The 72,089-nt window shown below is 37.7% G+C and overlaps 1 protein-coding gene across 6 annotated transcripts; it reads right to left on the bottom strand.

Annotated features, from left to right (window-relative positions):
* Positions 1-32,293: 32,293 nt before the first annotated feature.
* Positions 32,294-67,541, bottom strand: ppm1bb (protein phosphatase, Mg2+/Mn2+ dependent, 1Bb). Of its 6 annotated transcripts, none has more exons than XM_052611477.1 (7): positions 67,135-67,494; positions 41,998-42,843; positions 40,814-40,931; positions 40,228-40,339; positions 37,816-37,873; positions 34,360-34,422; positions 32,294-34,181 (listed from the first exon to the last, which is right to left on the bottom strand). In XM_052611477.1, the coding sequence occupies exons 2-6, from the start codon at positions 42,826-42,828 to the stop codon at positions 34,393-34,395; spliced, it is 1,149 nt and encodes a 382-aa protein (XP_052467437.1). In that variant the 5' UTR covers positions 42,829-42,843; positions 67,135-67,494; the 3' UTR covers positions 32,294-34,181; positions 34,360-34,392. The 6 variants fall into 6 exon arrangements, with proteins under 6 accessions (XP_052467437.1, XP_052467438.1, XP_052467434.1 ...); XM_052611478.1 differs by having other exon boundaries at positions 32,294-34,106; XM_052611474.1 differs by having other exon boundaries at positions 32,294-37,203; positions 67,135-67,497.
* Between the last annotated feature and the right edge of the window lie 4,548 nt (positions 67,542-72,089).

The following is a 72,089-nucleotide window of genomic DNA, read 5'->3' as shown; positions in this document are numbered from 1 at the left end:
CAGCAGACTGAGTGAACCTGCTCGGTCTACTCCCTGCCTACATTTGACTGATTCTCCTAAAACCCTCAACAATGGTATTTGTATGCCGGTTTATTCTGTAGTAATGTAGATATGCCAGGCACAATTAAAGTGGGCCAAACGAACGCGGCAGACGCTGGCTAATTGTGCTGTGAGATTGTGTGTGTGTGCGCGAGAGAAACAAATGAGAGGTTCAATTTGATATAACCCGCAGCTTTTCCGTCAGGCATCTTGCTAAGTACTTTCAAGTCTTTGTGAGGAAATAATTGATTTGTGGATGTGCCTCCGGGTGTGTGTGAAAAGCGTATTATGATATTTGTCGAATAATAGCAAATAATCACTTGCAGGGAGGGAGGCCTGGTTAATGGATTACTGACTAATGGCGAAAAAGTGATTGACAGTTGGGTCAAATTGACAAATTGTGTCCGTTTCATTACTTATTCCGCTGAGGTGAAATATGTGCTCAGGGATGCTGAATATTTATAGACTCAGCTGCACTAAAAATTGTGTGTGTTTACTTGAGCAATGTGCCTTAGAGAAATAAAACGTTTGGTTAGACTCTCTACACACACAGAGACACACAAATGTTCTCCTAAGCCTTGTTTTTTTGTTTTTTTTTTCTTCTGAACTAGCAGCAGCTCATTTCTGGAGTCATACCTACAGTAATGATGTCGAGTCTAATCTGAACAGGGAGACAGCAGAAAGGATATTGAACAGTGGAAAGGTTAATCACCACTGCCTGGTTAGCCAGGGAAGACAAGCTAATTCCTCCAAAAGGCAAATGGTGCACAGCTCTATCGGAGTGCAGATAAGCAGTGTTAATACACAGGCAGAATGGGGACTCAAGGGCTGAGGCTCTGTTATCGGCCAGCCCTAAGACGGGGCGACCTGGAAACAGCCCATCGCCTGCCCTGAGCACACACACACAAAAAAAAAAACCCTCAGACAGCCTCTCAAGCAGAACTATCACGAAACCCTGACCCCCAAAACCCATCCCCCAGATCTGTCCAGACTCATTTACAACACAGCTTCCACCAACCACAGCAGAATCCAACCCCCAGTTTTTCCCACCCAAGCGTAGACCCCAAAACTAGCCTATTAGGTGGCATAGCTAATTGGAAGATCAGGCAAAGGCATTAAAAGATAAGATACTCCAGCAGCTTGCCTGAAGTGTGGATCAGCACACCAATGTTTTGTGTTACAATCGTTATGTGAGTGCAGTCCTGAAATTGTCCGGTTAACAATTATCAGAATATGTTTTACAAATTGATACTGTTTCAGTCTTTCTACTTCAAAATGTAGCATTTAATTCAATGTGTCACTAGCAATTTCTTTGTAATTATTTGTGAAATGTATTAACAAGCGTACATTAATATACATTGTAATATATATATATATATATATATATATATATATATATATATATATATATATATATATATTACAATGTATATTAATGTACGCTTATATATATATATATATATATATATATATATATATATATATATATATATATATATATATATATATATATATATATATATATATATATTACAATGTATATTAATGTACGCTTGTTAATACATTTCACAAATAATTACAAAGAAATTGCTAGTGACACATTGAATTATTACTTTTTTTATTATTAATTATTAATTATTAATTTTTACTGGGGTCTGGGGACCTCCAGGGGTTGCAAGGGAGTTTTAGGTGGTCCATGGAAATGTTTATGAAAATTGTAAATAAATAAATAAATAATTGATAATTCCATTAATAAATAAACCGTTTTAAACAAATAAACAAATTATTTGATTAAAATAAGTAAATAATAAAATATTTGATTAAAGTAAATGATCAAAATGTATATACACACACATACAGAATTATAGATTATTATGATCATAATTATTAGATTAAAACAAAGGTAAATTAAATAATTAGGTTAAAATAAGTAGATAAATTAGTAAACAAACAAGCAAATAATAAATAACAAAATTTTATAAAAAAAAAGGAAACAATAATTAAAATTATTTATAAATACGATTAGAAAAAAATAGCTTTTAGTAAATAAAATTTTAAACTCAACATTATTTCGGACAGTTTAAACTTGGTCTTGATTCAAAAACCTTTAAAAGATGTATTTTATAGGGGCGGGGGGTCTCTTTCACATGGATATTTGGGGGTCCATGGCAATAAGAAAATTGAAAATCACTGCATTAATATGCGATTTAGCAGAATTCAAGGCTTACAATTTGCCACAATCTCTGATTTTCATTCTCCCCTCTTAAAGGAACACAAATACACACATCGGAAACTCCTCAGCCATTGTTTCTTAATCTGGCATGAAATCCCATTTTCTGGTGAATGCAAAGTCCTAACCTGCCACAGGATAAGCCTGGTTTTACATGTAGCTCTTTCATTCAGCATGTAACGGTGTCACGGTGGAGGTAAACCCTGCTCCCCTTCACCAAGTATCTGCTGTAAGATGCTATTGCTTGCATTAATAATAGGTGGTAAGCATATAAACATCACTTCATTATCAAGCAGCCACTCTGAGCAAATCTGAACAGGCTGAAGGATATCTCCATTATTAAATAGGCTTTTTCCAGCGGAACGTGAGAGATTGACAAGGTCCAATGGTTTGCGGTGGGAGTGTTAAACAATAAGGAGGCAGAGGAGTTTGTGAATAATGGATTACTATACAATGAGTGGCTAATTAGCATGAACTAGAAAAACCTCAGTGAATGCACTGAAGGCCAGATACTGTGTCTCAAAAGACAGATTTACCTTAATGGCTACTACTGACTCAATTAGCCCACCCCAAAATAAAAAATTTTGTCACCCTAATGTTGATCCAAATCCAATGCTGTTATTCCTTTCTGTAGAACATAAAAGGGAAATCTTTAAAGAATCTTCATGCAGCTCTTTGCTATGACAGTTCATGGTAACAAAAGTAAAAATGGACTAATACATTTTCAATGAATCATTTGGTACCAGCTCACAAAACAAAAATGAATGTTTCATTCATCACTGTTTCCACAACAGTATTAAGCAGCACAACTTCAACATTGATAATAGTAAGAAAGATTTTGTTTCTTGGTCACCAGATCGGCATATTACAATGTTTTCTGAAAGATCACGCGACTGGAGAAATGGCTGCTAAATTTTTTTTTATTTACTTTACCAGAAACACTGCATAAAGCTTCATGCTAGACTCTGTTGACATGACAGTGCTCTTCTAAACAGCTTCAGTCTGTTCTCTCCTTAATTAGGGCAAGTAACTCTGGTATGTCATCTGCAGAGCTGTGCCCGGGTGAGGGAGGAGAGGCGTGGGACGTTTCACACAATCGCAGGGTGAATGAAGTTGTACTTCTCCCCTCTGAGCACTGCTAATTTGCTGGAGGAAGTGCTGACAGGACCTTTCTGTGCCATGTTTTCCTTTCACGGCTCCACCTCTCTTTTTCTAGCAGACCTCCTGTTACAGATCTGGAGTGGTGGAAATCCGAAGGGGCCAGCGCATAGAGAGGGAAGGCCATTGGTAATGATCCACTTCACATGGGCGGTTATGAGCTGGGGGGAAAAAAGGGAAAAAGAGAGAGCCGGAGAGAAAGGGAGAAAGCTGATTTTGGGACCCTGAGAAAGACGGGCTCAACAATAACTGCCAGTGGAGAGCTACATTTAAGGGAATTCTCCTGCAGCGCGCTGGCCCCTTGCTGCAATGGGCCACTTAACACAAGAGCACCTCTCTCCCCTGCCAGGCAAACACTGAAGCTTCACTGTTTACCACCACCAACCCTCAAGCCCACTCTGGACTCATCTGCCCCAATTTAGCCACACCGAGGTGCTGCTAAATATTTGGCCCGCTCAAACAAAAGGGTGACAAAAACAAGGGGCACAAAGGAGGTATGAGGTACGCATGAGTAATACGCAAATGGCACGGCCGCGTGCTTGAAGGTCTTAACAATACGTCATGTTTCCGTTGTGTAAAAAAAATAAGTCTTAAGTAAAATGAGCAATGGAAAGAAAATGTGTCAAGCAAAAAAAAAAAAAGAAAAAAGAAAAAAAAAAAGCAGACTAGAGGACAACAGGTTCATGTGTGGTCAGAGGAAGTAACTAATACAAAGCAAACCACAGCTCACAAGAAAGACAACAGCATTCTGATACACCCAGAATACAAACAAAGACAAAAAGAAGCCATCTCCTTAAGATATTAAGAAATGCCTACTCCAGCCTTTAGCCTCGTCTCCAACCCAACTCTTTTTACCATTTGGACAATGACTTCCTGCTTCCAAATTAACCACCATTCTGACCCAAGAGGCCCCTGTCTCTATTGAGTGGTCCTCTAAGCCCCCTAAAAGTTACCCCAATTTCCGCTTTGCTTTTGTGCTGTGTTTGGTCAGACTGAAAAGCTCAGTTAGGGCATTGTTGCAGTGTGGGACAGAGGGAGAGAGGGACATTGTATAACATGATCTCCTTTAAGGTGGCTCGGATTGTTGGGAGCAGCATGGGTCTGAAACCCCAAGGACAGAGCCCAAGATATGACCCATAACTTGGTAAGAGGGCTGCTTGGTAATGAGTACTTTCACACAGGAAGTGGTTAAAATGCACATCTCTGGCCCTCCGTTCTCCCCTTCACGTCACTGTTTAAGGAATCTGAAATCAAGTGCCTTTGTGTAAATCATAACACAATCACTGACAATCCAATTGTGGAAGGTGTCACGCATACAATAATAAAGTTGGACTGATTGACTGACGGGGAATTTTACAGTTCATTATCCAATCAGGCGCCAGCACCGTGATGGGTGCTTGTCACTCGGGGAACTCTCCTGGCGGGGGCAGATGTCACTCCGATGCTGTTAAGATGACAAGCGCCGGAGGACAGTGCGGAGAGACTGACATTTTCTTTTCCCTCCCTCCGATGAATGGAGCGACGAAAGAAAGGAAAAAGCGAGCGGAACAAGAGGATGCTGCCGTGTGACAAGCTCCATTCTGGCATTTGAATTAAACCTCAGACGGAGGAAAATAAGACAAAGAAAATAACACGGCCTGACAGCATTACCGTCGTGTTTATACTCCTCTAGTTAGATATACGCTAAGCGGTGGCAGAATGAAAGCATTACAGGTCTGCATTATCCCACTATTGAAACGCTCTTATCTCTGTTCAGTTGCAGCACAATTGAGGGGAAATAAGGCGAGGATGAAGTGAACGGGGAAAAGTGACAGGTAAAAAAAAACGAGCAGGAGAATGCGAAGGGAACGAGTCTAATCTTATATACCGGAACGCGTGCGAAAACAAACAAACAGGTAAAACAAGAAAAGCAGGGAAAGAGGGAAAGCACCGAGCGATCTCTATCTACTCAAAGTGAGGCCCCCATTAACTTGACCACATGCCCTTTGCACACAAAGGCTGCAGCCCTCAACTCCTCCCATCCAATTATGTGTGATTAGGCTGAGTGTGCTGTGTCAAGATGGAGGGTAACAATAAAGACATGTCACTCGCTCTTTCAGTTCCCTACACTTTTCTGTTCACATACTTGAGCTTGAAAAGCTCATGTATGCACCACTGCAGTCACAACGTAGGCGCTTCGTCAGTTGCCACACCCTCCAGAATGTAGCGGTCATCTCCGTCATGCTTTTTGGGGTTACCATGGGTGCACGGTTTAACGGAGAGGGCCCTTGTGTTGATTCACTGGTGACACAGACTGCAGTGCTGAATGATGTTTTCAGAGATGGCGAATGAGGGGAGTGCGCTCAATTAGCAGAAGCCTTGTTAGAGGTAGTGATTAGCGAGGTCTCGGCTCTGAGAGAGGCCCCCTGGGGCACAAGCAGGGCCACCGCCACTCCAGCGCCGTCACCACAGGAACCCCCGGTGTGGCCCACAAACCCCAGATGATAACAGACAACTTTTGTTGTGCAACTGTTTCTGGTAATTATCAAGGCAAGGGCTGAAATTATACTCTAGCATTAGCGACAGAGAAAACACAGATATCGTACATTATCAGAAGGAAGAATGATTAGCCCCCTATAAGAAATTAGAAGAAAATATCTATTTATCAGACGAAGAAAAAAAGTTGCAATGTGTTTAAAAGAGTTTGTGATGGCGAGGAAATGTCTGTGATTCAGTACGGCCGTATAACTATGCTGCTGAGAAAAAAAAGGGAAGGGGGGGGGGGTGCTGGCAGGGGGTGCATATTAAAATTCATGACTCTCTCTGCCAGCATTTGTATAAGAAAAAGATTAAGAGGGGCCCGGGTGGAGAAAGAAGCAGCATTATCAGCTTCTCTCCTGCACTGAGCAGCCCGTCTCTCTGCGCTGAGACTCGGGGGTTAAGAGGATATCTGCCCTTCTGCTGGACACCTCAGCTGCCTCTACACTCATATCATGATCCATGCTCCAGACACATCACCTCATTCCCTGAGGATACAGAGTACTCCCTCAAGAATATGCATTCACACAAAACTGAGAGAAAAACAACAAAACAACCACCACAACATTAAAATGTGGTGTCATGGATGTGACCTGATGGTTGGTACGCATGGTTTTAACAATAGAAATCAAAACTCTTTGTTTTTATTTGTGTTTGTTTGTTTTAACATGAACAGAGATATAGAAACACACACACACACACACACACACACACACAAACATACACACAAAACCAAACAAAATTAATAAAATAAAAACATTTAAACACTTCTTGTTTCTAATACAGAGGAATTAAAAATGGTTGAAAATCCATTTATTTTCAGTTGATTTATGACTTAGTTTAATATTTCCTTTAATAAAACAAGGCAGAGGTCAGACGTCAGTCAATGTTGAATACATTAATTACAATTTATGTACTATGATGTTTTTCCCACAGTGAATTATTGGGGGTGTGAAGTAGTGTTAATATGTGAGAATAAAAAATAGTTGATGTGGAGTGAGCGGTCTTGAGGTCTGGTATTAGCGACCTTTGCAAAATGGAGCTGTTTGGCAATTCTCCAGAGACTGGTGAGAGGTGCTGCTCCATTATGTGTGCATGTATTCCAAAGGCAAACAGAATCAGCTCCCATCTTAACAGGCTCAGTATTGCTGCCTGCTCTGTCCGACAGCAGATAAGAGGAACGATTCAATCAGGGGCTAATCCTCACCTGCCCATTCCAGACCGCATGGGTTCATCTGCATACTTCACCTCAGCATCCTGTCCGTGAGAGTCAAGTTCCCACTGTTTGTATGTGAATGGGTGGAATGAGTGAATAAATGCATGTATATGTGAGAAGACGGAGAAAGAAAGATAGAAAGAAAATGTATAAGAACATAAGAAATAAACAAAAACAACTAAAGAAAGGAACAAACAAGCAAACAGAATCAGAAACTCAAATTAAACTGGAAAAAAAAAAACAAGCAGAAAATAGAAAGAAGCAAACAAAAACAAAGAAAGAAGTATGAACCAAACAAAACAAAAACAAAAGCAAAACAAACAGATTTGTTTGTTTTTGCATTTATCTGTGTTTTTGTTTCAACATAAAAAAAAAACAAAAATAAACAAACAAAAACAAACATGACAAAAAAAGAAAACGGAAAAAAACAAAAACAAATGTGTGACAGTATAGTATAGCTGACTGTGGTATAACCTCACCATAGCCACTCAAATCTGGGAAGACGTGACGGTAACCTTACCACGGTTTAATCCCAAGCTCTAATTGGAGTGAAACTCTACCTGTCTCCCTGATCCTGGCCTCAGATTGGAGGGTAACTCCACCTGACTTATTAATCCTGCATTCTAATTGGCTGGTAACCCTAGCTGGTGAACCAATGTGGATTTCTAATTGCAACACATTGTGCCATGTGTCTCAAAAATATCTATCAGTGCTCTGACTGACGGTATTCCATGTCACTCCAATCAAAGGTGCTGATTTCCCCCACACTCTTTCAAACCTTTACGAGTTCATACCTGTACTACAAACTCTCTTCATCCTGCTACGCCACTGGTTTTAAACTAACAGCACTTAGTGTTTAGTGTGGGAGTAGATATAAAGGTTTTTAAATGTTTATTTATTTTAACAACTGACAACAATTTCAACTAATTTAAAACGCATTGTTGTCTTTGAATTTAAAAGGTAAAGAAAAGTCACCTTGTGGACAGTTCTTTTTTTTTTTTACTCTCATTGTAATTCATTTTTGCAGCATGAGCACAAATTTTTTACAAAGGAGTAATTTCTATTTCAATGTAAATATAAAGTATTCTATAAATATATCAAAAGAAAACAAACCGTTCTGCTTTTTATCTATAGCATATGTGCGGCTGGAGCGGATTGAGTTCATAGATTGAAGTGTGATATTTAAGTGCTGTTGTCTCTCAGCAGATATACAGAGAGATAGAGACAGACAATTTAAAATAAAAAACATGAAAGGAATAGAAAGAGCAAAGAATTCCCCCAAGCCAGTCGACCCCTGTTACAACCCATAATAACATAATAATAATAATAATAATAATGTGGTGCTATTATTAGTAGTATTATTATGAATAATATGAACACTCAAAAAAATGAATTTTTAGTTTTGTTCACTTTACCTGAACAATTCATGTTGAATTAATGCCATTTTGGCTATTTTTCATTTCAACATGATTGTGTCATGTTAAACTGACTTAAACCTGTCTCTCGTTGGTTTAACATAAAGTTTTCATTTTGAAAGAACATGTTTCAATCAAGTCCCTCAAAATAAGTTTTACACTTCCCATCATGCTTTGCACAGGACTGGATATGGGGAGAGAAAATGTTGAAATAAAGTGTTATTTTATGCAGTTTTTAATAAAATGTGATAATAAGGAGACTTTTTCATGTATAATGCTCTATTATGTGGGCATTTTAAAAGACTTTATATTGGTGTATTTTGTGCGAGTTACCATTGTGGTGAAGTGTGGAGCTTGTGGTTGGGTTGAGGACCTGGTTGAAAGAACGTCTAAAATACTTAATTTAAAAAAAAGCAACTTTAATGAGAGTGCTAGTGTATGATGTACACATAGTAACATCCTTAAACTGCAAACAATTAACATCATGTGTAAAGAAAAGTTATATCTTACTTGCTAATGTTTTTATAACACTTTGGCTAAACTTGCATGGACAGTGGTTCTACATGATGTAAACATATTATCTCTACTCAGATATTTCATGTAGGATGAACTAAAGCAAACTGAGTAAAATCAACTAAAGGTAGACAAGTCCTTATAACTTGATTTATTCATGTCCAAATAACATGGTACAAACATGTGGAACCACTGTCCATGATAGAATCATGTTCAGCCAAAGAGTCATTTTTTTGAGTGAATCCTATTTATCACCACCATTTATTAAGTATAAAATGCTCATAAAATATCAGTGTATGATAATAAAAAAATAAAAAAAGAATACTGAATATATATATATATATATATTAGGGTCTGTATAAATATGGAATTAATTCACTGGCATTTTCCCAATTTGTCTAATAAGATCAAATAGTTTTTTTTATTATGTTTTTCTTCTTGCACAATATATTAGATTAAAGACAAAACCATTTATAACATCTGAGCCAGTCATGCACTGATGTCTTTTAGAGAATAAGGCAAATGTTTAACCTTTCAGGTTATACAATTATTTTGTTAAAAAATTGACTGTAAATTTGGCATATAATTTGACTGATGTTATTGTGGCTGTTTTTAATTAGAGGGAAGCTTAAGGTTAACAAACACATATCCAAAAACAAAACCAGCTGTCTGGTGTGCCACGCACATCTGTTTCCTGACCAAAGAGATTAGCATCTTCACCACTCGTGTAAACATTCAATACCTCACAGACTGTACCATAAACCCCAGCAATCAAAAAAACAATTATTTTATGCCAGTCAAAATCATACAACAGATTGCTCCTCCAGCGCACTCAGCCGGCGCAAATTTCCATATGATTGTACAGTCAAAAACATAACGGATGTAATCATTGGCAGAAAAAACATGCACATACAGATTCAATTTGCGATCTTGATTTTCAAGTGCAAAAATGAGAAATGAGTGAGGTAAATATGAACATGGCTTTTCCCTCTTCCACTCTCTCTTGCTATGTGCGTATGGGCTTCCAAAAAGGGTTACAAATGAGAACAGCCCCCCGAGAGTATTCAATTTGGTCCTTATTTTCTCAGACAAATGTGTCTCTTTATCAAAGTGAAGAGTCCAGCCCAGAAAAGATAAACAATAATCTCATTCAGCGCTTAATGTTTTCCCTAACACAGCCCTCTTTTATCTCACAGCCAGGGTGCCAAGGGTCTCGGTATAGATTAGCCAAAGGCATCAGTCAGATAAGGACTATAAATCCAAATTGCATATGAAAAACATTAAAGCATTAGGATGTATTAATCTAGTCATTGCATTATTTATCATAATCGTTGAGTGGCAGTGTGTGAGCCACTCGGCCCAATGAGAGAGGACACCTCATTGTGTGATGGGTTTGAGAGGAATTACACCACCCGCCGGCGATATTAGAGCCCGCTTTCATTCCAAACATATTAAACTACTGTATGTTACATGCAAGGGATGACGAGTTGAAGAAACCATCATTAAATGCTTCTGTCTGTCAGTACCCCCTCCTGACCTCCATGGCCCCGTACCAAGCGATCGGGCCCTTGTCTATGGGGGAACTGTCAGGTCATCTCTGATGTCTGCCACGCTGGTCGCACATCTCCCCATAATCTGTCCTAATCTCTCGCCCGCTCACCTAATCAGAGCAATGAAACCTGAGTGATCGGCCGGAACAACGGGCGAGAAGAGCTTTTGCTAAATTACTCAGCTAAAATCATATGTTGCCGCTTATTCAGACACTTCTTCCAGTCAGTTATGTTACCAGTTGATGTTCTAACCGATTAGGTGTTTATGGGTATGTGTGCTCTTCTGGAACTAATTGGGTTGACAGGGTTTTTTTATTCACTTTCACTGAATAGATTTTAATCTTGTGATCTGCATTTCTGAGAATTCATGAGCTCTCCTTCATCTCAATCATGACTTGGGTTTTGTGTTTTAGTCCTTTCTCAAGCAAATCGATTGACATAAATAATAATGCATTTCATATTTCATCTGATATTTAATTTAAATCCCAAAAATTGACTTTTTTCTGTGTGTGTTTGTGTGTGTGTGTTTTATAATTAAATATAATTTTTAAGGTCATTTGAGAGTTTCATTTGTATTATTTTGGCATTAAAATCTTATTTTACAATTTAATTTTATATATTTTTTTATATAGTCATTTGAGAGTTTCAGGCATTTGAGAGTTACAGCAAAATATATTGAATAATTCAACATGATATTTTTATGGTTGCCAGTAAAGAAGCTCTATTTTTAATAATGTAACCTAGATTCTAGTGCTATGGATTGAGCTTAACTTCTATTGAACATTTCTTTAAGGTATTTCCTCAAAAAAAAAAAAACCTTCCGCCTTTCATTTTCCAGAGGTAGCTCATGTGTCTAAAATGCTCTAGTATAGTTTTCCATTTTCACATGTACTTGGAGCACCACCACAATAGTGAGTTTTTCAGGAAAGCCAAGGCTGTGTAGTTACACTGAGTGGAGTGTTTCAAAATGCCCTTCGCTTTAAAGAAACAAAAAATTACTTAGACACCAGATCATCTAAACCCTTGAACAAATGGAAGCTATAAAATGTATGTGTGCGTGAGAAGAGAACTATTTCCTCCCACTCACTCCTCTTTCCTTTTGGCACTGCGTCATCATCATATTTTGCAACCGTTTGCCGCTTCTTCCCTGACTACTGATGCATGAAGATGTTTAAAACAATGAAATGATGCTGTCACATCAGACCAGAGGGGAAATGATGTGATGCAATATCCTTTGTTACGGGGACCATCTGATAACTGTCATGGGGGCAAAGTTGCCCCCGGGCACTGACGGGGTGGCAGAAATGCGCTTCCCTAGTGGCTGTTGGACAGTGTCACCACATGTGTCACATAATCAGAGCGTCACAGCATCAAAACCGACTGCAAGCCCCTTTTCCCTCACAAATGTTCCCAAGCCACTTGTCAATCACTGTACTTCATATTTCAGCCCGCTCTCAATCTAAATCTTGCTTACTCTAAACCATCACAGTTCTTCACTGGGTAAAGGGAGTTTGAACATCACCCCTGAGCTCTCGGAGAGGAAGCTGTGATCACACTGCTGCGCTCTGATTAATAATCACTCGTTATTCACACTCACTACACTAAAATTACGCCCCGGGGAAACACTATTTCTACCCACGGCAGGGTGCCTCGACCAGCCCCCCCTTCAGCCAATCACGCTGCAAACTTACGGCCCCCTCAAACGACATGTTCAGACGGTGCTCCTAATCTGCAAAGACAACAATGGAAACTAATTACACGTTTATGTCTTCAGTCTCTGCTCTGAGTGTAAATACATGACAAGGAGGGAGTGGAGGAAGAGGAGGAGCACTGCTCAACAGTTCAAAGTCAAAAGCTCTCTGAAGGACACAATGAAACACTTAAACACAGATCCTCAAGTCAAACATGTTTTTTTTTGCCCCCTCTATCTGGCTCACTCAAATTCAGCTCAGTGCAGCAGGACATATTCAGATGCTCTGATAGGATTGTTCATCTGGCTTGAACTGTATCTGTGTCCGTGAGGAAAAAATGGTCACAAATTCTGACAATCTGGAGGCGCTTTGCTGTCCTTATGTTATTTTTTTTCTTACGTTGCAATCATTAAGTCACATCAGTCAATAGCTTTATTATCTGCTTGCCTGCGAGCCTCTATCTTGCTATCGCCCTGTAGAGTAATTGCATTGTGACAGGGGATGATGGGGACTGAAGAGCCTTTCATTTGCAGGTTGGCGTTTATCAGTCAAAGCCATCGCACGGGGCTGTCACTCTGCCATCGGCTCGCTCGGCCTGTCTGATGTCCTTCATGTAACTTTGCACAGTAGTTTTTTTTAATTTTGAAATCTTTACCCTGGTGTTTGTAGAGGTAGGTTGGGCGGGGGACGGAATACAAGAAGGATCCTGGATTAAGATCAACACAGTTTCTGAGATTTTTGCAGGTGCTTATTTATTTTTTTCTTTCTCTACATTGCAAATATCAATGTGTCTTAACAAGTGATTTACTAAAGAACATTTACTAGGCAGAGACATGAAATATAATTAATACTAAGTTAATGATCAAATGTGTGAAATCTCTATCACATTGCAAACATAGTAGGATATAAAAGTCTGAGACCAGTAGAGATGCTTTTTTTCAGTTTAGTTTTTTTTTTTTTTTTTTTTTTGCAAATGATATAATTAACACATCAATTTCAATTAAAAACTTGAATAGAAAAATATGAAAATTCTTCTTCTGAACATAAAAGATGATATTTTGAGGATCTTGAATGTGGGTAACCAAACAGTTGGTCCCCATTGGCTTCCTTAAAGCGGAAAAACAACTGTAGAAGTCAATATACAGTACACATTTCTAAGTGGCCTTTATAAAGCAAACTTTCTCATCTGGAATGGACAGACTGACTGTTATGTGTACAGACACTCATTAAGATTGGAAAAAGAAAATGTATCAATCAATTGCTCGGTTGCAATCGATGTCACTATTCTAGAATTCAAACGTTGATCTGAGTGCCTCGGAATAGAAATAATTGATTTATTACTTTGTCCCTCTTCCCTTAGCAAATCCTCTCTACATTCCACTCTCTGCTTTGTATTCATGCCCTTTAACATGCCCAGGTTCAAAAGAATTAACCTTGATTGGGATAATTGAGCCCAGGCCAAAGTGGATTGATTGTGTTTTATGAACATGTTCTCTTCTTCTCAGTCTCTAGTCCCCCCTCCTTCCCTTCTCGTCTCTCGTTCACTGACAATTTACCTCACCCTTTCTAGATGTCACCATCATAGCCCAGATTTCATCTTTTTCCTTTTCTGTTCTGTTCTTTTACTACGATTTGAACAATTCTGTGACGCAGTCATTGTAAGACAGACATTGTGAGATTTTGCTTTTGTACGGGACATTCTGGACAAAGGCTGAGTGACAGCTATCTATTTGTCTTCACCCTCTCTGAAGGAATAGCCATGTTACAAAAGCTCAATACCACTCCGGGAGAAACAATGCTGAACTGACCTTCAGTTGGTAGTATAGAAATGGGAATGGTGAACAATTTAATGATTCAGGTTCTTCAACGACTTGATCAAGGCTTCTTTAAGCATTTTTAAGTAAAATACATTTGTGGAATAGAAATGCAATTGCATTGCCAAATTCTTTCAGGAATTGAACTACACAAATGGCTTTGTATGTTCTGTACTGTATGCACTGTATTGCCTTATTGTCCAAATACCCATTTTTACAGTCTTGGCCACTTGAGAGCACGTGCACGGGACAGGAAGTGTGCAAGACTGTCAGTGCCCTTAACGCACACTAAATCCACAATATCTAACAGGTTTAGTGCATCCCATCATGCATCATGTTGTGGAAATAAATCGCGAGACTTTTTTGCCAAGATCACTAAAGGTCATGGAAACCTTTCCAACGTAAGTTAAATATTAATAATAATTAGATATTACATACAATTTGGTAGTAAAACAAAGTGCTACCTTTTATTGCTGCATATTAGTATACTTATTTTGTACAACATTTGGAACTGTTTTTATCACTTAATTAGAAGCACCACAAATTACAATTGTGATGCTATAGGGACTGAACAGACATTGAAGTTGATTTTAAAATGCAAAGTATAAAGCTAAAATAAAGCTATGTAAACACTTGCATTTTTACAATAATAAAAGTGTCCCCCATCAGGTAATGAAAAGTTTGACACACTTGTGGTCTTCATCCTCACTTGAACACTTGGGCCAAATATAGGAAATATGTCATAAAAGTAGTCAAGTGCAAAGACCGCAAGTGTGGGTAGGTTTTAATAATTTTGATTTACTAAAAGAACTGATTCATATGAATCATTAGTTAGTAAATTGGACAACACTGACTGAGCTGAATGTTTTGGATTCACTATAAACCAACAGATTCATAAGAGTAATTCTCTCTGAAACTGACTACACTAATTGTGTTGTATAAATTTATTAAAATATAACTAAAATGTACAAGTCATTCTGGAATCAGACTTAACTAGTTTGATTCAGTAAAAAGGTCATTTTTTTTGTGAATCGGACTTCACTAGTTGTGCAGTATGGGTTGGACTCAATTAAAAGTACCAAATCAAAAAACGAATTTGTTTGGGAAATTAACAAAACTAGTACCTTTGTTTGTTTTGAATTCACTAAAAAGAATCAATTCATAAAACCAATTTGTTCGTCAGTCAGACATCAATGATTGTGCTGTTATGTATAGAAGTTGTGGTGTTGCATGGCTGACAAATAAGTAATGAGTCGTTCAGTTCCAGAGTGTTTAATATATTATTATTATTACTTTAAAAAAAAAGGAATCGATTCTGAATAAGAATGGGTTCTCGATTCACTCTCTTAATCAATACCCAATGCAGTCCACTTGATGGAGAAAGAAACATTCTCATAGCTTTCTCAACTTTCATACAGTTTGAGTCATGAGGGACAAAATAAGAATTTCCTCATGACGACACATGACAGACTGTGTGAGTGTGTGTATACCCATAAGTGCCTGGGCCACACTGAAAAGGAAAGGAAGCAGGCAGTCAATATCATAAGCGGCTTACAAGCAGGCGTCCACTGCCTCTCACAACAGATAGAGAGAGTCTTCTATAGCAGCCCTCTCTGTCAGCTCAAGATTAGTGGCAGCGAGAGGGATTTCATCACCTTTATTCAGAGCGGAAAAAGCAAGGGAAGATTGCTACTCTGGAAATGTGCATGCACAAACTACTGTAACCCCCCCCCCCCCCTTCTGAAAAAAAACTGCTCTATCCTTTCTCCACAGAGGCCCATGATTGCTCCACACTTCATTGGACTTGGGGGCAAAGTCGGAAGGACAATAAGCCACAGCAGATACATTAAAGGCCCTCTAACACTGTCCAGGTTACTGATGGATGAGTTTCTGATAGCGAAGAGAGGGAACAGGTGAGGAGCACAGCGCTGAATGTGTGCGATTACAGAACCTCATGAACCCGCACAGCCGCACACAAAGCTCAGAGAGGTCTGTAGCGTCCCTGATTATGGAGGAGCTTTCGGCAGAGCAATATACAGTATTTCCAGCACGCCATATTCAAATGAGGAGTTTAATGGAGCAAAAAAGTGGGTGGGAAGTGGTTAAAAAATAAATAAGTGATGCAGGTGTTGGAAATGGAAATGCATTGAGGAAAAAAGTAAGCTAAGTTTTAGTCAGCCAGTAAGCACATCCTTACATAGAGGAAGGCTAAAATCATTTCAGCTTCAATAAACTAATAAACTAACCCCTTCCGCGTCGAACACAAGCACCCTTCTAAGAAGAGCCGAGAGGAGATCGTTCACATCAGCTTAGGTTAAGGTTTTTAAAGCTGTGCGGAGTGCCAGAAACCTCAGGCTCAATCGACGAACATATCCCACATTTCTCTCAGAGACGGACAGAGAGGCCCATCTCTACTTCCTCTAGAGTCAAAGTGGACTTTACTTAACTTAATTTTACTAGTTGACCTACCAGACCTGCAAGGTTGAATCAGAACGTCTCCGAGCACTCATTTAGCAGAGCTAATCGTCTTACAAGGTCAGATAAAGAAACGTTTCAAAGCGTGTTTTGAGATGGCAGACTGCACATTCACTGACTGTCAGAAGAAACCCGCTGAAGCAAATCAGCCGGCAGTGCAGCTGTACTCACCTCTTCAAACATCAAAGTAAACACACATTTTCAGTCCTGTCTGACTTGACCTTGTCCAGATTTTTCTAAGTGCTGATGACCGCCTTTATGATCTGAAGCTCACTTTTTGTATGACAAAGCTGGCCTTTGGATGACAGGGGAGGCAAAGATCAGAGTATTGAAAGGAAATGTTACTCTAGTTGGACTCATGAATTGTCTCTCCCATTCTCTTGATCTTTTACATTCTCTGTGGTTTCTTTCAGGTTAATTGCCTGTTAACCCTCCACTTACAGTAATTACTGGCCCCAATTACCATCTGACAGAAGCGCAAGGCGCCTGGGAGAGAATATATATTTTTCCACCTTATTTTTGAATACTTTTGTCTAATATCTCTAGTTTGTACTGACTTCTACTTCGAATACTTAAATGTTACATTTTTAAGAAAGGGAAATTCAGGTTTCACACCAAAGTTAAAAATATCTTCCCAATTAAAATAAATAAATAAGAATAAGTCACTATACAATAATGGTTCTCATTAAAATATCCCTGCTTCCAAAGTTTGGGGAATAACAGCATTTATAAAAAAATATAATTTTTCTTTTTTTGAGGCTCCATTAAAAACAAATTTTCTTCTCTATTTTAATAATATTAATAATAATTTTTTTTTTTCCCATAAAGAACCTTTCATACAATGGAAAAGTTCCATGGATGTTAAACATTCTTCATGGAACTATAAACGCCAATTAGGAACCTTTACTTTTAAGAGAGCATAGAACTAATTTAGGTTCTCAAAATAACCTTTTGTTTTCAGTATGAAGAAGATTTTAATAATCTGAACAAACCTTTTCTACTGTAAATAACCTTTTATGCTACAGAAAGGTTCTATGGACCCTTCTGCAACCATAGATGCCAATAAAGAACCTTTATTTCTAATAGTGAAAAGTGTTTTTTTTAGATGACGAAAAGGGATTTTATTCCGAGAATAAAAAAGGTTTCAGAATGTATAGAAGCACATTCTGTACAATGTACATTCTGTATATGTTTTTCCTTTTCACAGTGATTTGTAATAAAGGTTAATGTATGTCAACAGTATTTAAAACAGTATAATGTAACTCTCCAAAAGAGAGCAGGCATGCACACTTCTTTAGCCTTGCTCTGTTGTTACACAGTACATATAAGCGCAGAAAACCAAACAAGAGCTGAAGAGTCAACAACCCTTTTTTTTTTTTTCAATGGTTAAAATGGATAGCGAACAAGCGGCCACAAAAACACAACGAAAGTCTGAGATAAGCCCAAGTGTTTGGTTTGACATTAAATAGAACTTACAGAGGACATGATGTTTTAAATGAAAACATAACTGCTTTTTTGAATATTTTATCTGCAGAAATGATTTTGTCAGAGTGCTGAAATGGCTCCCAGGGACCCTCGAGCACTTTGCATTTTCCTGCCTTTTCTTTCCAGCTATTCCCCACAGACGCTTCTTCGTCACTGCCTGGCAGGTCCAACATTCACAATTTTCCACTTCATGCATCCCTAATTACAGGAGACACAACTGGCACAAAAACTTGCATGACTGTAAGTGTAGCTAACTTGCAGTGTAACAGTTGTCACTGATATAAGAACGAGGTTTTTAAACAATCACAGAATTTGGTGGAATACTGAGAATCAATTTACAATAAGGTTCAATTCATTAACATTAGTAAATAAGCGAAGTAAAAATTAACATGCTTACAGCATTGAATGTTGTTTTTTTCATTTTCATAATGTTATTTATGTCATTTGAAATGTTAAATATACATACAGAGAGAGAGAGAGAGAGAGATTAACAGATGAATAAATGCTTGTTTTTTATCTTGTGCATGAACCTGTTTTCCCATTTCTTGCTTTTTTGGCATCAATACGTCAATACTGTACTTTAACTTTGGCAAGATGACCGAAGGGAGCATAAAAGGATTCCGGAGACCATTTACAACTACAAATGGTCAGAATTTCACAAAGCCACTTAAAAAAAATGTCTTGAGAACTGGCATGCGAAAAAAACCTTCAACTGATTTCAACTATAGCTTAGTGCCATGTTCAATCTGCTCTTTCCCATCTCAACTAGCTGAACTATTCATAGAATGACAGGACGCAATCTAAAATATTATCTGATGAAACGTTTGCGCATCTCAAACCCAGATGTTCACAATCAAATGAATAAAAGGATCAAACAAATGTTCAGATCTGAATTTTATATGCAACGCTTCTCCATGATTTCCCAGCTCCCATTTTCTTCCTTACGACTTTGATTTGGCTTCCTACCCAAAATGCTCAGAGAACGGTCATGTGTTTCACTCAAGGTTAATGGATCTGCAGTTGTACAGATGATCTACGGAGAGAAAGATGACCTCTTGTATTATGAAAGGTTTATTGCTTTGTGAGATCTAACGTTGCCTGTTTGGTTCAGTCTAGCTACTGGCATTCACCTTTTGGCCTATTGTGACATGCGGCTGCAGGAAAGGACAGTCTTTATGTGCACTGTTCAGCAGAGCCCATTGCAATGAAAAGCCTGTTATCAAATGCTTTACCCAGCTATTCTTTTACCCTCTTTGCGAAGTATTTCTGATTTCAACATCTTTTCAACAAAAAGCATCATACTGCTACATTTACTACTTTATTTAGATTTTTATACAATGCAAAAGACACATGCTTTGAGGCATTCAGTAAGGTTGTGTTAGAGGGAGAGTGACTAAGTGACTACACAAATATGCACATAGAAAACACACACACACACACAGCACATGTGGACTATCTGCAATCAGCATCCAACTGTTCTGCATTCCCTCCCGTGCTGTTAAAAATGCAATTTCTCATGGAGTGGTGAATATGAAAAACAAACACACACGTAAATCACTTCCACCAGTAAATTACATGAGTCCCGATTACATCTGACCTTTCACCCTGCTGTCAGCAGCCAATTACAACCCCTCTCTGCGAATACAGTACAACCTTGGGACTGGGATTTCAGAAACAACTTCATGAATAGAGCTACGCAAAATCTCTGAGCTTTGTTTGTACGGTCAACTTGTCATTTTTCTCATCTCATGACCTCACTATTTTTCATATGTGCTGCAAACCAGTGAATTATATGGCAGTGAGTATTTCATGCTCACATATTTTTAGAATGTGTTCACAACATGGTATAAAAAAATATGATTAAACAATTGAATTGTATATGTTTATATTTTAAATTATTTTTTTATAAATATAACAACATAATGAAATTCATATGATATAATTTGACATAATAAAAATAATATAAAAAAAAAGAATGTCTTGAATTAGGTTATTACATCATTTGCAAATAGTTTTTTTCTTCCCTTTATAATCCTGCTTAAAACATGTTTAAAACAAGAGAAAAAAAATATTTCTCGATGATGAGATTAAAAAATATAATTCAATAAATGTTCAGATTATTTGTTATTAGATACATAAGAATTTTTTTTAAATGCATAGTGCCAAAGTATTATTATTAATATTTTGTTTTGAGAAAATATATTTCTCTAAAGTTATTTTCTTGTCTTTTTTGTCTTTTAATTTGCAAACACCCCTGCTTAAAACAAGGAAACATTTTTTGACAATGCTATAAGAAAAAAATTAAAGACATATTTTCAGAAAATTGTATGCAATTTTGCTTCAAGTTAATTAATCTTGCTAAACAAAACAAAAATACTGATTAAAACCATTTTTTGCATGTCAGATCTACCATCTCAGACTTCAAGCAGTCATTATTGTTTAAACAAAACAATTAAGATTCTCTACATCTCTATTCTTTTCTCCCCATCCATCTCTCTGTATTTTCACACACACTCTCTCTTCTGCAGTGCTAAAGTGCTGCATTAATCATTTTAAGTCTCTGGTCAATATGCAGGCGAAGAGCAAAGCGGCTCAGCTCTCTGCTTATTTAACGGCTCAGTGCTTTTCCACCTCTGTGGATTAGAGAAGAACGACCTGCATTTACACATTTATTCACTCCACAGAGACCTGCTCATCTTCCACTCTTCACTATCAGAGAGAGAGAGAGTGACCTCACTGGCCATCAACATACTGTGGAAAACTGTGTGCATACTGTATGTGTGTATACTCCAGTGATACCGCTGGAGAACTCGATGGATTGAAACCACACAGTGGATTAAATTGCTCTGTTATGAAATTGCCCTAAAAGTGATAAGATGAACAGACACAAGGGGAACAGCCGTTAAACATAATGGCAGCTTGACAGACAGCGCAGCACTTACATTTTAAGAGGCACTTAGGGGCAATAATTGAGTAATGTCTTCACGCGCCATCTTTTTGAAGGGATGCAACAGGCACATCATAGCTTTGACAGAACACATAACTTTTTTAAAAAGTGACAGTCATTGTTTTAATGTGTTCGTTTTTGAAAGACCTTTTGCAATAAGCTTGGTTCAGCCTGTCTTCATTAACTGCATTTTGCTATTAAAACTCTTGGAAGTAAGCGGGCGTGTGTCTACTCCATACTGGTCCGATTTATGGGCATATGCCAGACCTGCATTTAGCCCAAACTGTGTCCTGTGAATTTTCAACCATCAAAAATGGGGCGCTGAGGATGCTTGTTAGACGGCATACTGGGCACAGCAGAGAGTCTGAATGGCGGGGTCACTGGTTGGGCCTGTTTCTTTATGAAGGCCTGCTGTGGAGGGAGGAATGAATGGAGAGCAATGGAGGAAAGCGTGACGCAGAGTGCAAAAGAGTGCATGGTGACAAGGGGGTCCTGTCAAAGGCCATTTCAGTTAACGGCCTCCCAAATTTACAATGCCCGTGCTTTCCAAATCCACACAGCCAAGTGAACGGGATCGACCAGCTGATAGGAGGTCATGGCGTAATTACCATCCAATTTTTACCTGCAGGGCTGTTTAATCCTCAGGTGGAGCTCACCCACGATCACTAGTGTAAAACGGCCCCTGTTGAATAATGAACAATATTGGCGATCTCTAAATTAAAACAACATTACACGCATGTAATATTCAGAGGCTCTTATTCAGGCTTTTAAGAGGCCGCCCTGGACGCTTGCAGGATGCCCCGCAGCAAGCGCAATCTGTGCAGCAAGAACACCTGCTCGAAACGGTCCCAGAGTCTCCCAACGCATCAACCAGGGACTTGTTGTGCATGCAAAAGTGACGAGGGAAACCAACTCTTTCCATGAGCTGCTTACCCTAATTTGGTCTGTTTTGGTGCACCTCTAAAAGACAAGCCATAATACAATATCCTAATGTGTGCTCGTTTACTATGATGACCTATATTAACATAGCAATGAGACGCTGTGACAGGGCTCTTCCTGTGATGAGAAGCTTGAGAGTTTTGGAGAGAGCTTTGCTAAATCCTGTCCCATTACAATATGAAATTAATCACAAAAGAGCAATTATATCAATATGGTCTTTTGTCATCAGAGAGGCCACACCTGCCACAATGCCGTCAGGGTGACCTGGGTAATGGCACACGGAAATGCACCAGTCATCCATCACCAAAATTGCATGGGTTTGACCCCTCACAATGGGCAGCGACAATGCAAGCGTAATCTCTTAATCCAGAATCCTGATTGAGAACACCTTTCAGTTATGATTGCATTATGATTGACAGCAGGCCATCATTGAGCTTGTGGATACAGAGAGAGTGCGAAGACATCGAAATACAAGAGAGAGGAGAGTCACTCTCCTTATCCGTCAATCCCAACCGAGCTCCATGGGCCAATCAAAAATGATTAGAGAATTATATTAACATCCTTCCACCAACCAGGTCCAGTATTATTGATCTGAGCCCTACTCAACTATCTTATCCCTGAGCCAAAATCACTGGCCAGAGCCAAACACACCTTCCACTCCAATTAAGACCTGCATCCGATCATCAGAGCTCCATTCTTAATCTCATAATACCACACTCACACAGCACACTCACAGATAAGACCTCCGCAGGTGTATCTGAGGGAAAGAAGGGGAGATGGAGATTTTGGAAGGTGACAAAGTTCAGGGATTAAAGCAAGAAAGAGAAGCATTTCTGTCCATGGAAAAGTGAGAAAAGTAACAGGTGGAATGGTGATGGGGGAGTTATAAATCCCTTATTGAGTGCTGTGTGAACAGGTCTGAGAGTAGAAGGCTTTAGGTATCGCTTTCATATGCATTAACTACCCTTTAGTCTTCTGGTTATTCACCACAGTACACTGGCAAAAAAAAATCGGCTCAGAAATTGGCAGTACATTTTACAAATATAGAAACATCATGTTACACTGAATAATGTGAATTTAAATTTTTCTTTCTTCTTTTAAATACATAAATAATTTACTCACCCTCATACCATTTCAAACCAGTATTACTTACTTTCTTCTGAGTAGCACAAGAGGAAATTATCTATCCATCTATCTATCTAGATAGATAGTGTGATAAAACTGTAAAAAATTATTAGTAATAAATAAATAAATAAAGTTCTCTCTCTCTCTCCATACAATAAAGGCAATTAAGACCAATATTGTGTTGGACCTCATAGACTTACTGTATACACAACAACAGTTGAAATATTCTTCAAAATATCTGCAAAAAGAAAGTGTTTTGCAAAAGACAATAATTTATATAAGTTTGAAATGTGTAAATGATGACAGAATTTTTATTTCTGCATAAGCTGTCCCTTTAAACCAATGCACACTCCCTTGGTAGTTCGGTAAGTGTGTTTTGCACGTCAGACTTAAAGTAAGCTTTTCTCTGACAAGATTGCTTTTTGCTTTGAGGCACCCTGCAAATGAGCTCAGAGCTAAAAGCCTAAATTAGAAGCTGTGAATGTTGCATGTTTTACAAGAAGACTCTTACCAACAGGAGCTGTCAGGTTCTCCAAGACCACCAGAGGACCCCTATATGAGCTTCCCATGCAAACAGTGGAGACTGCTGCCACCCGCTGGTGACACACGGTAAAACAGCACCGCCGCCTGCACTTCCGTGTCTGTTATTGGATGAAAACATTTCACACTGAATAGTAAAGTAGGATAAAGCACTCAGAGTCACAGATCCATAAATGTTCCGATCATTGGGAAGCCTCGCTTGATTGAGGTTAATAATCCCTGTTACGCTCACAGGCTTTTGTACAGTAAGTGCAATTATCCAATCTAATTGTGTAAATTGAGATATAACCAGACAGAGGCCAAAAAGTGATGTAGCAGCACTACTGTTCTCATAGGACTAGATTACAGTTATGTTACTTCATGTTATTATTTCAAAACTGAAACTAAAGTTTGAGGCTTTATTGGTTAAACACAGTGCTATAATGTCTGAATGCCTTTCTAAAAGTGAGAAAAGAGAACAGAGATTGTTGTACCACTGTCACTTCAAACACTAAAAATAATACATAACCACCATTCTCCAGAAGTATCTCTGTACAAATATAAAGTGGGGAAAAGTGAGGTAGAAACACTTTTGACTGAATTATTTCATTCGTGATCATCTTATTAAAGGGTTAGTTCACCCAAAAATGTAAATTATGTTATTAATAACTCACCCTCAAGTCGTTCCAAACCCGTAAGACCTCTGTTCATCTTTGGAACACAGTTTATGATATTTTAGATTTTTAGTCCGAGAGCTCTCAGTCCCTCCATTGAAACTGTGTGTACGGTATACTGTCGATGTCCAGAAAGGTAAAAAAAAACATCTTCAAAGTAGTCGATGTGACATCAGAGGATCCATTAGAATTTTATGAAGCATAGAAAATACATTTTGGTCCAAAAATAACAAAAACTACGACTTTATTCAGCATTGTCTTCTCTTCCGGGTCTGTTGTGAGCGCGTTCACTGCAGTGTATGATATCCGGTTCGCGAACGAATCATTTGATTTAACCAGGTCTTCTTGAACCAGTTCACCGAATCGAACTGAATCGTTTGAAACTGTTCGCTTCTCCAATAAGCATTGATCAACAAATGAATTAAGCTGTTAACTTTTTGAATGTGGCTGACACTCTCTGGACCCGGAAGAGAAGACAATGCTGAATAAAGTCGTAGTTTTTGTTATTTTTGGACCAAAATGTATTTTCGATGCGGTAACATGGACTACTTTGAAGATGTTTTCTTACCTTTCTGGACATCGACAGTATACCGTACACACAGTTTCAATGGAGGGACTGAGAGCTCTCAGACTAAATCTAAAATATCTAAAACTGTGTTCCGAAGATGAACGGAGGTCTGACGGGTTTGGAACGACATGAGGGTGAGTCTTTAACGACATAATTTTCCTTTTGGGGTGAACTAACCCTTTAAATGTTAATTTGCAGCACTTGTATCATCTTTATCAAAGGATTTTTGTAAAATGTGATAAGTTTAATTTTATTTGATGTAACAAGATACCAAGATTGGGTCAGTAAGAAGCCTCTTGTGCTCACCAAGTGCATGCAGTAAAACTAAATTGTTGTGAAATATTTTTCTGATTTATCAATTTATTCTTGTGATGGCTAAGCCGAATTTTCAGCAGCCATTACTCCAGTCTTCAGTGTAACGTGATACTTCAGAAATCATTCTATATTTATTATCATCATCAGTGTTGAAAAAAGTTTTGCCACTTACCGATACTTTTTTGTGCCGATGTTTTCTAGAATATTTAATGAATAGAAGTCTTTACTGTCACTTTTGATCAAATTAATGTATCCTTGCAAAATAAAATATATTCTTCTGATTTCTACTGACCCCAAAATTTTGAACAGTAAAATTTATTATATATGTTTCTTTATTCAGAAAAAAAATAATAATAATAAAACCGTAAGATTGCGAAATATTATTGCATTTTATTTAATATTTTTGAATCTGTGTTACTTTTTTCAGGATTAGAGGAATACAAAGTTAAAAAGAACAGCATTTATTTAAAACAAATTAAGTTTTGAAACTTAATTATTTAAAACGAAGGCTGAGCAGGGAAAGGTCTAAAAACTAAATGTGATGTGCAAAGTCTGAGGTAAAAAGATAAAAAAAAAAAAAAAAAGTTTTACAACAATTAAAGTTACAAATGATTTACAACAATTAAAAAAGTGCTACAACCATCCTCGCTCAGACATTCTGTGGCATCTGTAGCTTATGCTAGTGGAAGAGGGTCACCTTCATTCCCTCTGCCTCCTCATCTCAGTCTCTCATCATGACACCCATGTCCTGCTGCTACCTCTCCCTCCACCCCATAAATAAGATATATGGCCTCGTCTCCACACTCAGCTGTCATCATCTAAATTCATACGGCTCACAGGAGACACTCAGCATTGTGTTTCACAATGACCGCCCAAAGGAGCGCACATTGCGTCCAGATAATGCACATACACAATTGGGCAATGTGCATTATAGAAGTGGATTAAGAGCATTCACGGAAGTGGCCTGAGGGCACCTCCAGAATTAAACGCTTCAGTTGATCTGAATCAAAACTATTTTTCTCTCTCTGACCTTGTGGTTCGTCTCCTTCAGCTGGATGCAGCACACAGGGTCACATGACTAACAGGTTGGTGGACAAATCAAACGCAATGATTGCGAGTTTTCGATTTGCTAAACAAAAGTGAGTGATTCCAAGACGCCAAATAAAACTTTTAAAAAGTGAAGCACACCAGGCTTTAGTGTCTCCACACCCACGACTGTGGTGGAGTACAGTGGATTTGTTGTGCCGGCCTCCACGGTGATCTTGTGATAATCCACTCCTCTCAGCAGCAAATGAGGTACAAAGAGCGAAAGAGAGAGTGAACCGGAGAGAGGGTGGCCTCAAGCAGTGATTACTCCATTTAATTCAACATGGTTTCTGAGGCATGAAACATGCTCAGCTCATAAATGACTTCCTCCTCTTCTCTTCTCTCCTGTCCTCTCCGGAGCCTGGTCTAGCCCGCGGACTGAGGCTCCTGCACCTGATCATATCTGCCTCTCTCTCCTCACTTACAAAAGAGAAGCCATAATATGGAGATAGATATTAGGAGCGCATTGGTCTGGTTCCCCAGGCTAGAGCACATCTGTGAAGGAGAATATAAATACATTTTACACAATAGTATGTTCACTGATACTATTAAGTGACTGTTAGTTCAGTTACAAAATATTATTACTTACCTACAAGGCCTGTAATAGTTTAGGTCCTTCGTACCAAACTAGTCTTCTACCACGTTAAAATCAATCAACAGCAGACATCTCTTTGGCCAAGCATTCAAATAATGCATCTCACAATGTTGTACTGCAGTCATATTTGATCAAATTCACATTATTATTCTTTAGCTTTGGGTTGAACAAATATTTTTTGCTTGGTTGGAACAGCGGCTACGCTAATTATGTCTATTTGTTTATCTGTTTCTAACTAAGAGTTAAACAATTTTCAGTTTGGATCCAGCCCTTACAAAGACCTGAGATGACCAAACACCTGAGAAGAAATGATGCAGTCTCCTCAGAGGACCTCAGATGATGCCAAGCCTGAAACAACAGAAACTACCAAAATTTGATTTTAACATAATCATTGCTGTTAATAGTGTTCATCGCCTGTCTAGTTACATCATTAACTGAATTTTACCTTACATTTCTGCCATATGTACATCAATTTGACAGTCACCACTGATAAGCTATTAATAAACTTAATTTTCTTTAAAGCTGCTTTGTATCGTGAAAAGCGCTATACAAGTAAACTTGAATTTAAATGATTATGGAACGGCTGGAAACCAAGGATCCCCAAATAACCAGTCTAAAATTTATTGTATAATATTCTACAAGTATAATAATGTGTGATAAAATTAAAAACCAACTGTTGCTTGTCAAATAATTTTTTTTATATAAATTATTGAGTTAATTTAAAAGCTTGATTAAATTGATTTAAAACAATCTTAATTCTAAAATTAATGTATTAAATCAACATTAAAAAAACTATATTCATGTAATCAAATATATTAGTTATGGAAAATAAGCAAATTATAATATTCTTTTATAAAATAAAGGCGAATACAGGAAAACACACACACTTAATATAACAATTATAAAGTTATTATATGAAATCAATATCTTTTAAAAAAATTAATACGATTAATATAATAAATACATCCGGTTTTATGTAATCAGTACACTGAAAATATTTCTAGAAAATATGTACTAAATTATCTGTTTATATAAAATATGCAAGAAATGTTTAGCTATAACACCTTGCAAATATTTATTATAACAACCCAGCAATTATTATTATTATATATGTATTTATTGTATAATTAAGGAAAACTACACACACATATACACACACAAAATACATTACATCCTAAATAATAATAAAAAAAAATATATAAAATATAATTAAACATTAATTCAGTATTAATTAAGTATTATAGTCAAGTTTGAAATATATATTCTATTAATTACATATAATAATAGTACAAATACATACTTCATATATATACTTATAGGTTTTTCTCTTTATATTTCTTGCAGTGGATCCCTGGGCCACAATTTGAAAACTCCAGGTCTACAGAACTAGAGACTCTTAAAAACATGTTGCAGAGAGCACCAGGATGTCCTCATCCAGTTGAATGTGCTGCAGAGTGGTTACACCTCGTACAGTGCCCTTTACGCAGCATACACAGATTCTCACGCCCTATTAATTGCGAAAAAATTGCTGACAAACCAGACGAGCCGAGCAGAGACGCATGTGAATGGGCAAGCCTGAAATTGGAGCCTGGTGTACGTGAGCAGCTTATCCTACCCTTACAAACACACGCGGTCCTGCCCTGACCTCACAGGGGCTCCGAGGTGTCATGTTCTGATCCGCTCTCACCGGCATTCCTGCTCTTTTCACTTGACTTGACAGTGTTTTGTGGTGAATCGCATAATTAACACAGGGATCTACAGAATTCAGTGACTAAACATAATTACTTCTCCCCTCCTATCCTCTCTTAATTCCTTCCTGCGGCCAGGGGTTTCGGCCTGGCTGGACAAACACAATAGGCTGTCATGTCAGGACAGCGCCGGCTGGTGGGCCGGTGGCTGAGAGGGAGGGCGCATTCAGCTCCAATGGACGCCGCATGCTGAGACTCACGGATATCCACTGACACAGAGGTGACAGCTCAGAGAGGGAGAAACAGAGAAAGACATAGCAGGGGGGAGTCGTAATTAACGTCACTGACAAATACAGAGTCAGATAAGACTGAGAGAAAGTTTATCACACAAGTACATCAGCCGTACAACACCTGCTGCTCGAAAGAGCCGTGATCTGGGACGGTGATCTGCGAAACAAGATGAAGCAACTCATAAAATGACCTCTTGCCTCGATCCAAACGAACAGCATTCTGCTCCCATACAATGATGTCTGAGAATTCACAGAGCAACTGTGTCTCATCAGGTAGGAGCAAATCCTGCAGGAATGAAGAAAAGGTGGGGAAGAACACATGCGGGTTGGTGAATGTGGTTAATTAGAGCTGAATTACCTGGCTCTCGGGTCCCCTGCTCTGTCCTCTCATTTCCTCTGTAATCTCAGCAATCGGGCGGCGGTTAAGCTTCGGCCCCCAGGACGTACGGCTGTTCCTGCCCTGGGTGCATTCTTTCAACAGCTCATTTACTACTACAGTGTAACTAGGCTTTGGACAAGGGGGTAATCCCTAACACCCACCCCACCCTCCTGATCAACCGCTCAGACCCCCGCTGCTGACTCTATACACTCAAGAGCTAAGATATTTTAGCAGGAGGTTACAAATGATGCTAGCTTTATATATTAGATGTTTGAAAGAACACAAGTAACCAATGGAGAGGCGAGCTAAACATTAAAGGGTCTTTTAAGCTGTACAATGAGGCGATTTGTTGACTAAACAGTTTAGACATCTTCTAGACCGATTGTTTGTTTTGAATTTTCTCAAATAAGATTTGTCTCTGGAATTGAGCTGCTAGGAGTTTGATCTGCAGTTAAGAAGCATCTTCTGTCATATCAAGTGGAGTTCACACACTGCTTTCCATTGATTTTCATATGTAAGCATGAGCTAAACGGATGCATTTGACTGTTGCACTTGTGTCTTTTGCAAAGTCTAAAATACCATTCTGCATTCAAATTAAAAGCTCAGCTTTTTTTTTTTTGAATTCCACTCATTGCTTTTCCAATGTTTTTATATGCAAACATGCTAAATGGACATATTGCGCTTGTGTCTTTTGCAGTGTCTAAAAGCGGCATTCTAAAAATGCAGTACGTAAATTAAAAGCTCAATAAAAAAAGCACCTTTAGACGCTTTATTTATTATGTTTCATTATCCTGTCTTGCATATTTAAACGTAAAAATGTGTTCTGTGTGATTGGCCTGTTAGGCTGTCAAATCGTCAAAGAACTTCATGTGACATGGGGAAAAAACACATCAACCCCCACACCTGGTACAGCCAGCTTAAAGGCATAATTTGTTCATAAATAAATGAACTACTCAATTAATAAAATTTGCCCAGAGTCTATAAAATCCTTGCAGAGTCTAAGTTTTAAAAAGACTTTAAGGCGCTCAAATAAAAATTTTTTTACTTTGGGGTGAACTATCCCTTTAAATCTATGTCTTCGGTACTTCCTGCTTTGCTTCACACCAGGCATTTTACAACATTGTTATTTTTACATATAGCCTCCATCAACAGGTGTTTCGACTAAACTAGCTTCCCCATAACACTCCTCAGACCATTTAACCACCTTCCTTAATCTCCCAATCCACAAACCTGAGAGGTTGTGGACAATCCACTCAAGTTCCCCACCGCTTCAGCCTGAAGAGTGTGGATTACCTTAATCCACAGGTTTGGCATCCTGCTCCAGGGAAACAATACTGTGTAACCATGCAAGGACACTTTAGATTGGGGTGGGTCTACACCGGATCATTAAGGGGATTTAGACTTTGCAGTGGAAGACATTGTAATGAGGTACAGATGTGTGGAAAAACAGTTCAGGATGTCTCTGCTGTTGATTAGCAGATGGGGTGAGAGGTGACGAGCCCTCGACACCCTGCAGTCAGGTGAGCACATGCAGTCAGCTGTGGTGTAATGCACGCAGTTCCTCATCTTTTAACACTTCATTTACACACACTACCAGAGTAAAGTGACCTACATCCTCTTAATGAAACAGGATCTTTTCAGTTTCAAAAAGACAACCGTTTTTCACCAAGAGGAAATACACTGCTGCCTCTAAAGCTAAACCACAGTTTCTTTTTCTATAATAAAATCAACTTAATTGTAATGACTTTGGGGAATGGAAAGACTCAAGACTTGTAAGAAAACTAAATACTGGTTTAAAAAAATAATAATAATATTATTAAATATATATATATATATATATATATATATATATATATATAGTATGCTTATCAGCACTCACAACTCTGATGAAAGTTTGACTCCTTTAACTCCGTTATCACGCCCTCTTGTGTCAGTCCACTGACATTTCTTTTTAGCTCGATTTTTTCCAGTCTCAGCTGCTTCCAGTTATCTTAGCAATGCAAAAACAGTCTGTTATGCTGCAAAAGCAGTATTTGTTTTTTTATTACTATTATGATAATCATAAACACACTGGTTTGTAACGCAAAGAGTTTTTATAGGGCAACTTTAAAGGTCAGCAGTTGGATTCCGGAAGTAAAAATGGTATTTATTGTTCCCATAGGGGAATTGATTTATATGTATTAACTTATAAACCTTTGTAGACAGATTAACTTTGAGCTGAGGATAATCACTGGTATCTGCTTTTGTTGAAGCGACCCACCTGCATTTATTTAACATTTAAAAAATACTGTTCAACAGCAGAATTCCAAGTTTAAAAAAATAAAATCATTACCCTTTATGTTCTTCTCAAAATACTTGTGTATATGACTATTTTGTAATACATTTAAAATATGCTTTCTATATCAATATTTTCAAATAACCTGATTTTATATTTATCCATCGTTTTATTTTGATTGTCGTTTGCAATGTTCCATGGGAACTCTGACTTTCCTTCATTAAAGCCCTCAAGTACAGTCTTTTCAAATACTTTTGCTTCGAATCAAAGTTTATAACGTTGTGATTCATCTCAGTTGGCTGGTTGAAAGTGGACCGACTGAGACTAGACTATAGACTGAGGTTAACTGAAGGTATTTGCTTTGTTGAAGCCATCAGTCGGCTTTATATAAACTTAGTGTTTGGCAGCAGAAATCCTGGTGAAAAGACAACATAACCCATGATTCTGCAAAGAAATCGCCTCCAATCAGAGGATAATGACCAAAAAAACAAAAACAAATATATATATATATATATGTAAATATATATATATATTTACACATATACTGGAACTGGAAAGATGATGTTGTATTCTACAGCTGGAATAATAATTGGAAGTCTCATACTTTCACAAAAATATAGCTCCAGCATTAAAATATAAGGTAGAGCTAAGTTTCCTGAAAACAGAAAAAAAAAAAAAACAAAGAAACCCCCATGATTTCACTCTTGAAATCTTGAAATGATTCAAGATTTGGGGCCTTCATTCCCTTCTCAGAATATTGTGAGATAACATTTCAAAGACAAGCAAGACATTGTGTTAACATCAAACTTTAGCAATCCTTTATTGAGGAGAACAGATCATATTCACGGTTTGCTACTGAAACATCACAACATCATACTGGGGACGTTCATTACATGAGCTCGTCAGGTGGTTAGAGAGAATCAGAGAGAAAGAAAGCAAGGACGTGAGAGCAAAAGCATTCAATCACACTCTCCAAAACACACGGGACAGTAGTTTCCCCCTCCGGCAAAACCCTCTCTTCTTAAGCCAACAGACTTTGGAATAAATAAAATACTTTGTCTCAGTTATTCTATGCATCAATAATTGTTGATATACACAACGCAAATGAATGTCCTTGAGCACTCACCGCACAAAATATATCTCTTTACCATCTCAACTGGAAATGGACTCAAATCTATTCATCTTAAAATGAAGCTTTCCAGCATATGGCTACAAGTTATGTGTACCAGAAGAGGGGAAAACTGCAAAAATATATATACATACATAATCATCTCATAAAATTCAATTAAACACTCATTTTAAAGCTACACACCAGAGCAGGTGAAGTCGATTAATAAACAACCAAAAACAAAAAAAGGAAGGAAGAAAAAGGCCTCCAGAACATGTGCATGTCCGGTGATCGCACAGCGCAGAAAAAAAAACAAACAAAAAAAACCTCACGTGAAGTAAATGGAGTAAGAATGTGAATGTATACGATGAAGCTAATCAAACAATAAATGCACATATGAAAATGTTATGCATGAGAATGTACAAATGGGTGGGTGAAGGTATATGTATTGTGTATCAGTGTAAATAAGGGGTACATTCATTCAGAGCCGACTATCCTGTAAGTACACCCTTAGAGCATGGTTCACCTTTTACAGGCACAGTTAGAAAACAATCCTACAGTAAGGATTACTAAAAAAAAAACCCCATCAGAACCACTCATAATGAATATTCAAGTACCTATCAGTCAGTCTGAGGAGAGAGCGTCCCCTCCCACTCTTTCACTCCGCTGTTAAAGGAGAAAAAAAAAATATAGCTATATACACATACATATTTCTGCAGTTTCACTTTAGAAACACTCTCATAGCTTCGCTCTCAGTTTTTTTTTCAGTATTTTTTGTTTTCATTATCAAATGTGAGTGCAATCAAACAATATCAAATACGCCATATAATCTGCAATAAAAAACATTTTTTAAAATGATGAGTCAAAATGATAGAGGGGGAAACCCATTTGAAACTGGACTATTTTGTTAGAGAAAACCACAAACCAAAAGGCAAGCTGATGGGGATAAATCAGTGGGGAGAGCAGGTGACGGAGTGTGCTGCGAAAAAGAGGAGGAGTTCAGTTCTTATGTACGGTCTCTGAGGCAACTGTAAGGAAGTCACCGTGACAAGCTCCTCTAAATAAAGTTCTCTCCATTCAGAGAGTAATCTCCTGCTGTCAGGATTGAGTCTCAAGAGTGTCCTAGGGTTATTCTTTTTTTTTATTTTCATGTTTAAAAGCAAGCCCCAAAATGAATGACACTAGAACAAAGTCCCCTCGGCCCCAAAAGAGAAAAAGAAAAATCCACAACAGATAAATTACATTTCGGTGGCTGCTGTCCAAGCTGGTGGGATAGAGCTTGTAAGGGTCGCAGGGTTAAAGAGGGTGGCAAAAACGGTGATCATGCCTCCGAAAAGCTGCACATGCGTGGTTGTGAAGGGGTTCAAAGAGAGCCGTGTCTGAACGAGGGTCCCTGTCCCTCTCAGAGCTCACTGGCCCCGCCCTCCTCCAGCTGAGTTCAGAGTCCACGCCTCCAAATTAGCATCCAGCAACTTCTGCTCGAGCAGTCCCATCACTGCTCGTAATTGACACAGATTTCAGGAGGGAGGGGGGTGGGAGTAAAAATAAATCTCTACTGTACAATGAAGTTCTAAAAAAAAAAAAAAAAAGAAAAAAAAAAAAAAATACGATTTCTGTAGTTTTCTCATCTTTAAAAAACAAGCATACGTATTCTCAAACTCGTCGCTTTGCATTTCCTATGACGCTCTCCGAATTGAAACCAAAAAGTGTGTGAGCAAAGGTTTTTCTTGTGTGAACTGAGGACATACTCGTGTGGATTCAGAAGCCGTTGGCTGCTCAGGCTACCAGGGGTCGTCCAGGTCACCTCCGCTCTGCGACAGGGAGAAAACAAGAAAGGGAAAGAAATGAGCAAACAGAGAAAAATTAAAAAAGGTAAAACACTTACTAGTGAGAACTGGGGGGGGGGGGGGGGGTGTAAAAGAAACAATGAAACCTGTGAGGATGTGAAAGACGAGAAAAGGAGAGAAAGGAAGATTTCCTCATTTTTGGAATCATGAAAAATGAAGCATGGACTTGGTTTTACATAGTTCTGAATAGAAATAAATGAATAGTAATAATACAAAGTTCAGGGTCAGTTAAATTATTGTTATTTTATTTTTTGAAAAATAATACTTTTATCCAGCAAGGATGCAATATTTCACAATATTACTGTATATTTCATCAAATAAACTAAACCTAAATAATCTTTGTGAGCATAAACTTCTGATACTTAATGTTTTTCAAAAACATCAAATATATTTGATGTACAAAAAAAACAAAAAAAACAACAATACGCTTAATCATTAAAAAGGGGGGTGGGGGTGGAGGGGGGTTGTTGGGTGTTTAGACCTGCAAGGACGGGCCAACAAACTTTTTCTGAAATTAGTTGTATTTCCATATGAGAAGAAAACTAATTTCCCCAATTTAAAACCGGATTTTAAACAATTAAGCCACATTTGAAGCTCACTTACCTCAGCCTCAAACTTCCACTAACAAAACTCATGAGTAAAAACATAAGCCATGTTTGATTATGAAGTATAGTTAGGAGTGAACAAGTTTTTATAAGAGCTATAACTAGCACCCATTAAACTAACAGCATTCTATGTGGTTTGTAATCTCAAATGTAATAATGAATTGGAGCAAAGACAGAGATTAATAGTTAAATTTGATTTATTTTGAATTTCAGCGTGAAACAAAATGTATACAAACCTTTGCCCAGGAAAAAATAAAATAATAAATGAACCCAATAGAGCAAATACTGCTCTATGGACAATAAAGCTCTTTGATTCTGCTGAGCCTGTATTTTAGTAACATTAGTTTAATATAACAATGGCAGCATTATGCATGCACTTACGCTAACTGTTAAGAAGATTATACAGTTTGTGTTATGCATTAACTTCCAAATCAGCTAAGTAATCAGCTTCAAATGGCTTGATAAAATCAGCCAAAGAAATCACAAAACAAAAGCAGTTTGGAACATCAGATATTTTGCGACATGACAATCCACATGGACAGAATTCAGCTTGCTTTCCAAAAACTTGGGTCATAAAAATAAGAAGTGTGATAAGAAGCCCTGTGCAAATACTGCAGTGTACAGACATTCATGAATGATCATGTAGTAGCGTTGCCCAATTTATAGATTGCAAAAAGTCCTTCTAAAGGTATTGTCCCCTTTCAGTTAATGACTTTGACATTCACTGACTGATTGGATCAGCACAACAGACGAAAGAAGAATTTTGCAAGAACAAATGATTGTGTAAGTTTCTGATATCTCATATGGTCCATGCTCATAAAGCCAGGGTATTTCCATTTTGTGCTTCTTTCTCAAGGAGACACCTGGAGAGTAGTTAACGGTGAACACTCAAAGAGCAGACACAGGACAATCATATTCGAGAGGTCAGCTCAAATTCTACACCGATATGAAAGCGATATGGAGAGAGGGGAAGATATACACATAAATGGCATTAGATGGAAAGAATTGCTTTTGATCAGTTAAATCATCTCGCATTTCAAAAATTTGATTCACACACACTCAAGCACACTAGACAGAGCACACCAGAAGTTGTACCTGATGTTTACTACAGTACGTTAATATCCTATAACTATGATCAGCCACAAGACAACCCAGAATACAGAGTACATATCCATAGCATGGCACGAGAGCAAACGGTTACATGTATTCTTGGCATGGCCCAGATTGTCCATTGCTATTTTAAATGTTTAACTACTTATATGGGTAAACTCTTTGGGTGTGAAAGGGTGATGATCAAATCATTCAGGGGTGTGTGACAGTATTCAAATCTCCTCAAAAAGAGAGTTCACCAAAAATGAATTATTTACCTTGATGTCTGTTTGTCGTGACATTGATTTTTTTCATGTCATGTCAAAGAAAGAAAGAAAGAAAGTAAAAATCCTTTTAACATCTATCTATTAGATGACACCACCATGTCTCGTTTTAAAAAGACTAGGCTAAGTGCAGATATGAGAAAGTGCTTACTGCAGACAGAGCTGGGATATGCCAAGGTCAACCTCACTTGCAGTTGCAGAGCAGGTTTTTAGTGATGAGAATTCAGTGCAAAACTTCCTCTGTATGCTACTTTTACTGTTTTCAGAGCTCACAAACAAAAACACAAAAGAATACCACCCAAAGTGCTATTACAAATCCATAAAGACAACCAAAAACCTGCACTGGAAGTGCTCTAAGGAGGAAAAATGCCCAAAGCAACCTAGCAGTCTGGGCCAGAGAGAAGGTCTGGGGAAAGGGGTTTGATAGCAAGGCTGGGTTTAGTAGGTACTAAATAGGGTCATGCAGTGGGGGCGCCAGAGAGCTCGTCCAGAGACTGTGATGTAGCGGCTTCGTCTTGTCCCTCCTCAGAGCTGAGGGGTTCAGTGGCTGGGGATGGTAGAGGCGAGGGAGGCTCCTCCTTGGGGTCGGTCCGTGTCGTGGCGCCCGTCCCGTAGGACATCCGATAAGTGGAGAGCGCCTGCTCCAGCACTTGGCGATATTCACCTCGGTGACTGACCCGGAACTGTCGTAGCACCTCCAGCAGGTGGGCGGTGGCGGAGCTGCCCTCTTCTTCCTCCTCACCGCCAGCTGCTCCTCCCTGGCTGTCCTGATGCAAGACGCCAGTGTCAGTGGACAGAGCAGGTTAAGAGACCCTGCTTAGAGCGGGCCACCTGCCCATGACCTTACACTGCCTTTTCATTTAGAAAGCAGCACGCTTGAGAAGTGATAAAATAAACTAAGTTGTGGCGAATGTGTGTGCACAAGGTTACAAAAGATCCAGGTGCTTGACAACACATGTCTCTTCTCAAAAGTCTTAGAGCAATAAACTCGCTGAAGTATGCATTACCAAGATGTGGACATAAACAAACCGTCACAGAGTGGCAACAAGCACAGACGGACAAACAGAGGCACTGCTTTTAAACATATTGTTGTTTGGATGTTTAATCTGCCCTATATATAAAGCCATCTCCAAGTACCAGACATGCTTCCCTAAGTAGGACATTTGCTAGTCACTTGCTAAATGCATCACTCTCAAACAAACAGGTGAGTAAATGTATGGATGAAAACATCACCTAGACCTACATTAAATCCAAATATTTGCAGGTGTGATGCATTAAAAGAAATGTAAGATGAGTAAATGGATGGACTCAAGTCTAAGAAGACTCAAGTGACCTTTTGTTCTGTTCTCATGAGATCACAACAGCAAGGAAACACTCACCCCATCTTCTTCTCTGTGTGGGTTTAGCCTGTTGTAAACAGCTTCAACTACACTACGTCTAGAAGAGAAGAGAAACAGATTAGACAGAGCTCTAAAAACTCTACTTGTGAGAAAAGTTTATCTGGTTCACAGCAAAAACTCAGATGTCCAAAATTGAGCATAAAAAAATTGAGCATAAAATCACTATATCAAACATAAAAGAGAATAATAAAAAACATTAATCATTGCAAAATTATAAGCTCTTGATTTCTACATACACCGTATTTTCCGGACTATAAGTCACACTTTTTTTCATAGTTTGGCTGGTCCTGCGACTTATAGTCAGGTGCGACTTATTTATCAAAATTAATTTCACATGAACCAAGAGAAATAAACCAATAGAAAACGTTACCGTCTACAGCCACGAGAGGGCGATCTATGCTGCTCAGTGCTCCTGTAGTCTACACTGAACACACAGAGCTCCCTCTCGCGGCTGTAGACGGTAATGTTTTCTCTTGGTTCTTGGTTCCAAATAAATGCGACTTAAGCCCCTTTCACACTGCCATTCCGGCAAACACATGGGTAAAGTGTTCCGGCAATTGTTCCCGGGTCACTAGATTTTGCACTTTCAGACTGCCAGTGATGACCCGGGATATGTGCGTGCTTTCACACACAACCCGTAAAGATCGCGTAACGACACGTGACATCAGGGCGTGACGTGTAATGTATGAGTCGAAAACATTAGGCACGTTATACTTTAACTGAAGCAAGCGAACGATCTCTGCGTCAGCGCGGAAAGTGAGGAACTAACTGATCTCTGCTTCATTACAGTTTACACATATTTTTTCGTCGCGAACGTTGATCTTCCTTCAAAACAGCCGGTAAAAAAGTCGTGTGATAACGCGATATACATAACGATATATGTTTTTTTTTTCCTCATCATGACGTATTTATGGACTGGTGCGACTTATAGTTCGAAAAATATGGTAGGTGCTATTTTCAGCTGTATTGAAATTACTGCACTAAGAATCAACATTTTGTTAACTTAAGTATAAATATTTATATAAATGAATATATCACTTTATCCACACATTATATAGCAGGGGTAATCAAAAAAGCACTGCTATATTTTACCTCTTGAATCCAGTAATTTTTTATATTATATATATTCTCAAGTGCTATGCTACCTGTAAATTTAGGCATCACAATATTACAGTACACCTGCACAATATGAAAAATGGATTTCATTTTGAGATTTGGTTCAGGACTACATTATTTTAAAGATTGAAGTGCTAAACTGAATATATATTTTTTTTAAATTAATTTATGTTTTAATGCCATATCAGCAAAAATGGCTATATTCATGGCAACATTAGCAATAGAATTTCAATACATCATTTACAATAACACAACATTTTCTTAAACAATCATTACACAAAAACAAAAGAATCAACAATAGTACTGATAAAAATCATATACAATCTTTCAGTTTAATCAGTGATGATAATTCTTCCAGGAGATACTTGGAAAAAAACAAATTTTAATAAAATGTCCAATTTTAAATGATATCAGACAAGTAGAGATATATATCTCTCGTTGTCTGATATCATTTAAAATGGGACATTATATTAAAATGTGTTTAACACTCAAATAACTCTCTTGTCCTTTCAATAAATATGAATGAGCGAGTTGAGTATGTCCTATTCGACATCTATACAAACTGGTCAGATCTATTATAAAACAGAAATTACTTCAAACTTGATTCATCTCATATAGTTTGTTGTATATGCATTAATTCCATTCACCATCCATTGTTAATGTATAGGTTTTACGTCACATAATGAAATATTAAATTATGTTATTTCCAACTGAAGAGCATCCTTAGCCACTTTCTCTTTTTTTTCACATATCGCCGGGTATCCAACTAAAAATAATGCTGAAATCTTGTTTCTTTTAAAAAGTAAACTTTTTTTATAATACTACTAATTGTAGGGTGTTCAGTTTTCAAAGACTCGAGTGCTTGTAGGCAGGGCATAGAACCTGTGCAAATTAAGAAATGACGTTGGGGTTCTAAATAAAAAAAAATTAGCATGCACAACTAAATATCTAATATTAATCAATATATTATAAATATTAACAAATATTGATAAAGGAAAAAAGATCTTGGACCAATTTCGCACACCCCCTAAAATAAATGCACAATATTATTTCTATTCAAAGAAAATTTAGCAACAAATTATTATAGCTTTAATTCAACATGAAAAGAATCACTTATTTTTATCACGACCCAGATATCAATATAATATTGCACCGTCACGTGTCTGCAGTTTACAACCCCTATTTCAATAGTATGGCAAATACAAAATTTGCTTGACCAGGATAGATGTGATATGAAGGACCACAAGGACAAATGTAGCAATTTTGGATCCTTACTTGCTAGCGAGACCACCTCCCGGAGGCAGGTTGGGGATGCTCTCAGGGCGAAGGTTGTGCATGACATGGCTCAGATCTGGGACGCCTTCCTCCCCTGACTTCTCCATGATTTCTGCAGAGAGAGGCAATCACATTACACATGTGGGGCAACAAACTGCTAATTCACCACCATGACGGTTGCCCTGAAACCTTAGAACGATGTAGGCGCAGTATCAACCATCCCACTTATAGAGACAGTGTGAGAAAAATAACATCCAGCCAGAGAAAGGTTTCATCACAGCTGTCCTAACTACATGTCAAATGGAAAAACACTAGAATTGTTTTCAGAATTAATATATTCCCCATCTAGGAAAGATCCTGCGAGCCTCCAGATAGTTTAGAACATGCCAGAATATTGAAAGAGAAGAAACAGAGGGAGAGGAGGACTGCAATCCAAACAGTGCTCACACAGAGAGCAATTTCAAACCCCATGACTGAAACGAAGGTCTTGTATTAGGACTTTTGGAATAACAAAATGGCCATTTCCTCCACACTGGATATACAATGCAGAAAACTGGCTGACAAATGAACAAGTGCTGCCTCTTACCTTCCACACGAGCCTCCAGGAACTTGTCCAACTCGGCCTCTCGCTTGACAGCCTCCTCTGATACCTTCGGCGCATTGGGGAAACATACTAGAACAACACTCATGTTGTCACGGCTTCCCTGGTTAATAAAAAAGGAGATGGTACATTTAAAAAAAAAAAAAAAAAGACAGTTCACTGGACAAAAATCCAACCTGTCAAGCAAGTGTTTATAACACCACACACTTCTATTGTAAACCACTATAAATCTAGACCAGCTTCAATTTTGCCAATATTTACCTCGGATGGAAATGTGTGATATCTATTCCTAGTTAGACACTAAGCAGACCTTCAAATCTTCCAAGTGGAAGGGGGGAAAAGTTTAGTTTCCAATGTATATATGAGCCATGCATCATAAAAAAAAACCACAAGAAGGTTACAGACTATTAATGGAAAGCCTTGACATCAACTTGAGCAAATCCATGCCAGATACAAGAGCGGCAACATCACTCACAAGGTCCCTGGCACTGTCTGAGCATATGGAGAGCTTGTGTCTACACAGACAGAAGGTTTGTGTGTTTTTATTTTATTTTTTGGAGGGTATTGTAGGGTTTGGATTGTTGAGACCATTAATGAAACACTTAAATGCAGCATGGAAAGGATGAGAGATTGTTTTTATAGAAGCAAAGCAGGTCTGTCTAATGAGACTAGCAGAACTGTAACAATTATGTAAAGACTCAATGATTCCGCTTCATAAGGCTGTGCAACTTATGTAAAACAGATTAAACATAATTAGAAGGAACCCATTGGGCAAAAAAAAAAAAAACTAAAATATTTAAAAGGAAAGTTGACCCAAAAATGTCACCATTTACTCAGTTTGAGTTTAATGCACAGAGCAAGCACAGAAAAAGCCGTCAAGTCTAATTAAAAAACATATGAACTTGGCGAATAGTTTCTTTTAAATGAGTCAGTTTCTATAATGATACATTTTTTGAAAAACAAACTATAAAACGTAGATTTCATTGTTATTGAAATTTTAACCAAAATTATGTAGTTCTAGAAAAATTCTTCATATTTTGCATCACAAATGTAATCAAGATCACTAGAGTGACAGTGATGTTGATTACATTAGGAGTCATTTGGCTCCTAAATGTTTAAGATGAATAACCTGAATTATCCTTTAAATACTTCTTCTGTGATCTCCTCACCTTATGTAAACAGGTGTCCACCACAGAGTTGCAGATCTTCTCCAAGTCATCCCACACCTCTAGCCGAGAACGCACAAAATCACACAGCTCCTCGTTGCTCATCACATCCCAGATACCATCGCAAGCGAGCACCACAAACTCATCCTCTTCTGAAATGCGTGGGATTTCAAACACCTCCGGTTCTGGAGATACCAGCTGCTCAGTGGGGCCCTTCCCATCCACACACTTGTAGTCATAGTCCCCCAGGGCACGTGACACAGCAAGAGAACCATTCACCCTTTGGATCATCACAGAACCTCCCGCGTTTTGAATGCGCTCTTTTTCACGTGGGTTGCACGGCTTGTGGTCTTGTGTGGAGAACCGTACCTGTGCGGCACGGCTGAGAACAGCACGGGAGTCTCCACAGTTGATGAAATAGAGGTGTTCAGGGGACACCAGCACACCGACTGCCGTGGAACCGCTACGGTCCATGCCATTACGTAGGTCTGAGAAGTTGCGCATGTACTCGTCAATCTTCAGGAAGCCAGAACGAATGCCACTTTTAACTCCCTCCACAGTGTCGGGCCCTGAACGGAAGTCCTCGCTGCTGGTTATGATGTGCTCCAGCAGGTGTTTGGAGCAATAGTTGGCTACGCGGGAGCCAGCGTGACCGTCATACACTGCGAAGAAGGACCAGTCATCCAGGCCATGTGGCAGACCCACAACAGCCGTATGTGCATCCTCCATCTCTACCCGCCAGCCCTGCATGCTGCTCAGGCCATAGCGTAGACCGTTGCCCGCTCCGTGAGCATTGTGTTTCTCTGTCTTCGGTTTGTCCAAGAAGGCCCCCATGGCTCAGGACACCGTCTGCAAGAAAAGAGGGATGCAAAGTTGCTTTAAGGGACAAAAAGCAATATGAGACACTTTTGTACTAACTAGGGTTCGGAACCGTGAACCGGTTCTGTTTTTTTTTTTTTTATAACCGGAACCATGAGCAATTTCTAAATTTCGGTTTTGAAAATGGTTGTGGTGCGACACATGACCAAGCGCTGCGAGCAGCCTTGCGCCTGTGTTCTGATGATTCAGCGTTTGCCATAAAGGATGTCACAAACCAAATAACAGAAACACCGCCCTGCCTCTTTAATCACCAAGCACATTGTTTCCAATGACACACACTAAACAGGCCGCGTTGTCTTTAACTGCCGAACACGTTTCCCATGATTGTATGCACATGTTTTGTCTGGCTGTACATGTACCGACCGATTATTATTTGTCCCATATTGTCATTAATATTAGAGGTGGGAATCTTAAGGCACTTAACGATTCGAACCGATTCCGATTCTGGGAGGAACGATCCGATTCCCAAAACGATTCTTAATTAATTATCCTGCTGTGTAAAAAATACTCTAAACTTTTTATTTTAACCAAAATTGGAGTTACTATGCTTTTTGTATATAGTTAGAATATCTGTTTGACAGTATTGCCAAATTAAAATGATTATTAATATTTATTTTTCAATACTTTTAATTTATTAACAAAGTTATTTTCAGGATTAACAAACTCTGAATGAATGGTAAGCCATACAATTGCAATGAACAATCATTAAGAATAAACAGTTATCAATTTGTATGACAGGGAAAATTAGGGATTCTAAGATGTGATCTTTACACTCACTGTAGAGTGCTGGGACAGCCGTCTCACTAAAATAACGACGTGAGGGCAAAGTGTATCGTGGCTCAAGTACCTGTAACATCGTGCGAAATTCTTGGTTTCCACAACCGAGTACGGGCACAGATCTTTGGCAATAAAACCCGCCACTGATCGGGTAATTCGTTTCGCCTTTTCAGAATTCGGTGGAAACTTTGCTACTTGATCCAGGGTCCTTTGAATGTAACCGGGAGTGTTCGTGATTGGAAGAGTGGAAGTGGAACCGCGTAATATGTTTCTGCATGTTAGTCGTGTTGCCAAAATATTTGAATTCGGCGCTACAAACTTTGCACACAGTATGGCTTTTATCAACGACACCTTCGGTGTCTTCAGAAAATCCAAAATGTTGCCACACATCCGATTTTAAATGAGATGGTGCAAGTCGTAGTTTGTCCATTTTATCTTAAACGAAGCTAATTCACCAGCATATGAACGGTCGTCCATCACCGTCTTTTTTGTTTGGTCACGTGAGTCTTGACAGCGCTCGCATTTGAATTGAACACAGAATCGATTCTGAATTTTTGAGAATCAATTCTGGATCGTTAGATAACGAATCGCGATGCATCGATGCATCGAGCTTTTCTCCCACCACTAATTAATATAGATACTGACTACGACTTGGACCACTAAATAGAATGCTATTGTTTTGTAAGTATGAGGGTTAGATTTAGTATGCAGGTCATTTTAAGAATGATAAACAGAGTGATAGAAAATATTTTCATGCATTTAAAATGTTTAAAAATGTGGAAACTAGGGCTGTGCGATATGTGGAAAATATCTAATTGCGATTTCTTTGACATATTGCGATGGCGATTTGATTTGCAATTTTAAATTTGCAAAGTCAAGCTTCAGCTCAATATTGTCAATAATGTGCAGCACAGTATGAGTATCATTACCCTGCTGAAAAAAAAAGGAAATTATTTTTTTGTTTTTGGCATTATTCCAAAAGGAATTACTGTTGTTCTATCCAATACAATTACCATTATACGCCTGAAATCCTTTCAATTGTGTCTTGGGAGGGGTTATATATATTTTTTTTTTCAGCAATCAAGATTATAATGTTGTAATTAATTTTATAGAATTAACTTAGTTACTGAATTTCACTGGAAAATTAATTTTATATAAAAGAACTATTAAAAGAAAGAAATTTATTTAATAAAGTATTATGTGTTACATTGTGTTTGGGATTTTTAAAACAAGTGGAAAATTAGCTGAATGTTTCATTACATTAAAGTGAAATTAGCAAGCGGTTAGACTGAATTTACATTAGTTTTAAATGCGGAGCCAGGCACGCAGGTTGTGCACGTGCGTCAAGCCTCATCCATACTGCCAGATGCGCTCGTGGAGATTCGCGGTGCACGGTCGCGCGAGAATATAATCGAGTGTTGCGAAATGGGCTGTGTGTGTGGCAAGTGTGAACGGCTTGTCCGTGATGTGGGATTCGCCCCACGTGGGGAAGAGAGGAGTATGACAAGCATTCAGAGACACAGGCTGTGTGTGCGGTCTTCTAAATGGGGAATAGCGAACATGCAATAAGATATGCTCTTGATAAGCATTGTGATGCAGCTCTTGTAAATGATCTTTTTTGTTCGTTGTCTGTCTTTTCAAAGCTTAAGTTACATAACGTTTTTGTTTAGTTTTAATTTGCCTAACTATTGATTTAACCCTGTAGAAGCCATAATCCCACTCTCCTGCTTTCAGTTTATTTATTTATTTATTTATTTTTTAAATGGTGGGCGTTTACATAGTTGGTTAGAGCAGAGCTGATTGGGGGGAACGGAGGTGCCCTCACTCTATTGGTAAGTAAGACTGTCACTCAAGGCTGACAATCATGCATATGCTCTGGAACAGAGTAATATCATGTCAACATCGCAGGCTTTTGCGATTAGCAAATCGCAACGTCTCAAATCACGATTTTGATTCGATTAATCGCACAACCCTAGTGGATAACTGATCCACTCATTAAACCACACCATCTCCAGACTGCATTATTATTTGTAAAATATGGGCTTTATGGAGTGTGTGTAATACATGGTCATTTCATTTACTTAGGGAAATTAACAAGTGTATTGGCCCCTCAATGGACTATTTGGCCAACCATCTTATTCCTGCTTGAAAAGCAAAATGTTATTGTTAGTACGGCTGCATGATAAATTGCATGGGATCATCATGCACATTTTGTCAGTTAAGCCAGTTCTTTGATTAGTAGTAAATCTCCATCACGTGTGTTCAGATGGAGCAGCATTTAATACAAAGATCCGTAGTTCGCTGACAAGCTACACAATATCACATTCATAATCGCAGATTAATCGTATTCAATTATGCGATACGGCGTAGCTTGTCAGTGATCTACGCCCTAATTGATAGTCTAATAAACTTTGAAGCACCTGCTGATTGATGGACTAGCATTACTCAACATTACTTACTACCTTCCAGCAACACTACATTCAGTGAAGGTAAAATAGTAAAAAACATAATAGTTCATTTAAATGGAACCGGAATCGGTACCTGAAAATTTGTATACTGTAATATATGTTGATTTTTGACATTGCAACCTTTAAATTAAGTTGACAGCAAGTAATAAACAGTATTGAGCATTGACTCACCATCATGTCATTCCAAAAACATAAGCCTTCGTATAACATTCAAAACACAAATTAAACTTGAGAGGTTTCTGTTCCTCCATTGAAAGTCCTGGTGTCCAAAAATTTGGAAGATCCAGTAAAGTCATAGCAGCAGCATAAAAATGAAACCATAAGAATTGAGCGGTTTAATCAAAGACCGTATCTCTTCACAAAACTTATGACTTCTTTATAACATTTTTGGATCTTAAGTAGGGGTGCGTGATAAATATCGTACGATAATGTGCATCTCGTCAGTAAAGCCGGTTCTCAAATCAGTGGTAAATTCTATCAGGTGCGTGATTTCACAGAGCAGCTGTTACTTCACGGAGCCGTTGTTAACTGACTAGCTGCACAAATAAATGCTAATAATGAACGTGGATTTGCATAGCTAATTATCGGACGATATTTACCGCGCACCCCTAATCTTAAGTTTTGCCTACCTGGTTTGGAGCAACAAAAGTTTTTTTGGTGAACCAACCCTATAACAAAAGTATGTTTTTATAACTGAATGTGTAACTGACCATTTAAATCAACAAGCACTGGTTGGCCTTTCAGGACATTATCCAAACAAACACATCAGCACACCAGCAAAGCAATGACAACAATGTTTCTTTAGCATTACACAAAGTCAACAATCCTCTTTTGTTCATAAAACTAATGTGTGTATAAACGTATTATGAGAATTAATGCTGTGGAAGCAACAACCACCTACTGAGTTATTGACAGACCTTGATGTGATATAAAGGCTACTGTAACAGCAGATAGTAACAGACAAACTGTCAAAAGCTCATAAAAAGGAACTCAATATTTCAGACAAGCCTTAGCAATTACGTTCATGACTGATTAAATACAATGAACAAGCGCATTAGCAGACTACATCAGTCATACTGAGTAGGCAGCAATTAAAAAAAAAATTGGGTAAACATTTAGGATGATGCTAAACGATAATGTCTTTGTAGAAGTGGAATGAATTGATTTATGTCACTTATTAACTTGACCTATAACATCATAACCCACAATACAAGGCACTAAGGAAGTATTATTTGACAGGCAATGTCAAATTTGTGGATATGCAGCAGGTGTGTCTAAATGTAGAGTAGACACTTTAAAACTGTTGTGGTCCAATCTAATTTGAAATCAGCGGTTAAATTTCTGATATTTTTTTTTACCAGCGTTCATGCCTTTCTACTTCATTAGTATGGTCTAAACCTAACGACAAAAGTGTTTACCACAGACCATTATGTTTATGCAAAGTTAAGTGATGACACTTGTTACATGATATGTCCTTATTAATAATACAATAATTATATTCCATATGTATTTACTGTTTTAGTCTAATTGCTTCTTACAAATATACACAAACACTACCATTCCTTTTTTTTTAATCTCTTATCAGGGGTGCCCAATCCTGCTCCTGGCGATCGACTGTCCTGCAACGCTCATTTTAACAAAATGTAAATAAAATGTTACATGTTACTTTCCTAACACATCTTGTACTTAAGCAAACGTTGATCACACTACAAACAATATGAAACTATAAAGCTATAACAAACAGAAAATATGAATTTGTTATTTACCTGGGTCTTTAGCCTTATATTAGCTCACTTCACCTCTTATCTGAAAAGTTTTCAGGTTTGATTCATTACTTCATCACGTGACAGCCGAGCCAGAAAAAGAATTAGTTAATCTATAGAGTCTTTGGGTTTTTCCAAATCATTCTTTCATCATGTGACCACCCCATAAACTAAACCTATGCTGTCTGAGCCGGAAAAAAAAATTCATTAGTTCATCTTTCGAGTTGATCTTTTTGTCACGTGATGTGACAGCATTGAATAGAGAAATTAATTTCCTTAAACAGGTGCATAGTTATTACTATTATCATCTCCATAATTTTTTATCCACTCTTACAGTTACGTGATGCGTTTTTGGTCTCAAATTTTAGTTTTTATTTGTTACAGTATAGAAATGTGTGAATTTCTGTCATGATGGTTCTCTTCCATAACACTGAATGTGGTGACAAAGGTAATAAAGATTATTATTGGTTATAATTAAGTCTTTTTTAGGCTCAGACTGCATAGGTAAAGCTTATGGGGTTGTCACGTGATGAATGAATGACTCGCAAAACCAGAAGACTCGATAGATTGATCAATTCTCTTTCCGGCACAAACTGCATTTATTAAGCTATGGGGTGGTCACGTGATGAACGAACCACTTGAAAAACCAGAAGTCTCAAAAGAGGAGAAATAGGATGTTTCGCATGCTCAACTGAACGAATCACAGAGACGACTCATTTGTTCAGAGTCACTTTAAAGATTTGTTCAAAATGAAAAAATCCTTCAAGAACGATCACTAGTAAATAAGAGGGTGACATCTAGTTGAGAAGTCTAATGAAAAAAGATTCATTGAAAAAAGACAATTGAAAAAAAAAAAAAATATTCCTTTTCAATATTTTAAACCAGAATTGATTCCTTAGACAGCAAAGTTTCTTTTTCAGAAGCCAGTCTTTGTGGCATGCTCCTTTAGAAATTATTTTAATATGCTGATTGAAGCGTATGCTCAAAAAACATTTTATTATAAGCAATGTTGAAAAAAAGTTCATGAAAAGTTCATATTTTCATGAACACTGTGATACATCACAATTTCCTAGCTCAACAGAAAGTTCAAAAGACGAGCACTTATATGAACAAATGCTGTTTCAACAATATTGATCAATCTTTATTCTCAAACAATGAGTTGTGAGCATGACTAGGATTTTAGTGAAGGTGAAGCTCAGAGATACAGCTTGAATGAAAGCTTCCTGTCAAAAGCTGAATCTAGCTCCTCACAGCATTATAAAAGGAGCAGAACCTAAAATAAAGTTTAAGGAATAAGGACGTCAAAAAAGGCTTCTGGACAAATAAGCTACACTGACTGATGGGGTGTGTCTGGACGGTAACTCAAGCTACTGCATCACCTTACATCTCGCGTATCATCTCTTACATGAACTACGCTTAAAGAAAAACACATACTGGTTTTGGCTATCTTTGCCTCATTCTCAAGAAAAGGACACAGACATAAATCACACGAGTGTACCGTACAACCACTAAATGCATGCAAAATGCTCTTTTAAAGGAGCTTAACAGAACATACAAGGCCAGAGGAAGACTATATTATTGATCACTAATAAGACAGAAGGCAAAATGTATTTTTCATGAGTCTGAATGCAGGATTAGAAAGTGTGGAGCAGCTTTAAGCTGCTTTGGGCAAACCTCACCCATAAGACCATTACATGACTCCAGGAATAGCCACTGAAATGTATTACAAGCCCAAATAAGCCATTAGACAAATGGAACTGGAGCCGACTCATAAGCTATGCAATCATCGCCTGGGACCTTGACCTAGCAAAGCCAGTATGCTACTGACCAGCAGTAAGTCAAGGTTTGCCAGCTGATATTACAATCAGGTCAAATTAGAGTTGCTCTCATTCTCTTAACGTGTCCCTCTTCACAGGTCTGTTTATCTGTTGTGAGAATGAAAACTAGTAGCGGTCAGCAGGGCTGAGATCCAGTAAAAGTTCCAGCATTCAGAGGAACACAGGCTCATCCAAACCAGAGCATGTGGCCCATCGGGGATTGAAGCTACCCAAAAGGGTGGTGCTCACAGCCAGCTTTTGTGCTCTCTACTCCACACACGACAGGCATGGAAGGCATGTGACCAAAAAAGGCGGTTGGGAGCTGAAGAGTGTGTTAGTGTGTGTGGTTGGATGAGGGCACAGGTTGTTGTGCAGTGTCATGGCTCAGCTGGCCAGACTTGGCCAGTCCTCCCCCTCTGAGCATGACTATTTATATCCTTTCAAAACCGAGATTGGGTTACTTGCTCTTGAAAGTGGGCAGGGGCGAAGTGCTGCATCCTTATTGCTGTCATTCATGCAGGGCTTCTTCCCAACATTCACACTCAAATGTCCTTGTCAGATCCTCTTCTTTCTGAAGCCTTGAGGCTAGGATGAGGCTAGGATGTCAGGAGTAAATGGGCTGATCCATCATGCAGCGCTCACTTTGATCAAACCATGCCATTAGCATGGCAGATACACTCGAGAGGAAGCTTTGTTAATGCACAGGCTTCAAAACAAGCGCACAAGACCAGGTGCAGTAAATGCACGACTGTATCAGATCAAACACTAATAAACAGGCACAACAGCAGGAAATGAGGGGGGTTTGGAAAGGTGGCTTGATGTGGACCTGAAGAAGAGAGGGTTGAAACCGGACAGCAGAGTTTAGCTTCATCCCTTCACCACAAACTAAGAGGCAAGATTAAACATGTATGTCTGGTATAACTTAATGAAATAAATTATTTTCAGTTGAAATGTAGTTCAAATGTAAATGTTCTGTGCATGTGTATGTGTGTATGTATGTGTGTATGTATACATAAGTCACACTTTGCATTCAGTTAACAGATCCATATGAATCATGCATGAAATAAAAGTGTAAAAGTCAAACGATAGCTTTATGTGTTTTACAGATGAACTTGAAGTCTTTATTTATTTGAAATTATCAATAACATCTTTAGCTCGGTAATGCAAGTTCATGATCCGATTCGTGAACAGATTATTCTTTTGAGTCAATCTTTTAAAATAATCATTTCTTTTGTTTAACGAAACCAGTGTGCAAACCAATGGTTCACAAAGTGGATAGATCTTTTGGTGCAGGGCTTGCAAAAATTGCTAGCCCAACGTCCCAGGACTATTGTGTTTTCCAGTCGGGCTCCAAAATGTATTACCTCCCTGCAAGATGGGCTATCTTGAATAGAGATTGACAGTTATTTTGTGTTTATTCCATTTGCTAATAATCACACCAACTGTTGTCACCTCATCTTTTAGCCTTGTGGAAGTCTACAATCATGTCCCTGACATCCTTGGACAGCTCTTTGATCTTTGCCATGGTGGAGAATTTGGAATCTGATTGATTCTGTGTAAAAATTAGATTAGGATCTTAAGAAAGTGCTCTTAATCTCAGCTTGTTACCTGTATAAAAGACACCTGGAAGACAGAAATCTTGCTGATTGATAGGGGATCAAATACTTACGTCACCCATGAAAATGCAAATCAATTTACAACTTTTTATAAAATTATTTTTTCTGGATTTTTTTTTTTTTTTCACATCATAGAAAAGTTCTCAGACTCTGAGCCAATCACACTTCCCATAAATGACTGATTATGGAATGGCTCTTTTGTATAGCATTGATTATTGTATTGTATTGATACTTGACATGAGGGTGGTGACATTTACATTAACTAGGGCTGGGTACCGAACTTCGATGCCTTTATGGTATCCAACGAAAAACTTCGATACTATAAGTATCGAAAAATTATTTATCTTTTGGTTCCAAAAACAAAGCGGCTGTTTTTCTTTTTTTTGCCAAGCGGCTGTGTCTGTGTGAGCTTGTAGCATACCAACGTGCATGTAAGGACCCAAATTCGCCGTGATTGGCTGTGCACCACCATGTGACGTGACGGGGAGGATTTCTGAAAAAACTCGCAGTCACACAACACAACTGTAGTTGTTTTTTCACAAAACGTTTCCGGCTACACTTTATTAAAGTCATGCCAAGTCAGCAATGTGCAACATATGCAATAATAGTATTGCAACCAAAGCCGGTGTGTTAATGATGCATTTGTTTGGATGAGTTTTTTGCCCTCCCTCCCTCCCTGTTTAGTTTGGTCTACTCTATTGCGTATCTTGAAACGCCCCCTTTCACGGCGTCTAAAAAACAGAGAGAAAGAGACAGATTTATCCGGTACATCGAATTTCGATACTCGAAAGATGAGTTCATTCTCTGTACACGCATTGTCTGAAATGCTGCTCACAGCGCGTGCTTTGAATGAGTGAGCGCAAGCTCCGAACTATGATCCGTTTCACCCCTTCAAGCGAGTGTACAACGCGAAGCAAGTGAAGTTAGGAATTTCACATCAATATTCACGATAGCCCATCGGACTAGAAAACACAATAGCCCCAGGAGGTGGGGCTAACGATTTTGCGAGCCCTGCACCTCATATCTATTTGTGAAACACTGGTTTCCACACTGGTTTCGTTAAACAAAATAAATGATTATTTTAAAACATTGACTCAAAAGAATCATGGGTTCACTAATCTGATCATGAACTTGTATTACAGAGTCAAAGATGAGCTATTATTGAACATCTCGAATGAATAAAGACTTCAAGTTAATCTGTAAAGCACATAAAGCTATTGTTTGAGTCTATTTCATGCATGATTCGAATGGATCTACTAACTGAATGCAAAGAGTGAGTTCTAGAAGAATGTCTGTGTCTTGATGAGCATGTATGCTCACTTGGAGTCGCTAAATGAACAGCTGTTGTTGTTTTTTTGTTTTTTTTCAACGGAGGATCAGTTGCCCTATTGGTTAAAATCCCCAAACTGTTTACTTAAATATAAAATTAATAAATGATATAAAAACAGGGGCGCTTGCGTTATGATGTGGTGGCTGCTGTGGGCCAGAAAGCCTGGGCAACTTTTTGGTCCCAGTCCGCCGCTGAATAGCACACTATCCAAAAAGCACAACCAGTTGTATTAATGTTATCCTGAGTGTGAAGTGTTACCAGAATTTGTTTTAATTAAGGTGAAAAATAAAAGTTTTGTGTTTAATGTATTTGTGCTGATGTTGAAATGGATTTCAAAACATATGGTATCGAAAAAAGTATAGTTAGGAACCGGTATCGAAACTGAGGTATCGAAATTGGCACCGGATCGAAAGATTTTGAACAATACCCAGCCCTAACATTAACCTACACCCCACCTCCAGCAGTGAGTGAAAGTTCGTTAAAACGGTATACTAGCGCTCAGCCTTTTCAAACTTCTTATTTATATAAGAAATGATTAATTCATCAACTCATTCATCACAAGAAAATGTACAATATAAAATGTAACAAAGCACAAACCTTATTGCAATTACTGGACAGCAAGTGTGCTACAAATAATATGAAGCTCACGCATTAACAGAACACAGCATATAAACTGAATATCTTGATAAGGCCATCCTTAAAAATATTCTTGTTTGCCGTAACCCGACCGACCCTTTCAATTTAGGACAGACTAAAAGTCTATTTTTTTTTTGCTTTTAGTCCGATTGTAAATTTGCGTTAAGACCAACCAATTTTTTTTTTTACTCTTCAAACAACAAATACAAGAGCAATAAAATAATATTAATTCTATTTTAGTAAGTATTGTAAATATATAAATTGCCTAGGCCTACATACAAACGAAGGATATGTTCTTTCTTCAAAAAAACCCATGATGACATCTAGGTTTACACGGATGTCACACTATGGCCTGTGCATTCGCTTCGTCTCTTCTCATTCACTGTCAGAGTCAATGGTTCACGCTTGGTAATGATGGTTGCAGCTGCAGTAAACAAAATGTTTGCGATCACTGTTCAAAGTCATACAGGTTCGGGCACCATAATACATGTAAAAAAATTCATTAAAAACAGTTCGATACCGCTTTACCTTGGCACGAAGTTCTGGAAAAACTGTGCCCAGATAATTTCCCATCCATTCTCCTGTCTAGTCTAAAACCGTGACTGTGTCGACTGTGTCACTTTATGTTCGAAAATCTATTGCATGAATCAATTGGACCAACCAACAAGTTTTGGAAACGAAAATATGAAATTGATTCTAACTACCTTTTCTCGGAGCGCGTCCAGGATTTTTTTTTTTTTTTTTTTTTACGTCACACAGCAACTGCAGCTTCGGACACACACGCACAACAGCAAATAATACTTCTGCACAGCGTTTCTCTTTTTAAAACAGAAATGTGAATTCTGCCAGTATTCAGTCTCATGCATACAGATTTGATTTTTTTGTTGTTGAAATTTCTAATCATAAACAGCCATGTTGAAGCCTGCAGTAAATGTTTTGCATTATGGCAGTCCACTCTGCTTATTGTTTTTCGGGAATGTTGCACTCCTGTTTGTCATTGTGCATGAAACATCACACCAATAATCATCAGAAATATTGAATCTTTACCAATATATTGAATCTTTACATTCGTCCTGCCTGTTGTCCGTGGATTTACCTATATTTGGTGTTATTTTCCTTATAAAACCTATTAAGACATGCAAAATCGATTTTACAATCGATTTAATAAACACTTGTCTTTCAAATCAAACAGGATTTTTTCAAGAAAGCAAAGTCTCTCATTTGTAAGTTGCACTGAAACCTAGCAGTGGATGCAAGTAAAACAGTACCTCATTTTTTTTTCTTCTCACCTGAAATTAATGCAATAAACATGTTTTGACAAAGATATAAATTTGTTTGTGGTCTATATAGCCTGCATCAAAATGAGGTTTGCAATGATGCGCCCGATATTGCTAACGTACACAAAGCTGACAGCTTTACCTGTTGCAGTTTGTTCAAGTTGCGCACGAAATAGACACTGCTTTTCTGCACACACTTTGCTCATCTCTGCTCTCTCGTGCTGCACATCTGGAACTGCTTTTATCAGGTCAATGTTGCTATTTAGCAGGCTGATTTTCCAATAAAACTTAGATGTGCATCGACTAAATATAACAAAAGATGTGATTGCAACACAATCAGAAAAAAAAATCATTAAATGCTAATTTTCAAATCATAATGGATATTTCTATAGTAGCCAGTGGCCACCTCAGCAAAAACTTGACTCACAAATTAATATTTTTAGTCGCAAATGCAGCTGTTTTAGTTGCAGTCTGAAGCCAATTACTACTACTACTACTACTACTACTACTACTAAAACAAAACAAACATGATTTAAGGAATAACACAACATTTCTTCCAGGTTTTAAAGTAAATCCCCTTTGTTTGCCAAAAAATAAAGTTTGTTTAATTTTCAATAATTAACAAAAAGTAGAAATTAGTATTTTATGCCTTCATTCGATTAACAGAAATTTCTGAGTAAAAGAAAGGCTACCTTAAGAATTTTTTTATAAATTAAGTTTTATGCATTTAAATAATTAGAAATGCTAACACACAGAATTTGGTAACAATAAAAATAAAAATCTTTGAGCGTATGCTTTGAGTGTGAGCTCACAGAAAGAGGTCTCACAGAGAATTCCCAAGTACCGAATTTAGCACTAGAATGTTTAAAACTGTAAGACTCAAAAGCATGTGCAAATGATACATTCTGTCATCTGTCCCAAGTGTCTTTCACGCTAAAAATATGTTTTATACACGTATATACATGTATCCAATCTGGACTTCTGTATGCCATGTTGTACAGAAGTTCTAGCCACTTTATGTTCCCTGTACCAAAATAACACTTAATTTTCACTACACTATACATATTTATGGTCAGATTACGTATTAAATTCAGTTACATCTACGTTTTGTTCTCAAGTCGGTGAATACATGAACTGGTTCTGACAGAGGTTCACAGATAGCATACAAGAACCGGTCAAGAACAAAGAGATGTTCTTATGATTAGAGTGCTACAGAGCACCCCAGATCATACAGTTTCAGGGTACTCCCTTAGCTATAGGAATATGTGTTGAATCGCCAAGGCACCAAAACAAAATAAGAGCAACAAGGCCCTGTATGGAGAGAGCTATATCTGTCCAGTTAGCCTCAGCTGAGTAAACACAGAGCTTGGAGAACGACAACCAACCCCTCTTCTATCATTGACACCATATGTGGCCTCTGCTCTTCTGGAGGCAGGATGAAAGATGCAACGTTGGGTTCCTCTCCCTATGCACACGTCAAGTACAGAAGAGCATCACATCTACTGTACAAATTATCTGCCCCCTCACAGACACACTGTAACACCCACACCACTCTATCACAGTTGGAACCGCAAACTCTCGCCATCTTTCCCCTCGAAACTGTTGTCACTGGCCAGTCATTTGTATCAAAACCACACGACGAAACTTGAAGCACAAACATACATACTGAACAAACGGAGCCAAAATACATTGTATCACTGTAAGAGGGAAGTGGATTCTGGCAGGCTTACACAACCACTGTGGGTGTGAGCTAACAGTCAGCTCGCTAAAAGGTCTAAAAGGTCTGTGAGAGGAGAATGAGAGACAACAGAGGGCAAAAAAATGAAGGGAAAATTCAAAATTAACAATTAATTTCACATTTTTTGTGAATGAAAAAAAGTATATAGTATACAAAAAAAATTATTGTACAAGTATACAAATAATCAATACTGTGTCACAATGATGTTACAGCAATGCAAGACGTATTATAGTAGGTGCTGGAGACATTTGAGCTAAAGTTCAATGCAACTATGTACCTATGACTCAAAAAAATATTCAAGGCATGACTTTTTTTGTCCCAAAATGAAAATAAGGAAAAAGCTTATTTTTGTTTTTCGATTGTATATTCACTACATGTGCTATTCATTTTTATATTTTTCACTCACCTCAATACTGTTAGTCTCACGTAGAAAGATTTCTGACTACTGGCCTAAGCCAAGCTCACATTCACTCCTAGAAACTGCGCAGAAGCCAATCAGATTTGTAGCGTAGAGTTCTTGCCATTTTTGTGTGCAATATGCATCAGACGATCTGTAGGCGTGAAGCCTGAGGGTTAGACTACAGTAAAATCAGAAACAGAAACTTAGCAGCAGTGCAATAGATTAAACAATGCAACGCTTCTTTAAAACAGCTTTCTCAGTCTTTGACTTCACTAAAATGGCTTTGATATTGGCCACACAAACTGGTAAGAGAGCCAAAGCAAGTTGGTGCAGTGGCAGCACAAACTGAATGGTCTATTGGGATACAAACTGATTTTGTGATGTGAACAAATACTGCTGGTAAGTCCTCTAAGCTGTTTTAGTTCAAAACACAACATCCACAAATTCCCTCAAAACTGCACCTTGTGAATCTTTCAAATACACTTGCAGCAGACGCTCATTTTCTTCTCGCCACAATGGTGATGCTCAAGCGTGCAAAGGAGAAGTTCCTCTGTGAACTAAATGGTTTGCTGGGGGGAAAGAAAGCAGCATGAACAGAAAAGGAAAGACAATTTTGTGCTGTTAAAAGAAGAAAGAGAAACTTTGTTTTACGAAAGATGAGACTATTTAAAGGGTTAGTTCATCCAAAAGAATATGGATATGCGCAACACTGACCTTATATAGGGCCCTATGAAATCAGTTTTATTTTTTCCCAAATTCCATTTTATTTTTTTCCGTTTTAATTTCTCTCAACTCATCTTTAATGGTTAAATTAAATTGTATTAATCAAAAAGCATGTCCAATTAATTAAAATCATAAAAATTATAAAAAGTTTCACATCAATTTCTTAAGTTTAACAAAAACTACATGTTTTGGGCCCTATGAAATGTTGTATTTTTTCTTCACAATATGTTTTATTGTTACCTAATTCTATGTTTTAGCATGTGTACTTATTTAAATGCATAAAAACAACTTAATTTGTTAAAAACAAAATCTTAAAATAGGCTTATGAAATGTTTTTTTCCCCTCTGAAATTCTGTTGTGTATTTACATTTTTCTGGTTATCAAATGAAGGCATAAAACATTCATTTAATATATCTTTTAATTATTGAAAATTAAGCAAACTTTATTTTTTTGTAAATAAAGGGGATTTACTATTAAAAATAAAACCAGGAAGAAATGTTTTGTGATTATTCCTTAAAAAAATATGTTTGTTTCATTTTAGTAGAAGTAGTGGGCCATGTACATTCTGCTGAACAATAGTAATAGAACAAATCGCAAATACTTTCTGCGGCAAATACTTTTTATTTTGATGGGTTACCATTAGAGATTGACCGATATGGGTTTTTCTATAGCAGACGCCGATGTTTAGAGGTCAGGGTCAGCCGATGGTCGATATGTACGGTCGGTCGGTCAACTTCTAGTTACTGTACCTTTACAGTTCTGTGTATGTGATACTACAGTTTATGATGTGATATGACGCTAGTTTTACTAAGATCAAACGGTCAGATGCTCATGAAGTGACTCTCAGTGCAGTTCTGGAGATGTTTTTCATGTGTTCACACCCTCTTTTAGTGAGAGGAAAGACGCAGAAATGACCGCGAGCATCATGCGCGCTTCCGTGTGTGTAATGAAGCAGCGCTTCTGCGCCATTCATTAACACAGACATGCAGGATTCATGTTTAAATACTTTTCTGGCGTAATATTTCAAGATTAGTCCATATCGCGATTTGAAGTAAGTGCAATGACCTATTTGATTAATTCATTCAAAATTTGACAAATTCCTTGATATTACGCGTTAAACTGTAAATTCAGTTTTTATGCCTGGATTGGAGAAAACGCGGACGGAATCGTGCATCGCAGAAATCATAGGGCCCTACTTTTATGTCATTCCCTCGGAACTGCTTCTGTTTTACATCAGTGAGAGCAAGCTAGAGTAAAGGGATTACATTTTGAATATAGATATTTTTCTTACAAAAATGCATTGATTTGCTACAGAAGGCCTTTGTTCACCCCCCAAGAGCCACGTGAGACTTTTAATTTAAAAAGATGCTCTTTTTATTCATTGAAGGAATATAGTCTTAAACACCTAGGATGACTTCAAGGCGAGTAATTTATTGGTTAATCCGATATTGGTTATCCAAACTGATTGCACTGCATTTATGTGTTCACTGTATATTATGTCAAATCATTAATAAATGTTTCAAAAAATTTTTTTTTAATAAGTTATTTTATCATTTTCAAAGTTTTTAAATCGCTGGTTTTATTTTTGTGATTTTTTTCTTCATTATTATTTTACTTTCTTTTATGTAAAGCACTTTGAATTACCATTGAGTACGAAATATGCTATATAAATAAACTTGCCTCAATTTTCATTTTTGGGTGAACCCAATAAGATCCTCATAAATGAGTCAGTAAAACATCATCACAAGATATTCCAAAACCAGTAGCGCTTCCTTTCTGTTAGAGCACAGATGACCTGATACTGGCTTCAAGTAATGACAAAAGCGTAAAGGCAATACTTCAAAATATTTTTACTGCTGTCAAGGAACTGAAATAGTCAAAAATGGAGTACAAATAGGGAAATTTCACAATACTACATACAATTACACCTAGTAATTTTGAGAAGGATAAAAGGGATTTTTGTTCTCGAGATTCTAAAGGAAATGAAAATTAATTTTTGTGTGAATATACAGTAAATAACAGAAAGCAGTATTTGCCAACATACATTTTTATGCACAAAATATGCTAGAGAGACTTACGTGCATATTTTTTGGTTATTTGGGCAAATATAACAAAAAAAAGCTCATCAACCCCTGTTAGAGCTGGATCGATCGATCTTAAATCACAAGGATCGATTAGTCAAGCCTGTTTTCAGTTAAAGGGGTCATATGAAAAACACATTATTTGGTGTATTTGGTGTAATGAAATGTGTTTGTGGATTAAGTTTCAAAAGTTTAAACTTTTCAAACCAAAATGTGTGTGCGTAAAGACCTCTAACACTAGCTTGCTCCATTCTTTTTTTATTCTATCGGTTTTCTTTTTATTATATTATTTAAAAGCCCATGCTACGTGTACTGTGTTTAAGCTAACTGAGACTTGTTACAGCACTTATGTCATTGCTCTTTTTGTTGTTTTTGATTGGTTCCACGGTCCTCTCTTTGGATAAAAGCGTCAGCTAAATGAATAAATGTAAAAACACATTTTCCACATACTGTACATTATTGTTTCTCCTCTATGTCCCACCTTTCTGGGAAACACATCGTTTTTTACTAAGCTCATTGGTCTGAAAAGCGAGGTGTGCTCTGACTGGCCAGCTATCCAGTGCCAGAGACAATTTATAAGAGACATGCCACTCTCTCAATCCTCAATACAACTATATAAAGGAAAACCCGTAATGGCAAAGATGGCGGTTGTATGCATATGTCCCACCCCTACCGCTGGAAAGCCAATCATCTGCTTTTAACAGTCAAGCCAGGAAACATCCGACAGCAGAGACGGTTTGGTGACAGATGCGGTGTGTGCAAGATCATATGGAATTCAAATAGAAGAGGGTGATAACGAGAAGGCACTGGGCTACCAAGGTAGTTAAAGCATTTTATATCATGACATTGAGGATTTGTTTCAGTTCTTGGCAAAAGAACCCTTGTGCTGAGTAGTAGAGGTCTTCACAGTGCACCAGAGACCCGTCGGGTTCGGGTATATATTTTAAATGATCAGCCGTGTCCGGGTCGGGTCCGAATCCATTACCTCGGGTCGAAGGTCTGTTTAACATTGTGTGTAATACCCGTGCGATCAGAGTCATCGGACTCGGAGACACTGCTTGTGTTTTTTGTAACTTGCAACTTGTAAAATTAGGAAAAGAAAAGTGTTGGTATTGGTCAGATTCAGACTCGACGCAGAGCAGAGAGATGATAGCAAATAAATAACGTCAGTGGTGTAATTATAGTTCAAAAGGGCAAACAGTCAAAGTTATTATGCGAGTAAACTCGAGTCAGAATGTACATGTGCACAGTTGCATTTGTCATCCATCACCGTTACTTCAAGTGGACTTTTGATGCATCACAGGCAGTCAGGTACAAGGAAGAGAGACTACGGCTCCTTAAATTAGGTAAGATAAAAAGCTGTATTTTTTGCAACAGGTTTATTGACTTGCAATAGCAATTTAAGGTGGAATGTGTGACAATCGGGACCAGTCGGGTCTGTGTCTTCCCGGCGGGTGCAGCTTTCAAATAATATACAGGTCCAGGTCGGGTCCAGTTAGGCATTTCTCGGATCTACACGGGTCCAGGTCCAGCTTTTGAAATAATAGACGGGTCCGGGTCGGTTCTGTGTAGTACATTAATGGTCTCTTTCGGGTTCGGGCACAAAATTTTGGACCTGTGAAGACTTCGGAGTAGTAAAAGTATAACCTGTGGGGAAAAAGGCGTTTTAAACCTTATTTTTGGGCAAAGTTAAACTTTTTCAGAGATTTTTACCATATTTTACTGCTGTTTCGATACATGCAGTTTTTATGCCCTGGTCCCGACTTTGCCAGTGCATTGTGATTGGTCGAATACCTCAAGCACGTGACTGAAGTGTTACACCCCTCCTCATACTGTGATGCCATGTGAAAGTGAAAAAAAATTATAAATAAAAAAAACGTCCCGCTCAGAACACCGGCGTGACAAGACAATACCAATAAAATCCATTACAAACAAGCCATTTGTTGCATCCAGTGGGGACATAATTATGGATTATAATTACTTATACTGTCTTTTTACACGTTGCATCACGACGCGTAAACATAAAACCATGTCTGCATTCATGAAAATGACAAACAAGGGCTACTCTACACTGCTTAAAACTCACAGTTGAATCATAAGTGGAAAATCATTTAATCATGTAGCCTAAAGGCACTTTAGCCAGCATTGTAGTCTTCTCTCCCAGGATCACGAAACAGTCCTCCAAAAATGTGCTACACACATCTGAAAATTTGGGTTGAACTGTTTTGGAACAGTGCTGTTAATACAACTTAACCACTGATTTCTATTCATGTCCTCTTTTGGAAGACCAAACAAAGTGTTTTCGCTTTCACAATGAATCACACAGGGTCTCCACAACATGGAGGCAGCAACAATTCTACAGCGAGAATGTTGAGCCTTCTTTCTTTGCGTGAACATATGGACAGTGTTATATGCAAATCTTCCCACATTATGATGTAGACATGGGGGCGTGTTTAAACGAGGCGTTTTAGGGGGTTGTCGACAATTCTTAAATTTATAAAGGATATCTCTTAGGACTTGAGACTTTAGTCTTTGCAACTTTAGAGATCTTATCTGATCAAAAACAGCTTGTAACACTCCAAAGAGAATGGAAAACTTGAAATCGCATCATATGGCCCCTTTAATGAACAGAACATTGTAGCGCACATTCAATCCCAAAAAAAAAAATATTTATAAATTGGCAATAAGCTTTTTTACTTTTGTTATGAAACAAACTCCTTAACTTACCAAAATCTGTATCCTGCACTCAATCTGTGTTTCAACTGCAGAAATGTGTCAGTATAACAGTTTGTAAACGATGTCAAATAATGTCACATTTACCCAAGAAACAACCTTATTCTGTGACCATAAACTCTTTAGTCACTCTAGAGGAGCATTTTGCTAAATATATGCAGACACCATACAACATAGGCCTATTCATCAGTTTCATTTGTGAGGCTAAATCTGTCAATTTACGACAGCCACCATTTATGTTTAGATTTAATAAAATGGAGTCGAAATATAATTATGTAATTGTAACTTTATTATTATAAAAACACTGTAGTTTTAGCATTTGTATATAAATCAGTTAATTTTAACCTTTAATAGCCCTTTTATTGTAATGTTGTACCAACTGCTGTATATTTTACAGCAATAGTTGAGATTGTTTTTTGGGGGGGGATTGTATGTATTATAAGTGATATACATCCAAAATTAAGTGATATTGAATTAAACCTGATTCCTTTTTTTCTTTTTTTACATTTTCATAATGCTGCCTAATTTTATATTAGGAGCAAAACAATGATAATATATAGTGAACACTATATCGCCCAACCATAATCTGTAACTGCTGCATGGTTGTAAATTTCAAGCAAATCCATAATGGAGGTGAATACAGATCTACTGTAATTACAAATATATATATTTTTTTTACACTGGTGCCAAATTGTGTTTTTTAGGTGACACAGCATAAACATGTTTTATTTATTTTTCATTTTTTTACATTTCAATGATACGGTCATATTGCTTATGTCTCATCATCTTTACTTTATCAGCATTTTGATCCTTCTTGTCTACTAAATGTCTTTTCCGACTTGAAATACAGAGTCACAAGGAATTGTTCATTATCTTGGACCATAAGTTTCACTTGGCCAGTTTGGGCTCCTCCTCAACATCCTGTAAATGTTGTCATACACTATTAAACAAAGATGCTTCATGATGCCAAAGAATCTTAATAAAATCTGAAAAACCTTTGTGTTTCACAAAAGGTTTTTGTGATTCTTCGGATTATAAAAAGTTGAGACATAGATGGTTCTTTAAAAGAACCTCTGACTGAATGGTCAAGCACATTTGTCTTTAAAAGTGTATGTCTTACATACTTTCAGTCTGTTTTTCTTAATTAGTAAAATGCAATTTTATAGGTTGAGTTGAAACATGTAGACACAGTTTAAAGTAAAAATATGAAAATACAATAGCACATAATTATAGAAAATTTATGCTCTTTGTAATTATTCTTTCTAGCTTCTGGACACCGAATGGTTATTCTGAAGTAAATTTATATTACGTTGCAATGTTTACAAGCTTTACACGTTTTCCGCAGTTTGAAACACTGAATGAGCTTTTACACAACACATTTCAGTAAGTTGTACTGCAGGATCCCTTATAAAATAGCCTACCTTTTGATGTTAACTCATCTTCATTATGTACTATAGTAGTAAGAAAACATGTAAATACATAGGCCTAGCCACCTCAGCAAAAACTTCACTCACAATTTAATATTTTTGGTTGCAAAAAAGAAAAGCCAATTAGAATTGGAATGACATGAGTGTGAGCAAATGTTTTATGAGGAGTTTTTATTTTTGAGTGAACTATCCGTGATGTATACATTTACAAAGAGATGCCAAGGGAATGTGAAGAGACAGTACTTCAGTAACTCATGAAACTTCTGAATCAAGATCTAATGAAAACTGTCCATTCAGCTGGCATCAGTCAGCCAAACCTGCTTTTATAGCACTAAACAATCCACTTATATACAACCTACTTAAGACAAAACAGAACTGCTACTTTGAAATAAAAATATTATAAACTGGGGTATACACTGTAGTAGCACGGTTACAAAATTAAACAAACTGCAAGATAAATTATTATTGATTTCAAAATGGTTAGACTACTTAACATCCATTAGTGAATAGTTCAAGGTGATTGAACATGCTTTTTATAGCTATCTGACGTATTGCATTTACTGATCCACTTATAAAGCCAACTCAGAAATATTCCACAAACTCTGGCTATTAAAACACAACAGGCAGATTCCATTAAGATTAAAAGCAATGGACCTACCAGTCATCTGAAATACAACCAGAAAGGATGAAGTTTTTACCCTGAAGCTGTAACATAAGGACACTGCGAAAAAAAAATATATTTTATAATATATTAAAAAGTTTTATGACCAAAGAATAGCCACATTTCTATTTCATTATATCCTAAAACGTAATTTATTAAAGTGACAGCAAAGCTGAATTTTTAGCTGTCAATTTACCTGTTTCAGTGACATATGATGCTTTGAAATCATTTAATATGCGGATGGTGCTCAAGAAGGATTGTGTGATATATTGAAAGCTTTAAAAAAAAAAAAAAAAAAAAACAGCATCTTTTGAGCCATTATGGTTAGTTTTGATCACTTAAAAAATAATAACTGACTCCAAACTTTTGAAGGGTAGTATATGTTGCATGCATTTTTTAAGCCAGGCCTTACTAAAGCTCCTCTTTATGTCAGACATTCAGCATAAACATGCGTGCACACCCTCTCACACACCCACACACAGGGAAGTGGTCAAGAAAGAGTTAATCCTGAGTCATTCTGAACACCACCCTGCCAAACCCATAAAACATACAAATACTCTCAGAGTATAGGAAACGTTGTCCATGCATTCACGCTGTTGTGGTCCTCACGCACCACCTATTCAGGCCTTGACATTAATCTGTGAGAAGGAGAGCTGGTTCAGCGCTGACAACATGATGACAGCAAGAAGAGGGTGATCCACAAGACCTGATTGTGACCCATACACACATTAAGAGCATGCCAGGAAAATAAGAGTGATACCTGTGACTGTCATTATGATGATGCATATTTAAATGCCATTTTAAAATTATCTAACATAATAGCCTCAATCCAACCATCATGAGGACAACACCTAAAAGGTGTCAACAATTCTTAGCGGTTAAATATATTTTTCCATGACTTTTGTCTTCTGTAATGTAATGACCCCAACCAATATGAAGTCAAACACACATCCAAACCCGTATGACTTTGTTTCTGTTTACAGAAAACAAAAGACGATATTTTTAAGAACTATTTTGGTCCAAACAATGAAAGTCAATGGGGTGCAAAACAACACCAGACACCTAAGACTTTTTGTATGGACACAAACAGTTATTCAAAATATCTCCTTTTGTGTTCCACAGAAGTCAGTCATACAGGTTTGTAAAAAAAAGTGTAAGTAAATAACAGAATTTTCATTTTCACATTAACTAACTTGCACAAGCGTTCAGCTTCACTGGGCAAAACGTTTTCCCACAGTGCAAGCCATTCCATTGCCATCACAACAGATCTGCATGGCAGTCTTGTGCTTCAGTTTCTGCCAATAATTCTGTGCCTGTCACAGATCTGGACGGACCTTAAGAAAGCCACTGAGCAAACAAAGGGGTCCCCTCATCTGTTCTTCTTACACTGTCAATCCTCCAACCTCCCCACTCATGCAAATCCATGCTTCAGCAATAAGCATCAAACCAACAACTGCAAACTCAGCACTATCTGAACTGCAGGCTGGGTCAAAGTTTTGCAGTGTTCGATCATGATAAAGAAAGTTAACTGCTGTCGTCATTTGGTCATGACTACAGTCTACCGCCGTACCGATCGGGTTAACAAATGATGACCAAAGCACTTTATCTACAGTTAAAATCAGACATCTAATCTCTCTGCAGATGAACACAGTGCCAAAGTTTGAGTTACTCCAACATTAAACTGTCACTTTTTATCAATTTACTACATGCTTGTTCAATAAAGGCATTGTTTAAGAATTCAAAAAAATCTGACCCCAAACTTTTGAACATTAGTGCATCTGAGAACACAATCTGAAGTCATAAAGTTATCTCTAATGCCTAGTCAATTCCTAGTCAGCCTAAAAAAAATGCTGTCCTAGACAAGATATGAAACATCACTTGCAAAAGAAACTAGATGCCACTGCTGCAATATATAAAAAGTGAAATAAAGATTAGACAACCTCGTATCCAGAAATGAGTCTGACACTTCTACAAACTGTATCAGAGGTAAAGTGAACATGAATATGCATTAAAAAAATAAGATAAATGGAAGGACATAAGACATTAACTTCTTGGCCACCATTCATCTTTTGAAGCCAGATATATAATGTCAAAGTATTACACATTATGAAGGACTCCAAATTTATACTCTCCATCAATTCCATTTTTTGCTAATCCTAAAGTCAGCAGTCGTCTTACAGTTACGTATTAATCACATTTTGTTGCATTTAATTAATAGCACAAAAAAATCAATAATATAACTTAGGAGGCTTTGCAAGACATCCGATGATAAAACGACACAATTTCAGCATGAATCGCAGGCCTTACTTGCAAACACCCAAAGAGGCAAAAGTAACCAACTGTGGTAAGCATAAAACCAATGGTAATGTAAGCCAGCACAATGTATGGTAAAAGAACAAATGGAGCGTTAAACGAGAGTGAGAAAAGCTTTAACCATGTCAGAGAATCAGAAGGAGAGCTGACAGGACCCGAGGTGATTACATAATGCAATGAATTCGTACTAACAGTGAGCACGAGCCGATGGGATTATTTTTGACGCGCGCTTGTTTGTCTGTCGCTGCTACCGGACAAACAACAGCGTTAAACCTCGGAATTTACAGACAATAACAACAACAAATGTTTCTTTGTTGTATCCCAACTAAAAGTGGTCGTTAATGTCAGTCTAGTATCGTTAATACTCGCTCTTGGGTGTCTGCTCGTTCGTTACACAACAAGCCTCGTACTTAGCAATGAAATCACGCGCAGGCTCGCGCTGGTTAGCTTAGCACGAGCTCTCGTCGAACAAACCCGAGGCCCACACGTCCCCATACTCACATTTCCAGATATACTGCGGATGTCAGCGTTCGTTCCCACTTCGGTCTCTTGGTTGCGGATATTTTCGGAGCCGATGTGCGTGTCGCTTTCTTTAAAAACAAACAATCAGGGTGACTTCACGTGAGACACGATCATTCCGTTTACGGCGATTCTCTGCTTTGATAGCGTGAATTTTTGCGCATGGTTGACGCCAACCAATGTCCTTGAACAAATCTGTCGATTTACTGACTAAATATGTCTAAATTTCGTATCGGTATGGGATCATGGTGTGGGATAAATCATTACATAGATCCGAACAGTCAGCTTCTGTAGGGAGGCCGAGATATCCTTCGGTTCAGAGACTTGTGCGTCTTGGTAGAGGGGAGGGATAGTCTCTTCAAGTGGCTCGATGATTGGCCAAAACTCCACAAGGCGAGTTTCCTAATTGGATTATTTTGCTGAGAGCTAAACCTACAGATGGCCAATCCCACGATTTGATTGGCTTTCGTCTTGTCATTTACCGTCAAAACTCTTGAACAGTAGCTACAGTACATTACGTGCAAAACTAAGTTTGTCATGCTGAGAGTCACTGTTGGGGTGACGAGTTTTTAATTAACGTTACAGTAATAAGCCAACATTAGCTTAGTGATATTACGCTTGATTAGTAATATGTAATGTATTTATTAATTAATTAAGAATAGGGTATGGTGTTTGTTTAAATAAGTAATAAAGTTTATGTACGTGTGTGTGTTCTTATTAATAGTCATGGATTATTATTATTATTATTATTATTATTTATTTTATTTTTTTCAACAGTAACAAGTAAAGTTCTCAAATCAAATCAAAATAAAGCAATTTCCCTCACATGGCTCATTTGTGTTTTGCATTGCACAGATTTGTTTGACCCTTAAAATATACCATCTAGGCATATAGAGAATAAAAGCTGACCAAATATATCTGAACATATTTACATTCCCTTTTAGTCAAACACGGGTTCTCTCAAATGGAATCATTTTGAAGCTTTTCTCAAACAAATCAAAGATGGTTTATTCTTGATCCAACTAAGTAAAATCAATTTTTTTTCCTGTAAGTAGCAGCATTTGAGCAAGATGAATGCCATATGGTGCAAGTGTCAGATTGTTGTATGTCAATCCTAGAATAAGGAGCCATGAGTCCAAGGTACGTATAACCAAAAACAGTGTCTTATTTCCTTTTGATCTTTTTTCCAGATCCCATGCATTCTTTTTCATCCTTCGTGCAGATTTTAGCGACAAATTGCCTCAACATACTAGTCTGGAAGTTTCTAGTATGCCTAGTAAAAACTTGTTTAGATCATACCTGTCAAGTTTTGAATTTGAAAATAAGGGAAATTTTCCGGCGCCCACCGCAAGCAGTCCCACCACCCCAACAAAGCTCCAGTATCCCTTACATTTTAAGGCAGGTGTTATAGCCCAAATGAAAACACAAAAGGGTATATGTGAAGAGCATTTATTTAAAGGCTTGCATATTTTCTGTTAATTTAACATTGCTTGTCTTTACATTTACATTTTATTTTCATTCCACACATTCTTTTCATTTCATATTGCTTTTCTTTTACAGTTTTTCTTTTTATTTCACATAACTTTTCTTTTACTCTTTTAGTGAGTTGTTGTACAAATTTGTTGCAGACTTTGCATTCTTTAAAAAAGTAAATTCGCTGTCCCATTTATCCTGGTATTTACACATGGGTTTTGGTTCTTTGGCAGGTGTGCCGTCACTCTCTATCGTAGCATCCATCATCCGTCTCGGTTTTTTCTTTTGTTGTTGTTGTTTTTCCCGCGTTATAACTCATGTCACCTGACCTCACACACCCCTCGCGACAGGCTACTTACAGGTGGCAGTTATCGCGAGACTAGTGACAGAGCTCAGATTGGGAATGTTTTTATTATTATTATTTTATTAATAACGCAGGTTAAAATAAAAATAAATAAATACGGGAGATTTACGGGAAAATACTAATACGGGAGGACGGCGGGAAAGAAGGGTAAAATACGTGACTTTCCCGGCCAAAACGGGATACTTGACAGGTATGGTTTAGATGGTTCAGGTGTGCAATTGGTGTTAAACTCTGCAGGACAGTGGCCCTCCAGGAGCAGGATTGGAAACCCCTGGCCTGCTGTGTGTCCACATTAAACTGTGGTTAAACAACCAGAAACACAGAAATACAGGTGCCTTTATGTCTTGAGAGCTGAATGGTTAACAGAAGTAGGTGTCCCTATGTTGTTTTATGAATCTTTTATCAACTTTTTAAAGGACAGACCACCAATTTCTGCTTGACAGCACCATCAAGTGGTCATGGGCAGCCGTTATACTTTACTCCAAAAATACTTTCTTTCTCAGTATTCTCGTTGTTTTCCAACACAAAAGTCTTAACATTTTTAAATCAAGATACATTAACCTGAGAAGCAAAATTACCTATGTATAACTTGTTTTCTATGAAGCTCCTTAAACGACTTGATGCTGAAAATGAGAAAAAATGTCTGGCGAAACAAGAGTATTTTTCTTACCTAAGTGGCAGACTTTTTTTAAGTGTAAAATCACTTAATTTAGATGTATTTCAGAAACATGACTTGTAATCTTGTCATTTTGCTTTTCAAATAACTGTATCTTGTTTTAGTGTTTAGGTGTTTGTACTGGAGAACGACAAAAATACTGAGGAAGAAAATACTTTTTTCCAGTGTCAGTACTTTACTGTAAACAGGCTGGACAAAGGAAAATACCCAGAGCCTAGTCACGACTATGAGTCAAAACATAGGTTTTTAGTAACCGCAAATCATGCAACAAACTATTAATCATAACAAGCTGTGCAGTTCAATAAATAGCAGCATATAAAAGCACTCATCTGAAGGAGTTAGATCATTATTACTGGTGACATCATGCAGCTGTTGCTGACTGCACAGTTTTGTCTGGAAGAAAGAGCATATTTAAAGGGGGGGGGGGGTGAAATGCTCGTTTTCACTCAATATCCTGTTAATCTTGAGTACACTGTAAAAAATAAGTGTAATTTTAACTGTAAAATTTTGTAAAAACGCTACGGAAAAAAACTGATAATAGGTTAACAGTAAGTTCCCGTACTATATACAGGGAAAAACTGTAAAAGATCTAACAAATCTTTTACAGTTTTTCCCTGTATATAGTACGGGAAAATTTACAGTAAAATTCTGTTAATTATACAGCTTTTAGAAGTAAAAAAAAGAACAAATCAATGTATAATTTACAGTCTAAAACTGTAAACTGATATTCCCAGAATTCCCTGCGTGACACTCCACGTTTGAAAGTATTTTGTTTAAATAATCATGTTTTTAAATAGTTCTTGTTATCAGTTATGTACATTTGAGCTTTATGTTACATCTTCTGTTGCTTAATGAAAGTTTTTTGCATTATTTAAGTATCACGTGTGTTACCATGATGGTGTTTTGTGTTTCCATAAATGTGCACCTTCTATATGTTAATATATACTTCTGCTTGTGGTGAAGCTACTTGTGATGAGCTTTGATACTTCATGTGGCTTTCTCTTATACAGTACCATCTTTATTATTATGGTGGTTGTCAGTATTTTCAAGGTACAAAACAGATTTAATTTTGTGTGTTGTTGAATTTACTGGTTTATATTCACATTTTCTTGTTTGTAAATTACAGCTTTATATTGTAAAATTAACAGTTTTTGACTTAAATGTGTTTACAGTTTTCTGTATTTTTACAAAATTATTCTGGCAACCACAGCTGCCAAAAAGTTTTTGTAAAAACAACAAGAAATTTTTTACAGTGTAGCCTACCTATAGAGTAGTACTGCATCCTTCATAACTCCAAAAAGTCTTTAGTTTTATTACATTCATAAGAGAAAGATAGTCTGTACCGTTTTTTCCCGGACAAACACGACCGGCTGGAGGCGTGGAGTAGGCTTTTGCGTTGAGAGTATGTGGAAGCTGTGACATTACCGTGAGGAAAAACCAACCAAAACAAACCATGGCTAACAGTCAGATTCAGCGTATATTTATGATCCAGAATCAGATCCAGAGGCTGAAATTTAACAAGAGCAGCATCAGCAACAATGTCTCTCTGTGGTATGTACTGAAACTGTATATATTTGCTTAGCGGTTTTGGAAAATGACTAAGTTCCACTTTGTCGTTTTTTTTTTTTTTTTTTTTTTTTTTAAGCTGTACATGTGGAAAGTGCAGTTTGATGACAACATCGCATGTTGTTTACTTGATGTGCTTACGCGCTGATTGCTAAGTTAACAACACAGAGATATTTGAAGCAGTTTTACTCACCGCCTGCGGTTCCAACACACGATCGTGACCCTTTTTAGTTGGGACTGCATTATCCTTAAGAAATAAACAATGTGCAAATCCGTCGTCAAACTGGGCCTTGTTTGTAAAACAAGCATCTTCAAAATGCAGGGAATAAACACAAACACTTGCACAACTCCGTTGATGCTCTGTAAAAATAAACTCCATCCACTGGTCCCTTAATGCTGTTTTTTTTTTGGTAATCTGTGCAGGGTTGTCACAGTTTTTTTGTGACATTTTGTGACGCTCTCGCTCTGATCAGTGAAGTCTGTTGTGCTCTCTCTGCTCTGCTATACGGGAGCGCGCGCTCTTCCGGCAGAAGTGCCTCAGGACCCATATTAGGAAATTCCGCTCCATCTAACGTCACACAGAGCCATACTCGAAAAAAACTTTCCAAAACTTGTGACAAACCAGAAGGAGTATTTTTGGAACAGAAATACTCCTTCAAACGTACAACTTAATTTTTTTAACTTTGTCCATGTTTAGCATGGGAATCCAACTCTTTAACAGTGTAAAAAACTGCATGAAATAGCATTTCACCCCCCCCCCCCCCTTTAAATATTTGTGAATATCTGCATTAATGCATTTAGTATGCATGAATAATAATGCATTACTGTGTGTTTGTGTGTACATGGAGATGGTGTAAT

This window comes from Carassius gibelio, chromosome A12 (genome assembly GCF_023724105.1).
Source record: "Carassius gibelio isolate Cgi1373 ecotype wild population from Czech Republic chromosome A12, carGib1.2-hapl.c, whole genome shotgun sequence".
Taxonomy (NCBI): Eukaryota; Metazoa; Chordata; class Actinopteri; order Cypriniformes; family Cyprinidae; genus Carassius; species Carassius gibelio.
This window is presented reverse-complemented; position numbering and strand designations above follow the sequence as displayed.

What these genes read in the sequence shown, in the direction of transcription:
- ppm1bb (XM_052611475.1), bottom strand. Translation starts at nt 42,828, where the DNA reads ATGGGGGCCTTCTTGGACAAACCGAAGACAGAGAAACACAATGCTCAC. An exon ending in TGGACACCTGTTTACATAAG is followed by an intron (nt 40,932 to 41,997) that starts GTGAGGAGATCA and finishes TTTATTAACCAG; the next exon opens with GGAAGCCGTGACAACATGAG. An exon ending in GGAGGTGGTCTCGCTAGCAA is followed by an intron (nt 37,874 to 40,227) that starts GTAAGGATCCAA and finishes CTTCTCTTCTAG; the next exon opens with ACGTAGTGTAGTTGAAGCTG.